General features: G+C 55.4%; 4 protein-coding genes across 13 annotated transcripts; 2 read left to right on the top strand and 2 right to left on the bottom strand.

Annotated features, from left to right (window-relative positions):
• Positions 1-740: 740 nt before the first annotated feature.
• Positions 741-18,708, bottom strand: LOC146333892 (transmembrane protease serine 9-like). Its single transcript, XM_084825292.1, has 20 exons — positions 18,564-18,708; positions 17,705-17,824; positions 17,360-17,487; positions 15,704-15,771; positions 15,404-15,573; positions 14,681-14,722; positions 13,193-13,306; positions 12,101-12,272; positions 11,256-11,530; positions 10,738-10,874; positions 10,295-10,625; positions 10,038-10,209; positions 7,506-7,777; positions 6,247-6,383; positions 5,241-5,574; positions 4,319-4,435; positions 3,495-3,666; positions 2,581-2,846; positions 2,107-2,243; positions 741-1,492 (listed from the first exon to the last, which is right to left on the bottom strand). Exons 1-20 carry the CDS (start codon positions 18,706-18,708, stop codon positions 1,331-1,333), a joined length of 3,471 nt encoding a protein of 1,156 aa, XP_084681418.1. The 3' UTR covers positions 741-1,330.
• Positions 18,709-32,910: 14,202 nt separating this feature from the next.
• On the bottom strand, positions 32,911-55,445 carry LOC146333891 (signal peptide peptidase-like 2B). Of its 9 annotated transcripts, none has more exons than XR_014786406.1 (16): positions 55,333-55,445; positions 49,273-49,392; positions 48,939-49,121; positions 47,790-47,879; positions 47,503-47,642; positions 46,438-46,580; positions 45,405-45,501; positions 43,982-44,098; positions 42,669-42,750; positions 41,805-41,879; positions 40,998-41,060; positions 39,858-39,957; positions 38,776-38,820; positions 38,309-38,386; positions 36,820-37,051; positions 32,911-35,539 (listed from the first exon to the last, which is right to left on the bottom strand). XR_014786406.1 is itself a non-coding variant. In XM_084825011.1 (16 exons), the coding sequence occupies exons 1-16, from the start codon at positions 55,417-55,419 to the stop codon at positions 35,201-35,203; spliced, it is 1,920 nt and encodes a 639-aa protein (XP_084681137.1). In that variant the 5' UTR covers positions 55,420-55,445; the 3' UTR covers positions 32,911-35,200. The 9 variants fall into 9 exon arrangements, 7 of the variants coding, with proteins under 7 accessions (XP_084681137.1, XP_084681140.1, XP_084681142.1 ...); XM_084825011.1 differs by having other exon boundaries at positions 36,891-37,051; XM_084825014.1 differs by lacking the exon at positions 55,333-55,445 and adding an exon at positions 52,172-52,219 and having other exon boundaries at positions 36,891-37,051.
• A 135-nt stretch (positions 55,446-55,580) lies between these two features.
• Positions 55,581-60,242, top strand: LOC146333890 (U6 snRNA-associated Sm-like protein LSm7). 2 transcript variants are annotated; one of them, XM_084825009.1, is made up of 4 exons: positions 55,581-56,092; positions 57,830-57,920; positions 58,487-58,558; positions 59,529-60,242. In XM_084825009.1, exons 1-4 carry the CDS (start codon positions 56,027-56,029, stop codon positions 59,669-59,671), a joined length of 372 nt encoding a protein of 123 aa, XP_084681135.1. In that variant the 5' UTR covers positions 55,581-56,026; the 3' UTR covers positions 59,672-60,242. The 2 variants fall into 2 exon arrangements, with proteins under 2 accessions (XP_084681135.1, XP_084681136.1); XM_084825010.1 differs by lacking the exon at positions 55,581-56,092 and adding an exon at positions 56,117-56,155.
• Positions 60,243-62,303: 2,061 nt separating this feature from the next.
• Positions 62,304-66,806, top strand: LOC146333889 (kelch-like protein 23). The gene is given in 3 exon segments (XM_084824889.1): positions 62,304-63,780; positions 65,175-65,595; positions 66,472-66,806. Coding segments are annotated over 3 exon segments (1,644 nt in total). The 5' UTR covers positions 62,304-62,870; the 3' UTR covers positions 66,785-66,806.
• Positions 66,807-67,011: the final 205 nt, after the last annotated feature.

The raw sequence follows: 67,011 nt of genomic DNA, 5'->3' as shown, positions 1-67,011 counted from the left end.
CGTGACGCTGGTCCTCGACTGCAGCAGTGTTGGCTGGGAAGCAGGGGCTCCTTGGGTTTTGCTACGGGTGGGGGGATGTTTCCCAGTGTCACGTCCTATCTGCAGCGGAATGAGCGTGTACCAAGTGCCCCCCCCCACGTCATTTCCATTCCCCTTGGGCAAACTCGGCACTTGCCATTTTGGGGGACACAATCCTGATGGAGGGGGTGCCGCTGCTCCCTTTGCTGCATGCATCCACTGCCCTGAAGCCCTTGTAATAGGAGGGCTGCCTGGTAGACTATGAACACACCAGCAGCCAGCTGAGATGATGTACTCAGTGTAGCTCAGTGGGCTGCTTGGTTTTGCTGAACGCATCCCCTGAATTTGGCTGTAGCAGTTTAAGCTGTGGTGGGATGGTGGAGGGTAAGACAAGACCTTCCCTGCACACAGAAAAATAACAGCTTAGGGAGAAGGCTGGCCCCATTCTCCCTGCTACATTTCTACAGGAATGGATTTTGTTGTTACGGAGGAGCATTTATACCTGGCGAGACCCCTGGGGCCTGAAGCGGTGCAGCTCAGGCAGAGGCGAGGCCGTGTGTAGGATGCCATGACTCCAGCTTTGCTTCCCAGGAGCTGGGTGAGGAAAGCGGAGTTGGAGAAGGGTTGGGGCGGGAGGGATGTTCCTGAGCCTTTCGTGAAGATTACAGAGGTTGTCGCCTTAATGAGAGCCGAGCACCATGGGTGGGGGAAATCCCAGCACCACAAAGCAGGTACATAATTCGCACGCAAGATCCCGCTCCACAAAGTGGTTTCTTTAATGTCGCATCAATTTCAAGGTAGGATTGTAGCTTCCCTTCTCCCCCCCCCCCTTTACTGGGCACAGTCTAGAGCACAAACGAGCTCGCCACCCAAAATCTATCCCCTCACTTGGAGGCACCGAGCTATTCTGGACAGCAAAATAAATACAGTCTCTCTAGCCCAGCTGCCTGGATGGAAACCTCTTTCGCGGACCCAAATCAGGACGCCCCATTCCCCCAGGCCACTCTGGCTGTGATGCAGCTCTTGACCACCCACTAGGTGGGGGGAATAACCAAAGATCATGGGGGGGCAGGACAAGGGGGACATTTCTTTCCCCCTCCAGTTCCTAGGAGGTTGCATTGTGCTGGAGAGAAACGGGTCCCTCGGTGCAGAGACAACGTGTTCTGGGTTTGCGCCTGGGTTATGTGCAGAGGCCTTGTCTCCTAGTCAGTAACAGGACGGGGGGGGGGGTCTGGGGGGTCTCTCCCAGCCAGCCTCTTGCACCAGCACCCCCTTCCCTGTCCTGCCTCTTCTCCCTGAGCAGACAGTGGCATCAGACCTTCAGGTTCTGTCCGATCCAGCCCCGCACAGCTGTGACTTTGGCGTAGACTCCCGGGAAGTGAGGCCGTGCGCAGCCGTAGCCCCAGCTGGTGATGCCCGCCAGGAACCAGTGGCCCGAGGGCTCCTTGCAGGCCAATGGGCCGCCGGCGTCACCCTGTGGAGAGAAGGGGGTGGGTGAGGCGTTTGGGAGACCCAGTTGGCCTCTCCTGCAAGCAAACGCAGCGCTGGAGGCTCCCAGGAGGGGTTGCCTGCCTGAGCAGGGTTTTCTTTCCCCGCTCCAGCTTGAAAAAAAACTAGGTCCAGCTGAGCACCCTCTTAATTCTTCCAGGATTTCGGCAGCAAACCCCATTCCCCCTGCCGGCCTTCTAGGCCTGGCTTAAGAGCTATTTTTCCAGCTGACGGAGAGGGGGGAAATTCGGGGGCTGCAGTTTCAAGTCTCCATCAGTGGTGGGTGATAGATTTGGAAGTGCAGCCGAGAGTTGTGACACACGCACACAGTCCAAAAACCCAGGCAGATCCATATGGAATGGCGGCTCCAGCCCTTTTCCCCTCCACCGGGGGCAGGTCTTTCGTCCAACAAATGGGTCTGACGGGCCCATTCAAGCTGCCCCAAAATTCTTGGCGCTACAGCAGGGAACGGAATGCTGGCGCTGGGAGAACCCACCCCACTGTGAGGACTGTGGCTCAGAGGGACCAGGAGGTCCCTGCAAGCCTGGTGCCTCCACCCCGCTGCTCACCCTGCCGTGCGTGGGGGGGGGGGGGACTCACGGAGCAGCTGTCGACGGCGCCCTGTGGGAGGCCGGCACAGACCATCCTGCTGCTGACCTGGATGGGGTAGAACCTCCGGCAGTCCCCCTCCCCAATGACTTGGACGGCCGCCTGTTGCAGCTGCCTGGACATCAGCCCTGCGGAGGAGAGCAGGAGCTGAGAGAGGGCCGTGCAGGCAGCATCGGGCCGAACATTACAAGCAGCCAAGCTTAACTGCATTTTTAGCGTTTGCCCAGAAACCCACTTGCCAGCGATCCCAGATCCCAGATCTTGCACTGATCAGCCAGAGTTTCAGCTGATAACACGTGCAGAAGCCGGTCTGCACAGAACGAGACCTCGCATCAAAGAACCTCGCATCCAGGATTAGACGGGTGGATTTGTGAGTTCCTAAGGAAAAAGCGGGTGCGCGTGGGGTGAAGTCTGCCCCTCGCTTGTGGCAAGGCCTGGCTCCCGAGGGCGCTGGGGGTGCCGTACCGCCCTCCTTGGTGGAGCCCCAGCCGGTGATGAAGCACCGTGTCCCCTCGCTGAAGACGTGGGCGCTGTCTGGCAGGCAGATGGGCTTGACGGTGCTGGTGTAGCGCAGGCGTGAGGTCAGCTCCAGCAGTGCCACGTCGTAGTCGAGGGTGTAGAGGTTGTAGAAGGGGTGCTTGTGGATCTGGACAATCTTCTCCACCTGCCCGTCGAGGCCACTCAGGAAGGGGGTGCCCAGTATGGCTACCCACATCTTGGGGTCACTGTGACTAGAGGAGGGTGCTGGGTTGAGCTTGGGAGAGTGTGTCCCAGCTGGACTGGGGCGTGGGGGCCGGGCCAGCAAAGCGTCCCTCTTGCTGGGCAGCAAGCCTCGCTGGGAAAGGGTCCCAGGAGCATCAGAAGCCACCGCTGCCAGTCAGTGTCACTGTTATTGGGCTAGATGGACAAAGGGTCGGACTCAGTATAAGGCAGCTTCCAATGTTCCTATTTAAAACCAGCCCTTGATTTATAACCATAAGGACTAGAATCTTCATTACTTGGTTTGTTTATAGGGTAGGTTCCTATTTAAACCAACCCTTAATTCAGAACCATGAGGCCTGGAACCCTGCTTCATCTTTAGGGGAAGGGCTGTACCTCAGTGGTAGATGGACGCGGGGCCTGAGCTGATACAAGGCTGCTTCTGATGTTCCCACGAGGGTCCCGCAAGTGCGGAGAGACGGCGGGGGGGGGGGTGTGCATTGCTGACTAGATGGAGAGGGGCCCTTTGCGTGCCAAGCTGAGGAGATCCGTCTCCCTCAAGTGTCCGCCCACATTCCACCAGGGGTCGCCCTGTTCCTGGGAGAAAGCTGCAGCCGCAGGGAGCCCTTTCCTGCCCTGCCAGAGAGGAGGGGGCTGCCCGCATCCCCCCCCCAACTCACACATCAAAGCAGTGGGCGGCCGACAGCAGCCACCGCTCGCCGACCACCACGGCCCCGCACTTGTGCTCCTTCCGCCGCAGCCACAGGCTGGCCTGCCACGGCCACTCCGCACGGCCCGCACTGCTGCCCCCCACGATCTTGCTGGAGGCCGAAGCTGGGGTCAAGCCGCAGTCTGTGGGGAAGCAGGAGAGGAGCGGATGGGAAGGAGGCTGGGGCGGGCGGGCAGGAGCCGGGCCTCCGCCCTGGGCTCAGCAGCTGCTCCTGGCTTTGCTTTCCTGCCTGGCTTTGCGCCTTAGACAGCTGCAGGAAAGCTCCCAGCGGACATCTCTTTCCAGTGCCTCCCTCTGGGTTATGCAGAAGGACAATGCCCTGAGAAAACTGCTGTTCCTACTACTGGCAGTTGTCCTCCTCACCATGCATGTCCAGCTCTTTTTGGGAGCCAGCTGCATCCGTGTGGGGCAGGGGCCTTGGGCCCCATTCTCCCTGAGGGCCAAATCCCATTTTGAAGAAGCTCTCGTGGGCCATGAGCCGGGGGGGGGAGGGGGGCAGAATGACACACAGCCTTGGGGGAGGCGTCTCAGAGGCATTGGGAGTGGAGTGGGGTGGGGTGGGGCAGCAGAAGAGCCAGGAAGCGAGGGGTGGGGCCCAGGGGAAGGGGTGGGGCCATCCAGGGTTGCCCGGATTGGGACGCTGGGACTACCACTTGTGGCTCCCCAGCAGAGAGGTTCTGGCACGTCAGCCTTCCCCAACCTGTTGCCCTCCAGGCGTGCTGCACTACAGCTCCCATCCTCCCCAGCCAGCACAGGGCAGGAGCTGGCACCTACTGCAGTCTGACTCGTCCCGGCCGTTGCTGCAGTCCATGATGCCGTCGCATTCCGGGTTTGCCTTCCCGATGCAGACTTTGCTGGAGCACTTGAAGGTGGACGGGGTGCACGGCACGGCTGCGGCAGGGGCATTGCCAGAGGGTTAAGGGGGGCACAAGCACTCCCAGCCTCCTCTCCCCACACAGGAACAAGGCCTGCGCCCGGCTTGCTGAGCACCCCTGCCTGTTGTGGCACAAGAGGTTCTGACCACGTCCATGACCACAGGGAAGGCAGCAGCGAGAACCCACCCAGCCACCAGATGCAGGGGGGAGGGAGCTGTGTCAGGCTGTTGCAGCACTTTAAAGCAGCCTTCCTTGACTGGACGCTCTCCAGATGTGTTGGAACTATAATGCCTATCACCCTGCAGCCAGCATGGGATGATGGGAGTTGCAGTCCCAAGACCTGCAAGTTGATTCTGGCAGAAGCTTTCTCAGGCTTCATTGGAGGCATGAAGGGTTTCCCTCAACCTGACCACTGAGGACAGCCCCTTCATGCTCCCAATGCTAGTTCTCAAAAGGGACGCTAGTCCTCAAGAACATCTGCCAAAGTGGATGTCTTTTGTTAGTCTTCCGGGCAGCACAAGACACCTTTTTAGGTTGCCTTCAACTCAAGGGTGGACAGAAGGTACTTCTCCGGGAGACTTCGACTCCCAGTAGCCCATGCCATCATATGGCTAGTGGTCAGGAATGCTGGGCATTGAAATCTGGATTCCTACTTTCAGCACACCCCTGACCTCTACTGATTAGGGCGGGGGGGCTGCAGCGGGAGCTGCAGCCAGGACTCCATGCTCCTCTAAAGAAACAGGGAAGGGGAAGACGCTTTGCACACGTCCATGCCCACGCCTGGCACGCTACAATGCCTGTGCTCACAGCCCCACGGGTACCTGGCAACCAGGTGGTTCTTGGGGGGCTGGCTGTCGTCTCGGGGGCGGCGCTGGTGCTGGGGTCCAGCCGGGTAGTCCTTTGGCCAGGGACAGGCCGGCTGGAGGTGGCGGCGGCAGCCGTGGTGCTGGGTGTGGCCCTGGCTTCGGCGGTGGGCATGGCCAGTGTGCTGGGCTGGGGCGAGACGGTGTCCAGGATCCACGCCTTGAGCTTGGTGATGCGGGCATAAACCCCTGGCCTCTTGGCCTGCGCACAGCCGACGCCCCAACTCACCAGCCCCGCCAGGTAGAACACGCCCGGGGTCTCCTCGCAGGCCAGGGCCCCCCCTGAGTCACCCTGGAGGGGAGAGCAAAGGACCCGAGCTGGTTAAACAGGTGCCTGGGAGGAAGCCCCTCTGGAAGTCTCCTGTGTGAATGGAGCACGAAGACTGCAAGGGCCGCAGAAGGGCCCGTGGTGGGATATGGTTCAGCACCTTCGGGGGCTTGGCTGGCAAGAACTAAGGCCCAGAATGGACGCGCCGCCCCTCCGGAACTGGAGTCACCAGCTGCCACTGGAAGGGCCCTACTGCATCTGACCAAGGAAGGGAGGTTGCATGAACAACCCAGGAAGAGAAGCCGCGGCGTGCTGTTGGGTTGTGAACTCTGGATTGTCTGTGCTTAACGACCCATAGTTAAACCGTAGTGCGGGGTTTGCACTATCAACAACCCAGTATTCAACAACAACCCATACCCTGGGTTATTACTGTGACCCAGGTGCATCTGGGTGAGGCAACAAACCATAGGTTAAATAAACCATGACTTAATGTTAGATGCGAACCAGGCCATTGTCTTCCCACATCAAAATCCCACAAGCAGCATCATTCAAAGGTAGAAGAAAATGCCACTGAGGAGAACGTAAATGTTTTAAAACCTGAGGAGACCTGCTTCCAAAGTTTTCTTTGAGCCCTAAACACTCTCTGTTCCACCCATAAGAGGCCTCTCCGGCGCGGAAGGTGTGTCTGCTCCTTACCTGGCAGGAGTCGACCTTCCCCTCCAGGAACCCGGCACAGATCATCCGCTCGGTGAGGGAGAAGTTGTAGAGGACACTGCAAGTCTTCTGGTCGATGATGCCGACAGAGGCGCGCTGCAGGTTCTCAGGCTTGGAGACTATGAGCCACAAAGTGGGAGAGATCATGGAGGATCAGCAGAGCTGTGGTGGGTCACACCAAAGGTGCTCAGTCCAATCCAGCACCCCAGGCCCCAAATCAGCCACTCAGTGCTTCCAGGAAACCCATGCAGATACCACACAGGAGCATCCTGTGTTCCCATGCAGTCGGCCTCTGAACGCTTCAGGGTTACTTCTTTAAAAAAGCTGAAAAGGCCCTACTCATGAGAACATCAGAAGATCCCTGCTGGATCAGGCCAAGGTCCATCCCATCCAGCATTCTGATCCCACAGTGGCCAAACAGCTGCCCACGGGAAACCCATAAACAGCACATGAATGCAACAGCACCCTCCTGCCCATATTCCCCAGCAACTGGTGTACATGAGCATACTTCCTCTGATTACTGGAGGTAACATATAGCCATGAGGACAAGTACCCATAGGTGGCCTTCTCCAGAAACTTCTACAATCCCCTTTTAAAGCCAACCAAATTGTTGGCTGCCACCACATCTTGTGGAAGTGAGTTCCATAGTTCAACTCTGCGCTGTGTGAAGAAGTCCTTCCTTTTGCCTGTTCTGAATCTCCCCCCCATCGGCTTCACTAAGGGCATTAGGAGAGAGGGTCTCCCTACCCCCTTTTCTCCACATCAGGCATAATTTTGTGCCCCTCTATCATGTATCCCGTCACTGGTCGTTCCACCGCCGATGGTGGGACGTGAGCCGTCCTTGGTGGTGGCACTCACCCTTTGGAACCCGCTCCCACATGTGGTCCGAGAGGCAGAAATGGTGGCTGGTTTAAAATGCCACTTGAAAACAGGTCTTCAAACAGCCTTTCTCTGACCTGGGAGGGACCCTGTTACTCGCACCCTGTTTGGAATTGTAATATTTTAATTATTTCTTATCTTGCTTCTCTATTGTCTAGACTGAATTTTAATGTGAACCACTTAGTGATTTTAATGTATTAAGCTCGATTTACTCAACTAGGGGCCCTCAGATGGGTTGGACTACAACTCCCATAATCCCCAAGAGCTGGCTGGGGGGCCCTGGCTGGGGAAGGCTGTTAAATGAAGCAGTATAAAAGCATTATGGCTGAAACTCAGGAAGATCCCGCTGGTGGAGCCCGCACCGTTCCCTTCCCGGAGGCTGCCCCAGCCAGAGATCATGCACTTCCTGCCCACAGGGAACTTGTGGATGGCGAGCGGGAGGCAGACGGGCTGGATGTCCTTGCCGAAGGGGAGGGCACGTTCCAGCTCCAGCACGGCCACATCGAAGTCCAGCAGGGTGGGGTTGTAGGCGGGGTGCGGCACCACGCGCCTCACGCTGGCCTTCACGGAGGAGCTCTCCATGGCCGACAGCAAGGTGGTGCCCGCAAAGGCCGTCAGGTACTCCACCTTGGTGCTACCCGCACAGGCAGGCAAAAGACACAGGGAGCAGCTGTTAGCGCGGGGCTGCAAGGAACCCCCTCCCCGATCCTCCTCCCCAGGTACACAGGCTGCTGTGGCCCAAACTGGGGTGTTTGGAGAGGAGGGCCTCTTCCCCATGGCGCTGCCTGTTGAGCCAACGATCCACCTGCAGGATTTCCCTGCCCTGCCGAAAGGAGCAGTCCAGGGGCCGCTCTCTGAGGGATGCCCCATGAGATCGCCAACTGGTCTGAGCCGGTGCAAGGCCGCTCCCTATGTCCTGATATTATTCAGAACCGTGAGGACTGGAATATTACTTTACCGTCACAGCTCAGAGGCTGAGCAGATGCTTTGCATGCAGTAAGGCCCCAGATTCAATCCCTGGCAGCATTTCCGGGTAGGGCCAGGAAAGAATTCTGCCTGAAACCCTGGAGAGCCGCCACTGCCCGTCAGCGTCTGCAATGCTGGGCCAGATGGACCCAGGGTCTGACTCAGTGGAAGGCAGCTTCCTGTGATCTGCTTTAAACCAGCCCCTTTCTCTGAACCATGAGGACTAGGATCTTGCTTCATTATGAAGGGAAGGGCCATAGCGCAGTGTCAGAGCCCCTGCGTTGCAACCATTTCTAGTTGCTAGAAATGGGGAGGCAGGGGGAGAATTGAGGGCAAAACTCCAACGTCAGCTTGCTGTATAAGTAGTGACTTGCTGTGCAATATTCTTCTCCCTTAAATGTTCCACATGCCACATACTGAGTAAGGGAGGTAGCAACAGCAAGCATTTTTCTTCAAAGGTAGCATTCTTTGCCCTGTGAAATGCACCTTATCTACTGGGTTCAAGTGTAAAGTACCTCAGGCTATGTTATCAACCACAAATCTCACATGCTCCTGAGAAGTGAGAGGAACAAAATCCTCCCTGGGCAGCCTATAAAACCCACACCTGAAGTTTGACGCTACATTAAAGAGAGTACTGAATCTATTTATTTTTTTGTTCATTTAAAATGTTTATATCCATCTTTGCTCAAAAAAGCTTAAAGTGGCTAACAACCATAAGTTGACCAGCAATTCCAAAAATGTTAAGGCACTAAAAGAGTGGTAGAAACAAACCCACTTCCACGTCAACAGTAGCAGAAAAGATTAAAAAACAGAGATAGTTAAAAACCAAAATAATAAAACAACTATCTATAAACCAGATGGCACTTATGGCACTAATTTTTTCCAATTAATAAATTTTTACAAATGAAAAAGGGGTATGCACTATGCACACTGTAAATAATAGTGATTCAGTTACCATAAAATGTGCCTAAAGTTTTTAAAAAGTGCAACCACTGCAAGGAAAAAGTGTAACCAGTGCAAATCAAGCAACAGTAATTTATAACCTAACTTGCCACAACATGTTGAAATCAGCTTCCTGTTTGGCTTGAGCTTTCTCCATGCACAGTCTGACAGAAAGTGGTTAGTCTTCTATATTTGACTACCAATCACAAAACCATAGCCAGTATTCTACACTGAGCTACATTAGGCCTACTTTCATGAAATCACATGAAGTCCTAGTTCCTCTCTACTCAGCACTGGTTAGGCCTCCTCTGGAGTACTGTGTCCAGTTCTGGGCTCCGCACTTTAAGAAGGATGCAGACAAGCTGGAGAGGGTTCAGAGGAGGGCAACAAAGATGATCAGAGGACTGGAAACAAAGCCCTATGAGGAGAGACTGGAAGAACTGGGCATGTTTAGCCTTGAGAAGAGAAGACTGAGGGGAGACAGGATAGCGCTCTTCAAGTCCTTGAAAGGGTGTCCCAGAGAGGAAGGCCAGGATCTCTTCTCCATCACCCCAGAGTGCAGGACACGGAATAATGGGCTCAAGTGCCAGGAAGCCAGATTCCGGCTGAACATCAGGAAAAACTTCCTGACTGTCAGAGCAACACAACAATGGAACCCATGACCTGGGGAGGTGGGGGGCTCTCCCACCCTGGAGGCATTCAAGATGAGGCTGGACAGCCATCTGCCAGGGATGCTCTGACTTGGATTCCCGCACTGAGCAGGGGGTTGGATTCGATGCTCTTATAGGCCCCTCCCAACCCTATTCTATGATTCTACAGAAGGTAGCATGTTCCATCCCCGGCAGTATCTCCTGGGAGGGCAGGGAAAGAATCCTGCCTGAAACTCCGGGGAGCTGCTGCTGCCAGTCTGTGTCGACAACACTGGGCTGGAGGGACTGGGTGCGTGTCTGTGTCTGTCAGCCTCCTCAGGCCCAGACCCTACTCACTGGTTAAAGCAGTGCGCGGCCGAGAGCAGCCAGCGGTCCCCGATGATGGTGGCCCCACAGAAGTGCCGGAGCCCCTCCTTCAGGCTGACTTGCCACGGGACTTCCCCTCGGGAGGCAGCCAGGCCGCCCACGATTTTGATGGGCTTGGAGAATGCCGGTCGCCGGCCACACTCTGCACAAGCACAAAGAGAGCTCGCCCAGCCACCGGGGCCCGGGCACGAGGCAAACCCCGCCCCTGTGCGCGGCGCAGGCCCTACCTTGCACTCGGGGTGCCGTGGTGGCCGGCTTGCTGGTGGCTGTGGAGGCCAGGGCAGGGGTGGCAGAGCCAGGCTGGAGCTCGCCAGTGGTGCTGGTGCCCCCGGTTGAGGCGGCAGGAGGCGGCATGGTGGCCGGTGTGGTAGGGCGGGGGAGGGGCAGGGGAGGCGTGAAGGTGGCGATGGTGGCGAGGATCCAGTCCCGGAGCTTGGTAACTCGGGAGTAGACCCCCGGGCGCTTGGCCTCCGCACAGCCAATGCCCCAGCTCACGATGCCCGCCAAGAAAAAGCGGCCAGAGGGCTCTTCGCAGACCAGTGGGCCGCCGGAATCCCCCTGCGGGAGAAAAGGGGTCAAGAGGACAATGGCCGGGCCGGGGGCCAAGGCAGCCCCCGCCAGCCAGGGCAGCCAGAAGGGGCCAGGGCAGGGGTGGCAAGCCAGCCGGTACCTGGCAGGAGTCCACCTTGCCCTCCAGGTAGCCGGCGCAGACCATCCGGTCGGTGAGCGCGGTGCCGTACAGGCTGGCGCACAGCGTCTGGTCCAGGACCTCCACCGTTGCCTTCTGGAGGAGCTCTGGCTTCACCACTGAGGAGGGGAGGAATAAGCTGGACCAAAAGGCCTCCCCACTCCCCGTCAGGCGGCTGGAGGAGCAGAGGAGCCCCTCTGGGAAGGAGACTGGGGCCCTGGAAAAGGTTCTGGGGTGCCGTGGGGCCAGGCCAAGCAGCACCCCTGCCAGCAGCATTGTCTGCTGGGCTGAAGATTTCCCCTTGCAAGGAGCTCTTAATCGATGGGGAGTTGCCGTTGAGGGCCCCAGTTCAGCACAGCGTGACCCCCGCTTCCCTCTGTGCCACAGTGTGGCTCAGTCTCCTGTTAGCCACAGGACTGTCACAACCACCCTGCAAGGCAGGCCTTGCTGAGCAGGGGTCCAATCCTGTCCCTCCTTGGCCCCTCGAGGGTTTTGCTTACGGAAGTCTTCCTTGAGGTAGCCCCAGCCGGAGATGAGGCACTTCTTGCCCGGGGGGAAGATGTGGGAGGCGGCCGGCAGGCAGGCCGGCTGGACGTATTTGGAGAAGGCCAGGGGCTCCGCCAGCCGCAGCAGGGCCACATCATAGTCTGCCGTGTCGGTGTTGTAGGAGGGGTGCCTGAGGATGTGACCCACAGCAGCCTTCACGGCGCGGCCATCAGAGTTGCTCAGCCAGGTGCTGCCCGCATAGGCCATCCAGGTGCCGGGGTCCTGGAACCTGAGGCAGGAGAGCTTCAGTGGGCGGCTGCCACCATGCCCCCTGACCAAGACGCCTTCCAGGAGACCAGGCTGGCTGGGGGTCAGAAATCCAACAGCAAGGAAACCTCCGCCCTTTCAGAATGGGGCAGAATTTGCACACTTGCCAACTGGATCCCTCAGTCTGGAATAATCTGTGTGTGTGTGTGTGTGTGTGTGTGTGTGTGTGTGAGTGAGATGGGCGTGTGTGTTTCTCTGTCACTTGAATCTTCCAGCCATTATTGACAAGCGCCCGATGCCTATAACTGCCCCCAACCCCTCCTGTGCTATGCAGCTTCTCTCTCTCCTTTCAGATCCCCAATCTGAAAGCCCAATCAGAAAGCCCACCTATTCCGTGCAGCCTCCGGTGCAGCACCTTGGTCATCCCCATCGCTGGACCTCCAAGGGCAGATAGCCCTGGCCCCCGTTTCCCCCAGAGGCCTCCCTGTCCCCTTTCTGTGGCCCGGTCTACCCTCATTCTCACTGATGCTGCTCTATGCACAGCAGCGGCTGTGTGCCCGCCCAGGCGGGGGAGGGAGCGCCCTGGCCTTACTCGTTGAAGCAATGAGCTGCGGACACCAGCCACTTTGCCGTCAGAATGGTGGCCCCGCAGAAGTGCTCGTTGTTCTCTCTCAGGCTGACTTGCCAAGGAAACTCCCCCTGCGAGGCTTCCAAGCCCCCAACTATCCGGTGGGCTGCCTGCATGGCTGGCCGAACCCCACAGTCTGAAAGAGAGGGGAGAGCCGGCCATGAGCATCACCTGTCCTATGGCCGGGGGCGGGGGGTCACAGGCTGCGTTGGGAGGGGTCTGGGATTACACACATGGCCAGAGTCTGCCACAAACATCCCAAACCAAAAATGTCCCCTTCTGAATAAAAAATAAAAATCATCACCAGCTTTTAAATTCCACAAAGCCAAATTGTGATCCATGGAGTTCCAGTGTGCTGGGGCTGCAAAATTCACCTTCTCACCAAGTTATTGGAACTGCTATGCCCAAAATAAAAAAGAACCCCCACACAAAAGCACTGCATGTCTCATAACAAATTTGCCCTTAGAGAGAGCGGTGGGATTTCTGTAAACAGTTTTGACATTTGCCACAGAATGAGAAGACTCCCACAGTTTCCCCAACTCCAAAATATTACTGCTATCAACTGCTTGAAGAAATCTTAATTAATCGTACGGGTTTTAGTTGAATTCATGAATGGATTAAATCTGCATAAATTTGCACTCAAGAATGCAATCTTTCTAAAGAAAAATCATGGAGGAGGCATCTTACAAGTGGCATGCCCTCCGCTCCCTCCCCTCCCCACCCCACACACACACGCATGCCATGCCATTTTAATGTCATTATTTTTTTTAACATATCTGCTCTCCAATTGCAGGCAATTAAAAACTACTTAATTTATTTATTCAACCAATTAGGTGATTAAAAGCCGCAGCCTTAAAAGATGAACTTTTGCATAGCAGTTTGAGCCACACAGGGAACTGTCAGGAATTCGGTTCTTCTTGGGCCATCAAATTCCTTCTGCGCATCTAATAGGGACCCTGACATGACCCAGAACAAGTGACATGCATACGCACACCCCAGGCCTATTGCTCTGAGAAATCATCCATGCCCCCCGGGGTCTGCCAGAATGGGACTCACTGCACTCTGCCTCGTCGGAGCCGTCTGCACAGTCCTGCCGGGCGTCGCACTCTGCGTTCTCCTTCCTCACGCACTGGCCACTGCGACAGGCAAAGGTGTTCCCAGGACACATGCCTAGAAGGACAGTCATGGCAAAACTGACCCCTGCACTCCGTCCCCCGCTCCAGACAGTCTAGAGTGGTTGGGGGAAGAGGCGCCTTTTGCGGTGGTTCATAGTTGGAGGGGTAGCCTTGGGAGTTTGAGCAACTGCTGCATTAGGGGCAGGAAATTACACCCCCCCCAATGTCAGTCCTCTCTGGAGATATTTGCCCAGGGGTCTCTCAGGCCTCTGGTTTGGGGGCAAAGCAAGGATGGGACAGGACAGAATGCACAGTCCTGCCCAGTGGACATTTTTTGCTTTTGGATGTATGCCATGGTCTCAAACATTCGCTTGCATGGTCCAATGGCAGAGTTTTATTTACCACTAAATGCCACTAAAATGCCACTAAAAGCTAGCCTAAGAAATGCCTTACGCTCAGCGATTTGACAAAGAAAGGAGCTGTTTACAATTTGAAAAGCCCCCATAATAGGTCTCTGTCTTCCAGTTACAGCATCTCAGCCGAACATGGTTTGACCTGGCACAGGATCTGTCAGGGGGAAGACTCCTTTTAGCCCCAGATACACCTCAGCCCTCCATGGGGACAGGAGGAGAGGGGAGGCTGGTGACCTGACCAGGTTGCATTCTATCATCGACACAAGTACAGAAATTCATATCAGGTGCAAACATTCAAAATCTTCCAATCTCACCCATTAGATTCTCTTATTTAAACAAAATAAAAAATGACAGGCTCCTAGCCCCTACGGCTGCATAGATAAACTTGGAAAGAAGTAGACCACGTCTGCTGGTATCTCAGAAGCCATAAAGAACTGAGCAGGACTTCCAGAGGTTTGGAAGGCTGCAGGCAGGAGAAACAGGCCTTCGGTCCCTCTCTGCGTATCAAGATTAAATATGCAAAGAAACCAATCCCAATGCAAATTTGATTCAGTTGCACCATGTATTCAAATTACAACAATGATTGTTCCCAAGTCGCCTTGCAGCAAAAGTGACAAACAGCCTTGTGGCATCTTAACGACTAACGAGAGCTGAGTCTTCAGAAGCTTATGCCAGAATAAGTTTGCTAGTTGTTAAAGGTGCCACAAAATTTGGAAGGCACCCACAAGAATATATTTCTTATGTATATTTATTGCATGCCTTATGAAACAAATTGTCTAGGTATCATATAAATTGTAAGATTGGCTAAAACATTACAATATCACAACAGAAATCCAACACGCACATCTTTAAAAAGCCTACCATGCAGCGCAAAAATGCAAGTACCAACGCAAGACAGAATACGCAAACGATAGCAGCAAAACTGCAAATTCAGGTTGCCTGGAGAGGACACAGGACTTTAATTTTTCTTAACCGGAGTCCTGGGCCAGACGCCCAATATGTAAGACCGAGCATACCTGATTTTAGGGCCATTCCAGAGGGGGAGACGCTGCTTGACCCTGAGAAAGAGAGGAGAAATGAGGGGGCAGGCAGGTGCAGTGCTGCCAGAGTGCTGTCCTGCTCCAGGCTGGCCAAAAGCCCAGCCCTGGACCCCTCTGTCCTTGGCAAGCACAGGTCTCCATTGCACCTCCCACCCCCAAACACAAGGACGGCTGTCATACGTGACCCCCACCCCCGTGTCGAGCCTCTCCCAAAGCTTCTTGATCCAAGATGCTCCCGCTCCTCCCCGCGTTTGCAGGGAGCTGGACAGAGATCTCAGAGGCACGCTGCCCCCCACCCCCGCAAGGTCACATTTCTGGGAGCATCCTAGAGAGGCAGAGTTTGGGGTAGAGCAGGTGTGCAGGACCACTTCCAGCCTGAGGGCTGCATTCCCTTTGGAGAGCCTCTCAGGGGCTGCATTCCACAGGTGGGTGGTGAAATATCTCCAAATAGCAGCATATTTGAGCTGAAAATGCTTCCGGCCTTGGGAGAGGCATTTCCACCCCTGGCGTAGCAGCTGGATGAGGGCTAGAAAGGTGCAGGTTCAAATCTCCTGGGCAGAAATGATGTGACCATGGGCTGGCTGGCCAGCCACCACACCTGCAGCATGTCCTGCCTTGCAGGGCTGTTGTGAGGATCAGAAGGGGCGAGCTGCACACTCCAACTCTTTGGTAGGATGGTGAGAAGAGTTTCACGGATACCTGTGAGGACAGCTGAAGAGATGGTGCCGTAGGCCAGCAGCGGGATCCCTTCGTGGCCCAAGGTAGCCGCCAGCCCCTGCCTCAGCGCCTCCTCTTCTGCACCAGGGCGGAGCGGCTGCTGCGTGGAGAACCAGAGGCGGAAGCGGACGATGACACTGGCATTGCCTTTCCTGCCAAGTGGGAACGAGAGGGTCTCGTGATCCCCCAGCAGGAGAGGGGGCACCACTCCAGCTGCATTCTTGTGCCCCATCCTCAACAGCAGCACAGGGTGGGGAGCAGGAACAACCCTGCCAAGCTCACCTGTACTGCAAGACAGAGCACCGCAAACAGCTGCCTTCCAGTGGGGAGTTCTGGAAACTGCTTTGAAACTGAAAGACAGAGCAGAGAGGAGAGGGCAGAGAGCGACACCCCCCCCCCCCAAACCAGGGAGAGGCAGATTCATGTGTGGGCTGTGGCGGAGTGGCAGAGCCCCTGCTTTGCATGCAGAAGGTCTCAGTATAAGACAACTTCCTATGTTCCTATTGAAATCTGCCCTTTCTTCCGAACCATGAGGACTGGAATCTTAAGTTTATCTTTAGTAGAAGGACCATCGCCCAGTCAGCAGCAGGGGCCCTGCTTTGCATGCAGAAAGTCCCCTATTCAATCCCCAGCAGCATCTCCAGGTAGGGCTGGGAAAAGTCCTCCCTGAAACCATGGAGAGCTGCTGCTGCTGCCAGTCAGTGTCAGCACTACTGGCCTAGATGGACCCAGAGTATGATTCAGTAGAATGTCGTTTTGATGTGCAGCTCCTTACCTGCATTCCAGAAATATTGTACTCGGGTATAGCGAAAGCAACACTCTGGTTGCTTTTGTTACATATCAAGCCATCAAAATGCACCCTGATCCAGGTTTTGTGCATGATGCACTGCGCCAACAGATGTGGGTGCGACACGGGTCCCCCACGGGCACAACATGGGGCGTTGGCGCAGCTCTGCCTCAAGCTCACCACAGCGGAAATCCTCCCTAGTGGAGGGGTCGAAACGCACCGGGAATTGCCTGCTGGATTGTTGCGTTGCCTTGTCGGCCATCTTTCCCAGCGCAGCCCCCTTTTTGCCCCCTGGAAAATGGGCACCAGGACCCCCCCCCCGCCTTTCCAGTCCCGTCTTCCCACTTTGCAGGAGGCTGCTCTCTGAAGGAGCCCCCCGAGCAAAGCAAAGACTGCGAAGCGAGCTGGTGGCAGAGCCCTCCTTGGCTTTGGGCCCCTGGCTGTCCCCCGCAGCTGAGACTGAGGGAGGGGGTGTTCAACACTGGCGGAGGCCCCCAGGGTCCCTGGACAGACACACGTCCCTTGCAGGAGCCACAGACCCAGTGGTGGGGAGAAAAAGGAGAACGGCTCGCCCAGACCTGGCCAAGCCCACGACAGCTGGATGGGGCGCAATCTTCCTGGGCAAACCCAAAGAGGAGTGCTCTGCGGGCGGGCGGGCGGGGCGGGGGTATTCCGCCACAGAGAGATGAGTTCGAGAAAGTTGAAATACTCCCCCCCCCCAAAAAAAAAACCCAGGGAGTTTCTGGGCATCCCTAAAATGATGCAGGCTTTGAAGCCAAGAGCTGGCGCCCGCGTTTTGCTTCCCCCCGCCCCGCGCGCCCGCGTTTCCTTTTGCGTTGGGTCTTTCAGCCTGTGCGCTGGAGGGCGGGGGCTGCCCTGCCACGACTGTGCGCCAGCCGCCCTCGCAGCCCTTCGAGGCGAAAGCGCAGGCTGGAAACGAAGGAGCCGTCCCAACCCGCTCCAGGGAGCGTCCCAAGCCGGAGACGGCCGCAGGGTGGAGCCGCGCCGCGCCGCGCCGCCCTGCGCCCCTACCCGGCTGCGGCGCCCCCGCGCAGGGCCCGGACGCTCAGCCCAGCAGCGCCCCGGCCCGGCGCCCCGGGAGAGCGCGGCCCCTGCGCCGAAAGGGAACGGGGGTCCCGGCGCCGGCTTACCAGCCTCTCCAGCACGGGGGTCAGCGCGCGGTGGTAGTCCGAGCGCGGGCACTGCAAGCTGCTCTCGTAGCGGATCCCGCGCAGGTCGGCCAGGTGCTCGAAGAGGCGCTCGTGCCTGGCCGGGAAGGCTGCGGAGAAAAAGCGACGGCTGCGCTCCCACCCGCCCGGCGGTGCCCGAGCGCTGGACCCCGGGCAGGCCCAGGGCGAAGCGGCAGCCTGGGCTCCTGCCGGCAGCTCCAGGGGCGTGGGGCCACCGGGGGTCGCGGGGACGCCGACGTCACCTGCGCCCCCTCGGGCTCCCCAGGTCCCCCCGAGCTTAGCGGCAGTCCTGGGCGTGGAAAATACCTTTCCCAGCGACGGCGGATTGTTCCCTGCTGCACCGCAACGTATTTTGGCGGGGCTGGAGAACATGGGCGGGCGGGTGCCGCTGCCCTCGTGTCCCGCTCGTGGGTTTCCCGTGGGCAGCTGGTGGGGCAACTCCGTGAACGGAATGCTGGACAAGATGGGCCTTGGTCTGATCCAGGAGGGCTCTTCAGATGTCCTCATGGGGTGAGGGAGCTTGGTCTGAACGGGCCACGGAGACCCAGTGGCAAAAGACCCTCGCTTGGCAGAGACAGAACAGCTCGAACTGGTTTGTTGGTAGGAATCTCCCTCCGCTCTGGGGCTGTCCTTCGGGGCACAGCTGAGCGGCTGCACCCCCAAACTGACCGCTGCGTCGCTTGTGGCCTGTGGGAGGCTGTGGCACCATTGCCAAGCACTCAGGGGCAGTCCACATGTGATCGCTCCTGAAGGGGCATCATCCCCACACCCCCCCACAGCTGCTGTGGGTATGAACTCAGGAAAACATGTTTATCTTGTCCTTTAAGAAGCATGCTGTAACAGCTGCAGCAGCAGCCTATACAGCTCTAAATCATCCTTCTCCAAACGGGTGCCCCCCGTGTGTCTTGGACTACAGCTCCCATAATCTAGCACATCTGGAGGGCCCAGGCTGGGGGGGGGGCTGATCTGGCAGTTTCCCCTAATGTTCAGCCAACATCTGCCCTCTGTAACAGAAGCCCATCACATCTGTGCCCTCTGCTCTGCATCAGCAGTTTCAGGGTTTTACGATGTATACACATTTTTTACACAGCTGGACATTTGCGGCTGAAAATACAGGGTAAAGAAAACATACATATGAACAAACCAGCCTCAACTGTGGACTCACCCATTAGGATCCCGCAACACACAGCCGTGAGGCTGCCCATGAGGATGGTGGCCACAGCCACCCTCCAGCAGGTGATGCTGCCAGCCACGGAGCGCACCTTCTTGCCCTCCAGTGCTGGTTTCACAGCTACAGCTGGCAGATCCATGATCATCCCACAACTTGTAGAGGGTCCAGAGGCAGGGAAAAGTCTAGGATGCAAATGGATTTTGCACTTATGGGGGAGGAATTCCTGAGCCAAACATGCAAATGGGGGATTCTTAGTTGTCGGTGTTTTAGGTACTGGCCCTATGAAACGGTCGTTATGGTGCAGCTTAGAGGAAGCCTCCTCTCCTATCGAGAGAGAACAGCAAATGTCTCATCTCAGTGACCTGGCTTGCACATAACACTAACCTGTGGTTTATTTAGCCCATGGTTTGTTGAATTCTTGGTTGCGGTGATGTGCAAACCCAGCCACACTTAACAAAGTTAACCAAACTAACCACAAACAACCAGGGAAAGAAGCCATGGCTTATTGTTGGGTTGGGAACCCTGTGTTGTCGTCCTATGCAAACCCAGAACCATGGGTTGTTCATGGTTTATTTTGCCAGGCTACAGAGGAGGCGGGAAAAGGTGATCCAAAAACCCAGCTGCTCTAAATGCCAGTACTGCAGCGTTGCCAAGGCATTTGGGGTCCAGGGAAGGCTTAATAATGGGCTGAACAAACTGTGGTTTAGCATTATGTGTGAACCAGGTCAGTATATCCCCTGGGTATCTCTTTTTAAATACTTGCAGTAATGCTATCTTTTTTTTAAAAAAATTGCCACTAAATTAAGTGGTATTATCTTAAATGTATTCAAGTCAAATTTGTCAATTGATCAGTCTTACCAATCACTGATTAAACATTGCAGCCCTGTGTGTGGAGACGTCCACCCCTTGCAGCGCATTTTTTCATCTTTTCAAGCCCCCTTGAAACCAGGTGTGAGGACTGGGTCAGTATTCTAACCCGACATGCGGAACTGCATCCTTAGCAGGTGTCCCAGGTGTCATTCCCATTCCTCAGTGTTCCTGGGAGATATTGGGTTGGATCCAGACCAAGGGGCTTCCAAACAAGGCTTTCATCCTGCATCGCCCTGCCTCAAACACTGACTTTTAGTTTTAGGTGGGGTTCAGGTGTCATCTCCCACTTGTAACCAGCCTATGTTTTCCCACCATCTCTTTACTTACCAGAAAAATATCCATTAAGGGGGGAAAGACAAAACAGCCACACCTGGAGAAGCTCCTCACGGCTAAGCTAAGTCCCACTAGTCTCAATGGGAACCATGGGCAATGAATGCAGCCTGGATCCGGCCCATTGTGCTATGAGCATTGAGTGCCAAGTTAAACTGGAGGCTCCCTTGCACTAACTCGTCCAAGCAAGTGGGAACAAGGATCAGGTTCCGCCCGAAGCCCAGGAGGTAGTTCAGTCACGTCCCAAGTGAAATCCATGTTCATAACTCTGTTGCTGCTGACAAGTGGAAAAGAAACTATCCAACGATCTCAGAAAATGAATCTCCCTCTACTGGGCAGGAGGAGAAAGAGGCCCAGGGCCGCTTTGGATCACCTGGGGTTCCCTGCTGTCCTGTCTGCCAACAGGATCAGCAAAGAGGTCCAAAGGGCCATGTCATGGCCTTGGGAAGGGTCCCAAGGACCAGGCCAAATGGGTCATTCCCCAGACAGATGGCTGCTTTGGGGAGAAACTGGGGGCACCCATTTTCAGGGGCCCACAGGCACCGGCAGGCAACCTGCTCCTCTGAGGAGTCTGGCAAAGCATCACCACAATTGCTGGCCTGGCCAAAGTAGAGCCTCAAAGGGAGCTAGAAGGCCTGGCCCTGTTCAGCTGCTAGCAAAGCAACCCCCAACTCCCGCCATAACAGACAGGCAGTTTGCAACCAGCAACCAGCTGACATCAACTGCCCTGTGGTTAAGAAGGTGCAGTGACAGAGACAGGAGCAGGGGGTAGGGGGCCTGCTCCAGCTGGACTGCTCCCCCCCAAGATGAGAGGGGAAGCAAGCCCCTTCCACCAGCCCTGCTGAAAGTCTGCTTCATTTTTCCTCTTCCCTCCCCACCCGTTTCCTTGTGTGTTGTGACTGTTTTTAGAATGCAAGCTTGTGGGGGCAGGGACTGTCTAGTTTAAATGATTGATTGTAAGGTGCCCCAGGAGCCTTTTTTTGGCTGAGGAGCAGGATAAGAGCCCTCCAGGGAAGTCTGGAAAACAAAGAACAGCCCACAGCTCTATTTTGACACCAACCTGCGCGCCATCAGCACACAGGCAGAACCGGGTTGCACTTTGCTTGGAGCACCCCGTTCCGAAGGGGAATTCCACCTACATCCAAAGCTGGCTTCTGGTCTTTTAAAGGCCGCCTTCTCCACAGAAGACACAAGGTCCTTTGGCTTGCTATCCGCTCCTGGGGTGCCAACCCGGCTGCTGATTCACAGACTGGGAATTCCCACCAGAAGCCCAGCTGGGAAGGAGTGGGGCGAGAGAGAGCCTGGCCCCCAAACAGAGAGAGAAGACCCACCCACCCCATATCAGGGAAGGCTTTTGTCCCACAGGCTGCTGACTTGTGCCCCATAGATACATCAGGTTGTCCTGGTAAATCTCTGGGCGATGTGCAGTAGATAGGAAGGGGTCTCCGACTACCAACAACCTAACTAAAAAGCTTCCCCCCAAATTAGGTTTCTGGAAAACAGAAGGGGCCTTTTGAGTGACAGGATGCGTGCTCCCGGCTCTGGTCTGGAACACAAATTTATTTATTACTATACTTATATCCTGCCTCTTTTCCTCTTGCATGGAATCCAAGGCAGCTTAGATAGTTCTCCTCTCCTTTATCCTCACAACAATCCTGTGAGGTAGGTTAGGGCTAAGAGTGGTGACTGGCCCAATGTCACCTAGTGAGCTTCATGACCAAGTAGGGACTAGAACCTGAATCTCCTGAGTCCCAGTCTAACACCTCAACCACTATGCCACACTGGCTCAGGGCTGAGCATGTGCTTGGGGGTACCCTCTCCTTTCATCCTTATTTATTATTTATTTGCAGCATTTATATACTGCTCCACATTTAAACAGATTCTGGGGTGGTGAACAATAAAATATAAAATGATAAAAAAGATAAAAGAAATAAAACACCATATTAAACATTATTATTTTTAAAAACAGGACCAAAAAAAACCTGGTCAGTCAAGGAAGACTTCCTGAAATAAAGACATTTTCAGGAGGCACTGGAAACAGCACAGTTCTGGTGCCTGCCTGATCTCCAGGGGCAGGGAGTTCCAAAGAAAGGGGGCCACCACACTGAAGGCTCTTCTCTGGGTGGACTCCAGTCGGGCTATAGGTCCATGTGGAACCTCCAGGAACATGTCCTCCGATGACCTCAGTCACTGGGCAGGTTGGTAACGGAGAAGGCGTTCTCATTCTTCATGCCTATTTTGCACCAGGCTCTGCTGGGTGGATCTCAGGGAGGTTTAGTAAAAACCAAAGTGGATCTCGCAAGCCTGTCTGTCCCCTGCCCCCCCCACCTCTGGGTGGCATCCCAGCACAAGAGGAGGAAATCCGTGCCTCAGCCTGCGTCCTCTCCACATGCCAAGTAAAGTGCCCTTGAATGCCACTGAAAACAGAGCCACAGAGGGAGGGGGGCAAAGGAATCCGGAGGGGCAGGGAAGGCACCCTCCCCCAGACCAATAAGAGAGTGAGAAAGGAGGCTCCTCTGTCAGCCTGGGAGGGGTGTCCTTTCCCTGCCAGCCCAGGAGGAGATAGCAGGGGCACAGCAGTCTTGCAAACAATGTCACGGTAGGACAGAAGAAGCCTCTCAATTGCACCAGCACTGACCTGGTTGCATTTCAGCGAGCTGCTTTTGCGCCCCTGCTGGACTTCGGGGCTGTTCTCTGGCACCTTCAAGGACCAGCAGCCACAAAAGGCAGGTGCATTGAGGGCCAAGCAGTGGAGGAAGACCTGGAGGCCAGCTGGCCATCTCCCCACACCACCACCCCATGCCGCTGCCAAGCAGCAGCCGACCCACCTGCCTTCAGCTGCCTCCTCCTCCTCTCCCTACATATTTACATATTTCTTCTGGGGAGAACTGCACATGTGGGTGACATGAGAGAGGTTTCTCAGATGATGCACAGCATGGAGAAGATGGAGAAGAAATTTCCTGCCTCTGCTTTGTTCAGCAATTGCTCCTGTCCACAAGCCCAGCCCACCCACCAACACACTTGAGCGGTATCAGCCACACACATTATCGAGCCACTGCAGATCAACACAGTCCAGCCTACGAGCCAGAAAGCAGCAGATGACCCACCTGCAGAGCAGGTGCCTCAAGTAATTGAGCCAAGCCACACGCACAACGCGCATTGTACAATCAACTAATCATCTGCCAATGATGGGCTAGAAAACATTTCCCCAATTTTACAGAGGAGGAAAAGGGCCGGAGACTCGAGACATGAAAATGCTCGCAGTGGTTTATACCAGTCCAGACTTGGAGGTTGCCGCTGCCTGGATTGACTTCTTCAAGGTGCTCTGCGTGCGGCTGCCCTTGGAGACAACTGCAACCCCTGCCTCTGGTTCATTGCTGGCAGATGGGAGTGTGCTCAGCCCTTTCTTCCTCAGATAGTCAGGATGTGCTTCCAGGCCCAATTCAAGGTGCTGGTTTGGATCTCTAAAGCCCAACATGGTCTATGATCCACAAACCCTTTCTCCATCGACCAACTTTGCCCAACACTTCTGTGTACCAAACCAGGCCCTGACCAAACATCTCCTGTTTGAAGGAGAACCTTCCCTCCCCTTACCCCCAACTGGGGAATTGTTCATGTATGCAGAGAAATTCCTTTTGAGAACCCGTTTTTAGTATATACAGTGAGAGAAACAGCAGAAGAGGAGGACAGAGGGTTACCTGAAGGCAGGAAGCCATCAGTCTGCACAGCACTTTGCAGAATAACAACAAAAAAGGTCCCTGCCTCAGTGGTCTTACACTCTTAACATCTCTAGGAACAATTTTTTCTAGTGAGGAGCCATAATCAAGATCTGCCAGAGAGAAATAGCTGTACCTCCTACATCGCCTTCCCCACAGCTCACACCCGCCTTGGACAGACCTTATCAGCATCGAGGCAAAGAGAGAGCTGCTCTCTTTGCTTGGCAGGCATCTCCCCCAAGGGGGCGGCTTTGTGTCTCCGCTTTCTCTGCCTGGGAGAGAAGGGCTCGGTTTCAGGCCAGGCTCAGCTGCCACGGGAAGGGGGCCTTCCCTGCATTTGGAGAGCTGGGCGGCCACAAAGGGCAGGACTGGGAAACCCAAGCAGGGGGACCCAGGATGTGAGGACACCCCCCTCTTTCAACTGCTGCTCCCCATACCTGCGAAGTAGGCTCGCTCACAATGTCCTAATGGGGGGGGGATATCTTGGGGGATTTGATCTTTGCAAAGCCCGTTGCCAGTGGACCTCATCAGTGCCTCCCTGGCCAAAAGGCTGAAGATTGGAAGGATGCAGCTATCAGCTGGATTTTGCACTCTCTGAATGGTCTCAGCCAAGAAAAGTTAAAATGTGAATTTTAATCATAGAATAATAGGGTTGGAAGGGGCTACAAGGCCATCGAGTCCAACCCCCAATGTAAGATACTTTTAGAAATGTATACTTAAATACACACTCAACTGTGATTTTTTGCGTGGGTTTTAAAAAGACCTGGCAGATCAATGCAGGAACAGGCTTCTATGGGCAAAAGTTACAAGGAAGGGTCTAATCCATACATCCCAAGTCTTAAAGACGACACCAACTGACCTATGGGAGATGGGGATGGAAGGGACCCACAGCATTTCACAGATAGCCCTCAGGACATGCTTGTAACAGTCCCAGGAACAGCCCAAGGAACATCCTGAGCACCCCCTGGATTTAAAAGTGTGTGTGGGGGGGTGCACTTGGACAGTCTAGCAAAGAGCGGCTGTCCAAGCTGTCTGCTGACAACTGTTCAAAACCAGCCCCAGCAGCTGCAGCAAGCAAATGGCAGGCTGGCGCCAAGGGTTGGCATGGTCAGGCACCTGCAGAGGGCCCCCGCCCTAGCAGGGGCCCACTGGCAAGAACCCCCTAGAGCAGCTCCTCCTCTTCCCCGTTACAACCTGCCTGTTCGCCTGCCTCCCGCTCCGGCCCAGACAACAGTGGTGGTGGTGAGGAGGAGCGGAGACGCCACAGCCTGCTTGCTCCCTGGCGCTCCGCCGGGCAAGCCGGCGAGGGGCAGCCATGGTGAGGGAGAGGAGCAGAGGGAGCTGATGACAGTGGCGGTGAGGAGGGGGCTCCCTGAGGGAGGGGCCATGGCGGCCTGTCTTGCCCACGGCCTCCGAAACCGTTAGCACTCCTGCCTCTGTGCACTTGGGCACATGTGTACCGCAGACAAATCTCACTGAAGAGATTTAACTTCTAGAGACACTGGAGGAGGGGGCCGAGTCTCGGAGAACGTCATCCCTAACCTCACGTCCAACAAGGAATGTCACATCCAACTGTTATTTTTGAAAAATCAGATGCAGACGTGTGAACCCAGTTGTGTGCACGCACACACTTAGTGTGCCATGTATTCCATGCACCTCTATCAGGTGGCAGCCCTGCCACCACCCACAATGCACCCTGCCCCTCTTGCTTGGCCTCTTGTTCTCCATCGCAAGATTCTTCTGGATCTCCTTCCCTTCAGCCAAATTAGTCTCGTTACAGCCAGCTTTAACTTGCCATTTATTGGGGCTTCTTCCAGACCTTGGGGGTACCTGGACAGACTCTGGCCTCCCTGCTGCTTAAAATCTCCAGTCTGGTCTGCGACCAGAGCAGGATGCAATTTAAACTGGTTCTAGCAGATCTGGAACCCAAATCCTGTTTCCAGCATGTGGGAGGTGGGGGTGAGCTGGAACCTGGAAGATGCAAAATGCCAAGGAAGTTCTCTGGACAGATGAAGGACACAGAGAAAGCAGGCTCCATGAGGCTGCTGCCCGGCTCCTTTTGTGAAAGGACAAGGCGTATTTCTCTCCACAGATGGGCAAACTTGGGTGCCCACTGACACCCAGCACAAGCCCTCTCCAGCTGAAAACAAGTGTAGCAGCTGCCCTAGAAAGATTGAAACCAGTGCCAGAAAACCCCATGCCCCCAGCCGTGCAAGCTTTTGATAGAGCCGAAAGAAAACATCAGCGTTCACCTTTAGTCCACACCAAGTTTTCAAAATGACAATGAATAAATAGCTAGATAGCTAGATAGAGAATGCCCCGAGTATTCCCCCAGACATTTTTCCCTACTCCACTTAGGTTACTAGAGTAAACTATAAGACACCGTGGCATCTTTCTCCTTCTCGAGATGCTATGGAGAAGCATAGCATCTCGATCTCCTAGGGGTAATTTATGGCAAAGAACAGCAAAGTCTAACAGCCAGGATTCGACCCCTGCTTTCTGGGTACTGGAATGCAAATACAAGCTATGCAAGCCCTAAATTGAGCTCTCTCACACCGCCCCCCTTCCCTTTTCCCAACCCCATCACCCCGTTGAACCTAGACCTCTGAAAGAAGACCTTGGGACCCTCCTTTTCAATGTCAGGGCTCAAATTTGGGGTTTTGAGGGGCAGCCGGTGTAAACAGCAAGCTCCGAGCCCATGAGAGCCTTCCACGCCAAGAGAGAGAGTGTGGGCTCCTGCCGAAATGTCTGAAGCTCCCGCCTCCGCCAAGGGCTCTGGGGGCTCTCTCTTCTCGGAGCTGCTCCTGCAAGCGCCCCAGTCCGCTCGCTTCCTTTGCGCCGCGGAGCAGCTGGGCGCAGCCGGAGCGGCCAGGCGGCGCAAGAGTCCCCCTCGCCACGCTTTGACCGCCGAGCCCTCCTCAGGCCTCTTCCCTGGGGAGAACCCTCGGAGGAGCAGGGGCGGCCCGGGCCGGGCCGGGCCGGGCCGGGCCGAGCTGCCGCCAGACTCACCTGCCTGCCCAGGGAGGCGCGGGCTGCCTTGGCACAGCCCAGGACGGCCGCCCCGCTGCGTCCCCGGGCGACTCTGCTCAGAGATGCGAGCGGAGGGCGCGTTTTGTCGGGCAAGCCGGGCGGAAAGCGGAGGAGAGGAGGAGGAACAGGGGACAGGCTTAAAGGCGCCGGGCAACGGGAGGGGCAGAAGTGCCTCCGCTCGTCCACGGCCACAGCACGGGCCGGCCTTGGTGACTCGTGGGCAAAGGGCACAGGCCTGAAGCCTGGGGAAGGCGCACGGTAGGCGCAGAGCTACGAGGCCCCTTTGCCGGCCCTCCACTCCTCTTCCCGCTGCTCCTGCCTTCGCCACATGGCCGCTGACCGCCACCCCAGCCGCGCCCGCTCCTCTCTGCTCACCTGCCGAGGCTGGACAGAGTGTCCAGAGGCCGGCCGGGCCCGGTGGGCCTGGGGCTCTCCTCCTCAGCCTGGACCCCCGCCCCCGGGGTGTGGTGGCTGCAGCTGCGGGGCTCAGCTGCACTCCTGGCAGAACGTCCAGCCCGATCGTCCTTCTCTGCTGGGCCTTCAGGTGGAGCGCTGCATCCGGGGAAGCGCTTGGGTCGTCTTGGATTATAAAATAAAATTTAAAAAATAGACAAGGAGGGGGCCATACAGATTAGACTCTAGAGGCTTTTCAACTTTGCTTGGTGAGGGGAGAGGTTTTTCACCCTCTCACACAACACCAGGAGGTCATTTAATAGAAACTGGCTTGGCAGGAGATCCAGGACAGACCCAGGCAGCCCTAGGCACACACGTGGAATCACAGGGGGCGCACACTGGCTCCCCATGCACAGCTCAGGCCTTGGCCAGGGCAGAGGTCAGGCGCTGATCTTGCCCTGTGCTTCATCAGCCTGGGAACCTAATTCCCAGTCTGCCCCCTTCCTTCTGCCTGCGAGGTCATTCCAGCCGCAAATCCCTTGCTTGGCACACAGGAGGCCCCACTTCAATCCCCGGCAGCGTCTCCAGGTAAGGCTGGGAATGACCCTAGTCTGAAGCCCTGGAGAGCCACTGCCGCTGGTCAGTGCCAGCAAAACTGGGCTAGATGGACCCAGGGTCTGGCTCAGCTGCCTGTGGTGGTTGGGTCTGCAGGGCCGCCAGGTAATGGCTACCAGGGAAGAGGCAATAGGTGAGAAAACAGCAGAAAACAGAAAGCAAGAACCATGTGGCCAGGACCTGCAGCGGGGAGAAAGGCTGGCAGCCCCATTTTGACTTGAACAAACCCACCAACTGCTTGGCCGGAGACCCCTCATCTCCCCGCTTCCAGAGAGCTGGCCCATTGCAGCAAAAGCAGCCTGGAGTCTTGTAGCACCTTTAAAAGGGCATAGGATCTTCCGCTGGCAGCAGTGGCACAGTGGCCCCTGGGCTCACAGGGACATGCGCTGGGACTTTTTTTTTTTATCAGCAGGGATTCTGGCATCACCTTCCACCCTCCAGAAGTCCTTGTTCCTTCTGAGCTTAGCTGCAGCCATGCAGCATCTGGGGAGATATTGTTCCTTGTTGCACTGTAAGGCGGCCTGGGGTGGCTTGCACTTAGCTCCTCGACCAAGGCCCACTGGCTGTGCAAAAAGACCTGCTGCTGGACCTGGTTTGCTGATGTGGACCAGCACAGCTGCCTGGTTTGGGGGAATCTTCTTGGGGGCTGTGGGGACCATCAGGATGAGTGCTGGCACCACCATATTTGCCACGGAACCCTTGGATGGCCAGACGCCCTACACCAGCCTTTCTGGATAGGGCAGCCAGCGCTGTGCCTTGGGGCTGCTTCAAGTCTGCACCATTTACTTTGTTCTATATGCACTTAGAATCATAGGGCTGGAAGGGGCCTACAAGGCCATTGAGTCCAGCCCCCTGCTCAGTGCAGGAAGCCTGATTCCCAGGCAGCCTCCCATCCAAGTACTAACTAGGGCTGACCCTGCTTAGCTTCCAAGATCAGACGAGATCAGGCGCATCTAGCCCTTTGCTCCGTTTCCAGACCACCCTCTTGCTAGGGCATCAGGTGAATTACGATCTACAAATGGCACAGTGGAAAGACGAGCCACATTAGGAGTGAGCAGTGAAGTGGCCAAGTTTGCGGATGACACCAAATTATTGAGGGTGGTTAAAACAAAAAGGGGTTGTGAACAGCTCCAGAAGGATCTCTCCAAACCGGGAGAATGGGCATCCAAGTGACAAATGCGGTTCAATGTAAACAAGTGTAAAGTGAAGCACATTGGGGCAAAAAAATCCTAACTTCAAGTATAGCCTGTCGGGATCTGAGGTAGCAGTGACCGATGAAGAAAGATCTTGGGGCTGTGGTGGACAGCTCGAGGAAGATGTCAGCCCAGTGTGTGGCCGCTGTAAAAAAGGCAAACTCCGTGTTAGGCATAATTAGAAAAGGAATTGAGAATAAAACTGCCAACATCCTACTGCCCCTATTCAAATCTATGGTGCGACCACACTTGGAATACTGTGTACAGTTCTGGTCACCACACCTCAAAAAATATATTGTAGAGCTGGAAAAGGGCAACTGAAATGGGATTGTTGAGCTTGGAAAAAAGGAGGGTGAGGGGAGACATGAGAGGGGTGTACAATGCTATGCCTAGTGTGGAGAATGTGGAGAGGGAGACATTTTTCTCCCACTCTCAAAATACTAGAATCTGGGTTCATCCCATGAAGCGGATTGTGGGAGATTCAGGACAGATAAAAGGAAGGACCTCTTCACACAGTGCAGAGTAAAACTATGGAATTCGCTACCACAGGAAGTAGCGACGGCCGCCAGTTTGGAGGGCTTTAAATGGGGGTTGGACAAATTCCTGGAGGAAAAGGCTATCAAGTGGCTACTAGCCTTGATGGCTCTGTGCTACCTCCAGTACCCGAGGCAGTGAGCCTCTGTACACCAGTTGCTGGGGAATATGGATGGGAGGATGCTGTTGTACCCATGTCCTGCTTGTGGGTTCATGGTAGACAGCTGGTTGGCCACTGTGTGAACAGAATGCTGGACTAGATGGACCCTGGATCTGATCCAGCAGGGCTCTTCTGATATTATGTTCACGTTGATGGTGTGTAGAGACTATCCAGCTGTGAGTCCTGCAAGACCTGGTCCCACGCTCCCCCTCACTTCCACCTGGCCTGGGAGTGGCCCTGACAGGCTCAGCTACAGAGCCTCCTGCTGCTGTTGGAGGTGCTTGCAGACCATCAGGATGGGATCTTATTCAAGTTGTGTGGCGAGCATTTAGCTTTAGAGAAGATGGATCTGTGCTCAAGCTTTAGATATTATTTTTCTTCCTGTTTAGTTTTTTGTTCTGTTTCTCTTTTGTTAGATTTTAGTATGACTCATTAGTGGGTCATTTTATCTTGCTGTATTGTTATTGCGAGAGATATGCAGCCTATTTGGATGGCTCTTTAATTATCACTTGTAATTGTTTATTATCTGGAAACGTCGTTGTGTTTTATGTAACCCTTTTTCTTCTGATGTTGCTGGAAACTGCTTTGAGCAGTTTTACCCAGAAAAGCGGCATACAAATAAACTGGAGGAGGAGGGGAGCAGTGCAAGCAACAGGTGGTGCTGAGGGTGGCCTGAGATCCAGATGCTGCCAAGCTCGAGACAGAGCAGCCCTCTGTTGCTCAGCGCCCCTTATCATGATGGATGAGCACAAGAGATCATTGTAATGATGCAGGCCTCCTTTGATTTGCTTCTGTGATGAGTCATAGTCAGGTTACCCCAGTGGAGCCTTTGAACTGGCTGGGAAAGGAGAGGAGTCCTTCTGTTCTCTGCCAGCAACAGGCGCTGGGCCAGCCGGCTGTTCTCCCTCTGTCCGTCTCGCTTTCACAAGCAGCAAGGAGACCAGCTAGGACGCCCAGGAGGCCCCCGCAGTCGAGGAGGAGGGCCGCTCCCAATGAGATGCCACATTGGCTGCACGCCAGGCACCCACGGAGCCCCGGTGAGAGAAGGCCCCGTCAGCTGTGGCAGCTCTTCAGAGCTCCAGCTTCTACGAAGCCAGGGTCAACCCCTGAACATCCCGAGCCCTCGGCCCCCTCGCTCAGCACCAGCTCTGGAAAGTCCCTGGCAGAGCAGGCAGCTTCTTTCCCAAGCCTGGAGAGAAAGGAAGCACCAAGTACTGAACGTGGGACCTTCCGCTTCAAATGCACGTGCACTGCTGCTGCCCGGAGGCTGGGAGCACCCCTGGCTAGAGAGCAGGGGGGGCAGATGCTCACGCAGGACCCTCTGGGGCAGCCTGAGCAAGAGAGGATCTCCAGAACTGCATGGGAAGTCTTCTCCAAGTGCGCTACCTGGCTCCTTTCGTTGGGCTTTGGGACGGGACATGGAGGCCCTTTCAGAGACGCTCTTGGGGGCTGCATTCCAGTGGTGGGTGGGGCCAAAGGCAAAGGGGCAAGGCCAAAACACCAGCATATTTTATCTTGGAGCTCTTCCTGACACTAACAAAGCCTTCTTCGAGGCATTTCAACTTTTTATAACGGGGGAAACACTGCAGAAAACCCAGGAAACCACAGAATGATTGGTTGTCAGGAGAAAGGGGTTGTGGCCTTCTGGAGAACTCAGAGGGTTGGATTGGGACCCCAAGGCTGAGGTTTTGCACCCCTGCTTTAGATCCTTCTTCAGAGAGACCCCTCACTTTGCACCCCACAAAACCAAAGCCTCCACCACAAATTTTCAGTTGTGCTATGAGAAAAAAGCCACCAATACTCGTTCCGAAGGGTGGTCCTTTAAGCTGTGGCAAGCGAAAGTGCTGCCCACACTCTGGGTGGCAAGCTGGCGGGCGGGGGGGCAGAGCCAACAGGACCAAGTAATTCTGGTTCTCACCATCCCTCCTTGACCCTTAAAATGACACCAAGACCACTTATAAGCACCTGAGGAAAATTAATCAATTCACCATCTCACTGAGCATAAGAAGTCTTTTACCTTTGAAAAGGTTTTGCTCCTGCCACCAAAACTGATCTTTCTGGTTCCTGGGCTCCTCTGGACTTCAGCACCTTTTGTACCCCCCCCCCCCGAACACACACATGTGCACCAGTGACAAGGTCAGGAAAGCCGCTCTTGACATGGTTTTCAAAAGCAAGAGGTGACCCAAGGACATGCCCAAATCGCAGTGACACACCTTGTCCCAGAGGCCAGAGCAGAGTGGGGCGGGTAGGATACCCCTCGCGATCTGAAGGCTGCAGGGAAGCCACTCAAGCTGACTCAGAGCATCTATCAGTGTCCCCACACACACTTCAAACGAGGGTAAAGCTGCTTCGTGGACCCGATTACTTATCCAACTAGAGCTGCATCAGCAGCCTGAATAAGGAAGAGATGTGAACAATCCCGTTTTTTGTGTGCCCCCAAATCATAGATGCTGAGGACCTGCCTTCTACAAGACACCTTAGCACAGCCTTCCCCAAACTGGTGCCCTTCTGAAGTAGTGGACTGCAACTTCAATCATTCCCAGCCAGCATGGGTAAAGTGGGAGTTGCAGCCAAACACATCTGGAGGGTATCAGGTTGGGAAGTGCTGTGTTAGCAGGTGAGTAGCAACAGCAGGGAGCAGAGATCAACCGAGTGTGACCAACTGCCCACGAATAGCCCCTTTGGACACACACTGCCCTGCCTGGGGCAGATGCTGCAACAGATGACCAAGGCACTCATGGCTATGTGGGACCACATGGGCCCTGCAGAGTACGTCAGGGTGTGGAGTTCTTTCCCATTATTTTGCTTGCTCAATATTTGCTCCCAGTGTCAGCTTAATCCTCTATGTCACACCACTTGTGGGTGCTCCCTACAACTACGGGGCCCAGGGAATGGGGTGGACACAGCAGACATTAGTGTCTGGGGCCAATCGTGTCCGGGAGACCCCCCCCCCCACACACACAACTGGTTTTGCAAGATGACCAAACCAAGCTTGTCTGAACGGGGACACCCAGAGAGAGGGGCTCCTAGCACCCCATAATACTTCGTGAATGAGGCAGGGTGACTGCATGATAAAAGCCTCATCTGGAAGCACCCCAAGAAATTGTTTGACTCCAAGTTCCACATAGAGCAGTGGATTTGAAGACCCCAAACCCAGATTCAAGTCCCACATCAGCCAAGAAGCCAGACAAAAGCCCATAAAAAGGACTGGGCTTTCTTGCTTGCAAATGTTCTTCAGCAGTTTAGTCAGCATTTGCACCACTATTGAAAAACAGGCTGAGAGGCTGATGGTGCTGCACATGGAAAGAGAGGCTTCCTTCCCCATGGACCCAGAAAAGGATGGACATCTCACAAGGATCGCTCAGCAGCTTCCTGTGGTGCCCCACCCAAGGAATCGGTGTCCTTCACAGCCCAAAGGCAGAGAGATGCACATCAGGATCCGAAGGACTCCAAGATGGAACAAAAGAAAGTTCAAACATGATACTTGGACCTCAACTATGAACGACCTGAAGTTTCATCAGTTTTATTGTTCAGCCTGCTTTTGTAAAATAAACGTTCCATATACATTATTTATAAAATGGCTTAAATTAAGGCATAATCCTGTAGCGTCTAAGACAAGCATCTGTCATTCTGCACAAGAGCGCAAACGCTGGGTCTGCTTCCTGTCCATGTACCCCACAAGGAGCCACAGCTGTGCCAAACAGGGCATGGGGGGGCCGGGACGTGGGAAGCTTTCTCTCTAAGACAGGCTCTTGTGATCTGGGAGGAGGCCACTTGGCAGACGCGATCTGGTCGGGTGGCCAGCAGCTCCACAGAATCTGGTCAACATTTCCACATAGGGTTGCAGAGCTATGTCTTACAACACAAAAGAATGCAGACACAGAACATGATAGTGGAAGCATGACAAAGAAACCCACAGAGCTCACAGGCCCGGGGTGCCAAATGAGATCTTGAAGAGACTTACACCCCACCACATACACCTACCCCACCCAAGAAGGGAGACCCCCATTTCCCCAACATTAAGACTGTTGTCACTGGGAGGCTTAAACTCTGCATGTCACTATTTCATGGTCAGCCATGACTGGGGAAGGGACCTGTGCCCCCCGTTCTAGGGGCACTGCCCATTCCCAAGAGACCAGCAGAGGTGACACAGCAGCTGGCTTGTTCTGCCTGTCTTCAGCCTGCGTGTGAACGGCCACCTCTGCGGCTGCCGCCCAGCTTTCCCAGTGGCCCAGGACGTGCGCTCTTCACGAGCCCCTACAAGGAAGAGGAAAGGCTCTGCTTGGGACACCAACGCTTCCGAGAATGTGGGGGTTCACTAGCCAGGCCGGCAGCGAATTTATGTCTCAGGTGATTCCTATACAGCGAGGGAGAGGAAATTTAAAGCAGAAAACTGGCAGAAGAGAGAACATTCAAAGCTCCACATCCTCTTTCAGAACTAGCCCCCTCCATTTTCAGGAGGAAAGGGCGGCTGGGGGGGGGCAGTCAGCTACTGCCCCATGCTTCAAATCACCCCGCCCACACACACACTCAGAGACAGAAACACATGCTCTAGGAATTCAGCCCGATGGATCATGCTCCTGTTGTTCGTGGTCAGAGCCACAAGAGGGGACCTCTCCTGCCCCCGCCCCCGAGCTGAGAACGTTTCCGGGGGGGGCGCTGCCGAGCAACTTTCCACAGGCCTCTTTCCCCAGCGAGCCACAGAGGCGCTTCCATCCTGCTGCAGCTCTCAGCTCATGACCAGCAGGGGCTGGACACAAGGGACAGCCCGGGGACCAGCCCCTCCTGGGATGGCGAAGTGGGGGGATGGGGCTGGAGGAAGCCCAGGGCAGCCTCCCCTCTTTCCTCCAGCCCAGCCCAGCCCAGCCCTCCCTGGATCAGCCCTCAAGGCAGGGAGGCAAGACGAGCAGCACTGGGGCTGGAGACCCACGCTACTCCCGCCGCCTGCAGAGCTTGTGGAACACCAGACTGCTCTCCACACGGGAAATGCCCACAGCTGCAGCCCCCCGCCCTGAGACACCCCCCGCCCCCCGAGAGCTGGGCCACCTTAAAAGGTTTCCTGCTCACAACCTGGTGGAGGGGCACAGGGCTTCCCAGGACAGCTGCTCAGCAAAAGGAGACAACCAAAGTTCTTCCCAGGACGTATACAGGCTCCAACGTGCCTCCCAAGAGGATCAGCATGCCCCCCGCCGCCACCCCCTGGACACGAAGACCGAATCAACGCCTTCCGCAGAGATCAAATGCTTTCTAGAGTCCTGCTCATTCCTCGATATGTTTGTATGTAAATCATTTGATGGAAGGAGAAACAAAACAGAAAACGAAATGGAACCCTCCGGGTGGGGGGGTGTCTTTTTGTAGGAAACGCCTACAGTCAGAGAAGCACAACAGTCTGTCCTGCGTCGCCTGAGGCTATGCTAAAGCAATTTCACAGCCACGCAAGCGCAAAATACTGTCTACATTTTTTAAAAAAGTATCTTAATACTACCCCAGCGTCATGAAACCGAAGGAAAAGGCATCCGCTAGTTTCTTTTTAAAACTGGTCATCAAACTTCTACCGGAACACTCATTAAAGCACCATATTCAGGGGGGAAAGGGGGAATTTGGTGTGAAATGCTGTTATCTTGTGTGTCCGGAGTTCAGCCATGGAGTTTCCTTGCGCGCGATGATCAGAGATGTGATGCACTCTTGTGGTGAAGGTGACGACGGGACCTGTCCTTGCTTTGACTCCAGTTAGTCTGTGATGGGGGGCGGGGACGGAAGCAAGGGGGGTGCAAGGAGAAGGGGGTGTTCCTAGTCAGACTGGCTCTGCTTTGCCGCTGGGGGGCTCTCATTTCCTGGGCCATGGTCCTGAGGGCGGCTGGGCTCTTCTATATGGGGCGACTGGGGGGCTGGCTTTTCAGATGGCATCTCACTGGGCTCTGTCTGTTCCTCCTCCTCTGCTGTCTCCAGGAAGGGCCCCTGAGGTGGCTCCCCACTGCTCAAGGGGGTGCTGGTTGGCCCTTCGGTGGGGAAAATCGGGGTGGCTGCTCTATCAGCTGCTTCCGGTGTAGGTGTTGGGGAACCCACCTCTTTTGCGGGCGTAGGGCAACTGACAGGGGAGATCACCAAGGGAGGATGAGGGAGGTCTTTCTGCATACAGAAGAACAAACCACATTAGGATGATGGGGGTGGGGTGGGGGGAGAGGGAGAGAGAGAGAGAGAGAGAGAGAGAGCGGGCAACTACAACTGATTTCACAGACCAGCTTCTGGAGCAGCTCACTGGGGCAAACGCCACCCCAAATGGGAGTCGCTGGCTAGGGTGACCAGGCTAGCAAGCTGGAAATGTCAGCCCATTTCATCTTGAAAGGTCAAACTAGCCCAGGTATGATTCCTCCCCTGCCCCACAAGGAATTCTGGGAAATGTAATTCTGCAAGGACACTGAAAGTCCTCGGCTACAGATCTGCCACTGTCTCCAAGAATGACAATTCCCAGGGTCCTCCGAGGGGGGTGTTTCCCCCCACCCTCAATCCTCTCACTTCTGTCCTGAAGGCCTCACATTCAGCCCGGTATTCAAGGGCCGCTCAGCTAAGAGCTTCCCCACTTCTGCTCCTGGGTGCTCCTCCTGTCCCCCTGGGCGAAACTGGAGAGGGTCTCTTGCAGCAGTGGGTCCCGAGGCTCACATTCTCCCACTCCCCCCCTCTGGACAAGGCCAGAACGGCTTTCTACTGCAGACACCCTAGCCCAGCATCGGGGCAACATAGCAACTGCCACTCTGCACTCCCCCTGCCTTTCCAGCTCCCCAGCACCCCTGAAGAGACACCATGGGGAAGTGCAGCCACAGCAGCGCTGCTCTGTGTTTGCCGATATAGCACTAGGGGGGCTGCAGGACAACAGGCTACCCTGCTTCAACCCAGAGGAAGGTGGGGCTACAAGGCAGGTCCAAGCCACCGTGCCCCATGGCCAACCCCCTTGTCAGCTCTTTAAGAGCACAGGAAGAGCCCTGATGCTGGATCGTACCCGAGAGGGGCCCTCTAGTCCTCTCTGGATCCTGGAGGCCATTTAGAGGCATCATGACTTTGCCAGACTCTCCATGGACCGGCCTCATCCCCCTGAAACCTGTCTACATCGGGGCTGCATCTTAAGGAAGGCAATACCACAGGCTAGCAATGTGCCTTGGGAAGAAGTCCTCCCTTCCATAGTGATCTTTGCAGGGCAGGGCATTATTTCACCTCCATCGGCATCGTTTTGGACCAACGGCCCTCTCTGCGATTCATGTGCCACAAATACAAAAGCTTCACGTACAGACAAAGAGAGAAAGCAAGCCTTTTCTGAAGGCCAGAAAAGGAGCGTAAAAAGAGAGCGAGAAAAGCAACATGCAAGAGAGCTCTGCTGGCTTTTTTGGAGAACACCGACAAGAGTTTTACTCAACTTTAATTCTAGTTAGGGGCTTTTCTAACATTAGCATTTTCTCGAGGAGACTCATATCAAACTGGTATTCACCGCAAAGCCGCTACCCGTCCAGAACATGGCCAGCTCCTTCCGCCACAGGGCCACCACAAAGCTCGTCAGCAGCGTGCAGGGGACCAGGTAGAGCAGAGCCGGCTGCCCCTTCTGCATCAGTGCCAGGGCCACAAAGGTCACCAGGAGCCCGATGCCATAGGCTGCAGCAGAGGGAAAGGGGAGAGCAAGGAAGCCGGGGGCCGCTGGGCAGGGTGTCTCGCTGAAGCCCAGTTGTGCCCACCACCCAGGACTCATGGCAGGCCTCTTTCTGCCTGCCGAGATGGGGGCTGCCTTTGCAGGCGAGAGGATTCCAGCACTTTGGAAGGCAGGGGGGTCATATTAGTCACCAGCAAAAAACAGTGAGTGGGAAGCCAGGGTGGCAAGGGACACCTGAGCCCCCAGTCACTCCACTGGAGGAGCAGCAGCAGCAGCGGCGCCTGTGAAGCAGGCCCACAAGCAGAGTGGCCTGGGAACCGGGTGGGCGGGTGCCTTCCTCTATCCAATGTCAAAGCAACTGAAGGGAGAGCGCACAGGAGGGTCCAAAACCAGCCCCCTCCCCCCGATCTCCTGCAAGAGAGGATACGAGACACGGTAGGGAGAGATGGAATCTGTGTGCCTCGGCCTCACCCCGGCTGGAAGGAGAGGCGCCCGGCCCAGCCAGATCTTGTCCACTGGGAAAGCGGTGCCATTTACTTATTCTGGGTTGGTTGAAGGAATGCCACACAACCAGAGTACCCAGCTGAACTGCTAAGGCCACGCTGGTCTGGCCGCTCCCTTCTCCTTGCTTTCAGGATCCTGCTAGCACCAGCCAAAAAGCCCCCTCTCTCAGCAGGCTCTCAGCGTTCCGCAAAGGGTGCCGAGATGGCATCACCAAGACAGTCCCTGCTGATCAGACATGGACCTGTAGCCCTTCAGTATGCGCCAAGCCCAGCCCAGTGAAGGCTTGTGGGCTCAGCCAGCTACGGCCAGCAGACCAACACAGACCAAAACTAACCCTGCGTCCAGGTTCAGTTACCCCGGTGCAGTTATCCCAACAGTTTGCTTGTCTGCAGCAATGTCCCCGTTCCTTCTAGCTCTTCCTCATGGGACCTGCCTTATTCCAGGCCATTATACACCCTTCTTTTTAAGAAATGTGCAAAGGGGACCCAGGCACCCACCCTCCACCCCAGCGCAAAGCGGCTGTCAGGGAGCCTGTCTCCCAAGGGCTCTCCTTTGGGGTTATTGACCTAAGGAGCCTGCTGGGCAAAGTGGGAGACAAAGAGGACAGGGGGGAGCGGCCTTTCATGGGCTCAGTTGTTGGGGGGAGGCAAGAGCTGGAGGCAACAGGTGTGAGAAGAGCAGCAACGTCGCTTTCGGAGGGGGCGGCTGCTGGCCCAGGTGGAAGGAGGAGGAGGACAGCAAGAAGAAGCCGGACGTACCTACAGTGCAAGCAACAAAATACACTCGGGAGGACTGGACTTGGATGTCAAACCTGTGGCAATAGGCGACCAGGAGACCTGAGGAGAGAAGGGGTGGGGGGTGAGGCCCAGGAGGGGCCTCCCCATGCCGTGTCCCAGGCCAGTCAAAGCCCCTGCTGGCCTCGGCTCCCTCCCTCGACAGCCGCCAGATCCTGCCCAGGGCAGCCTCGGCTTCTCAGATGCCCACAAAGAAGAAGAGCGGCAGCCCGGATGGATCAGGCCCCAGTGGGCCCATCCAGCCCCGCCAGATGCCCCAAGGGGAGGGTCACGCACAGGGACCCAAAGGGCCAGCCCCCCCCCCCCCCGGTGCCCCTGAACACAGAGGCCGCATCTCCCCATCACAGCCATCGCATCTGAAAGAGCCACTTCTTTATTTAAAATATTTATCTCCCATGCCTCAGCCCCAAAAGGTCCCCAGAGCGGCTTACATGCAGTCAGTAAAACAAGAGTCCCTGCCCCCGCAGGCTGGCAATCTAAAAAAGTCACGACACACAAGGAAAAAGGGATGGGGAGGGAAGAGGGGAAAAATTCAGTGGACTTTCATGTGGGCTGGTGGAAGGGCCCCTCTCCCCTCCCTCTGCACAGCCTGCTAGGGTGGCTGGGGCAGGGGTGACAGCTGAGGGAGGAGGGGCCTTCCTGGAGAGCTCCCCTCCATGCATTTGCCTCAGCCCTTCAGAATGTCCCTGCTGGATCAAACCCAGCTGGGGCCACCTAGCCCAGCTCCCCTATGCCCCAGAGGCAAGCAAGAGGCCTGCAGGAAGTCCACCAGCAGCAGGGCCGGAAGACAAGTCTGTCCTCTCCATGCTGCCCACATCTTTAAAGTGGGGGTGAGGAAGCTCAGCCTGGGGGAGAAGCTTTTGGGGGCCCCATCCCAGTGATGGCAGGGAGGGGGCTGGGGGCAAAGGCAAAAATACCAGCCTATTGTAGCTTAAAGCACTTTAAGAAGAGGCAGTTCAAGGTTCTGCGGGGGGTGGGGGGCGCTGTACAGAAGCTGGAAAGTCACCAGACGATTGCCAGCCAGGGGAAAGGGGGTGGGCCCACAGGAAGGTTCCCCTCCATTTCAAATGTTTCCAGCATAACACAATTAATTCCCACGTGGAAACCACACTTGTGTCGCCTGTGTGGCCAAGGCAGCAGCATGCCTGTGCAGGCCCTTTGCCCCGTGGAAGTGCTACCTGGGCAGGAAGGGCGAAATCCCGAGAGCCAGCAAGAAGACAGAAACCCAGAGGAGCTGCGGAGGGGACAGGAGCCCAACTTCCACGCAGGAAGCGGTCTTCCACACAGAGACAGACAGGCCATTGGTCGTCCCACCCTGCTCTGCCTGCTCTGGCTGACAGCAAGAGGCTCTCCGCAGACACAGCAGGTGTTTCTCCTCCCTGGCCCGGCCGCCACCCAGGAGCCATTAACCGGAGATGGGACCGGGGCTTGGGCTGGGCTCTGCCCTTGAGCTCTGGAGCCTCCTTAGGAGTGGCCCGGCCAACAGGGACCCTCAGTGCTGGAGAAATCCTACCTGGAACCAAGATGTCCCCAAACCCCAGGAGAGAGAAGGGCCTGTCACACAGTGCCAGTGGGGAGAAGTTGAGCCGCGGCACCTTCAGCACCATGGGCAGCTGTGGGAATGAGAAATGGAAAGAGGCTGGCCTAGGGAGACAGGCCTGGGCCCTCCCACCTTCATCCTGGTTGGACTGCTGTGGTGTAGCACCGAAGGAAGGCCAATAATTGAAAGCCCCCCGCCCCTAGCCATCTCTTCCCTTTGTTTCCCCAGCCTAATTTCTCTCCCCAAAGCTCCTTTCAGGTCCAGCATAGATGACAGACAGGGACCCTCTGCTGGAAGTCAGCAGCAACGTTGGCTGTGCAATTTCCTGTATACAGGGAAAGGGTTAACCCCTCTCTCACCTGCACCGCTGCCCAAATCCAAGCCCCCCCACCCCCAACACTGGGAGATCTGTGGATGAACATGCTGTTCTCCCATTTGGCAAACACTCCTGCCAAGACGAAGGGGGCAAATACCGCCCCCGCCCACTTCCTTTGGAGAAAGATGTCACCTTGAAAGGGGTTGTAACCTTAAAGGCGGGCTACAGAGATTTTAAACTGGCACATGAACCTGGCTTTGCACAGGTTGGAACGGCCCTTGGTTTGATACAGCGACGCCTTCAAACCAAGTTTAATCGGATGTCACAGTTGGACGGACTGCGCTCACCCCATCTGAAGCCAGGCCTAAGGCATGTGCCCTGGCCTGCTGCACCCCTACAGCCCCCCGATGGAGAGGTGAGCCTTCTCCATTTCCGGGGGGGGGGGGCTGCCCCACAGCCAGGGAAGAGGGCAGGTACATAACTGTCCCTCAGCCTATGAATCTTCTTGGGCTTCACACTGTATGGGCCGCAAAGTTATGTGTCGCTTAGGGAAGATGCGGCTGCAAGCTTCAACCACAAGAACATATTTAACTAACTTAATGCATTCTAAGAACCAAGTACCCCAGAGCTGCACAATTCTAGGGTCCTCTTAGTATGCGTGCCCGGTTTCACGGCCTTGGAGCTAAGACGCAGACAGACAGACATCCTGTTACTATTATGAATGAACAAAACAGCCCCCGCCCACCCCTGGTCCCGTGAGCAGCCTTTGAAAGCTCCCTGAGAACTCTCAGGCACACCTTTTCATGAGTGGCGGAGTCTGTTGGCCCGGCAGCCACCTCCACCATGATGCTCTCCCCCATCTGAAAGAAACAGGGCAAAAACAGAACTTCACTTATCTGTTATTCTCTAGCCTCCCCAACTGATGGGACTCAGAATGGACAGCAACATTCTGAAGTCTACAGCTCTGACCATCTCCCTCATCCACCACAAAACACTATCCTCACTGGTCAGCCATTGATCTCCCCTCCTTCCCTGGAGTAAGGCAGACGAGATCCATGTTCTCCCTCCCTTCTACATCTGGAGGAGGCAATTTTGCGCATGCAGGCGAGGGACAGTGGACGAGCCAGGAGAACACGGATGAGCACACGAGCAATCCTGGCTAGCATCACCTTTGTATGAATAACGGGCGTTCCATGCAGCACGGGGGAACTGGTGCTCTCCTTAAAAGTATCAGGGTATTTACAAGTGGCTGTTCTGCCGCTTCACAGCATCGCCGAGGGCAGGAGCCTCAGCACAAGGCCGCCCCTTGCTCTGAATCTGCACCGGTAGCCTCTTGGCCCAGGGCTGCTATCCAGCCTGCCTTCCCCACCAACCCTGAGGAATCTATTCAGACTTCCCAGTCCCCTCTCCCTTCCTCACAGACTCCCACTCCAGGCTCCCCACCTCCGCAGGAGCTGTGTGAGAAAACACTTTCCACCCACCCCGCTCTCCCCTTCGTCTCCAGCCACACAAACCACCCACCTCCACCACCGTGGGCAGAAAGAGGCTCAGTCCCCCCACAGCCCCTCGCAACCATCGGGAGCGCATGTTAAGGGGCTACACACCTTGGTTAAATATGGCGTGATGAAAACAAAGAAGACATCGTAGACAAAAAGGACCATGAGAAGCAGAGTACAGCCCTGGGGGGAGGGGGGAGAGGAGAAGACATGAAAGTGAGTACAGAGGGTTGCAACATGCGGCTTATTTAAAAGGGGCCCTGAGATCAGCGGCAGAGCCCCCGCTTTGCATGCAGGAGGCCCCAGGTTCAGTGGGAAAGAGAAAGGGAGTGCTCTTTCCCACTGCTTGCTCCCCGATCCTTTGAACTGGAGATGCCAGGGGTGGGGCAACCTGGGACGGCACACAGCAACGCAAGGGCCCACAGAGGACCCCCCCTCAGAAGGTCCACGTTCAATTCATTCTTGACTGCTGCTGCTGCTGCTCTTCCATCCCCTTGGCAGATCTACACCACCTCCCAGCCCCCCTTCTCTCCCTTGGATGCCCAACTAAGTGCAACTTGTCCCCCCATCTCCCCGCACCCCTCCACTCAGAACTTGGCTGCCTGCTCTGTCTCCTCCTCCTCCTCCAGCGATCGAAATGAAAGCTGGGATCCTCTCTGGTCACTCCCCCCCCCTCCCCCACACATCCCCCACAAGGGGGCTTGGGCCAGTTGCTGAACTTCTGCTTGACCTGCTTTCCATCAGGGTTGTTGTGAGGAGAAAACAGGGAGGGAAGATGTCCGCTAGGCTGCCTGGAAGGGCAGGAATTAAGAAGGAAGGAGTCTGCCCAGAGCATCCCCCAGCCCCCAGCGGTGCCCCTGGACATTTCACGGTACAGGAGGGCCCCTCCTGGCCTCAGGGCAGGCCCCACAGCCAGGAACACTGGGCTCTCCTCCAGGCTGCACCCCCTCTATCCTGCCCCTCCCGCCTCACCTTGAACGTGGGCAGGCGGATGGTTTTCAGCATGTAAAGGCAGAAAGCAATTCCCAGGGCGTCTTGGAGGATCCAGGCCCACCTGCAGGGAGAAGGGCCTCAGCTAAGCACAGAGCTCCATGGATCCCTACCCGCGGGGGCTGGGCCAGGGCACGCCTGCCCTGTGCTCCTTGTGAGGACAAAGTGACCCCAGAGGGGCCCCTTTGGGCTCTGGGTCCCTTTTGCATTTAGCCCTGTTTCTACAAACTCCCTTCATGCCTGGGCCACTCCATGTCTCCTTCCCCACTCCCAGGCGGGGCCCAGTGGCTTCCTTGGGCCGCCTTCAGCTGCCCCCTCCCATCCATCGCGACCCCTCCTTTGGCCTCTCCTCTGAGGAAAGATGCTCCAGCCGTATAGAGTGGGCTCTCTTGCCCCTGCACAGCTCTGTGACACCCCTTTTCACCTCCAGCTCAAGAAAGCAGATTACAGAGCCAGAAAAGGGCAGCCAAAATTATCAGGGGGCTGGGGAAACTCCCCCGTGAGGGCCGACTAAACTGTCTGGGGCATTTTCATTCATTCAAAGTATTTCAAAACAAAATACTTTTCAGTTCAGGAAAAAGGGGGACCCGTGATAGAGGGTGAGAAAAAAAAAAAGATGTACGGCAATGTGGGGGAAGAGAGAGTTTTCCTCCCTCATTTGTTATATTAGGACTTGGGGTCAGCCAAGGAGGCTGATGGGTGGGAGAGGCAGGCTGGACCAGTAGCCATGGGCTTCAAAAGGATAGGAGACAAATTCAAGGAGGAGGAGGGAGGTTTCTCAACAGCAAAGAGGTGCAGCCACAGTCCACATGCAACAGGGGGAGAGGCTGCTGCCGCCCTCTCCTGCTCTTGGGCTTCCTGGGAGAATCTGGCTGCTCACTGCTGGGATACTTGGCCTCAGCCTAATCCAGTCCACCATAGGCCTGTGGGCAGGAGCCTCTCCATGCCTGCCTTCCACCAATGGCTCCTGCCACAACACTCAGCAGGAGTGGCGTGACACGCACACACCACCACCAATAGCTCCTTCTGCTTCTTTCTCAGCATCAAATCCTGAGTCAGCGGGGGGCGGGGGAGGCAGGACACAAAGACTGCAGGCAGGTGCAGGCAAACTGAGATGGTGGCCTTGCCTGTGGGAACAGGGTGCCGAGGGAGAATCCAGAGCATCCGCCGGGTTCCGCCCTGACCTCAGCCTGGACTGAAGGGTTTAAAGAAGGTTCCCTGTGAGGATTTCTCCAAGGATCAAGCATCACCACCACTGGAAAGGAAGGAGCAGAGCAGCCACGAGGCAGACTTACTGGTCTTCATTCCGGAAGACGCCCCACACCAGGCTCACGGTGACACAGAAGGCGGCCAGCAGCAGCATCCGGATTTGGGGGCGCTTGTGGAAATAGGGCAAGCTGTTATCTGGAACCCTGAAGGCAAGAGGGGCGGCATGAAGAGGCCCGCCCTCAGCCAGTGATGGAAGGAGAGTCGTCGGGAGGGGGGGCGTGGGGGTGTCCAAAGCGCCTCGCTCTCCCTCCTTGATGCGAGGAGAGGGCCCAGAGCTTGGGGGGAGCAAGCACCTGCTTGGCACGCAGAAGCCCCCAAGCGCAAACCCCATGCGCCTCTCCTGTCAAAAGCCTCAGGGAGACAGGCCTCTCTCTCCTCCCTGGAGAGCTGCTGCCGGGGGGGGGCGGGGGGGGGGCGGCAAAGTGGCACAAGACAGCCTCCGAGGTCCCTCTGGACCTGACCGCGCAGTCAGCAGAGGCTGGGTGAGTGGGGCACGCCCAGCCAGCCAGAGACACTCTCTGCCAGGAGGGAGTTCCTGTGCCCCCACGCCCACCCCACCCTCAAGACCCCATCTTCCCTTTCTTTTTATGGATTCAAGCACCCGCCCCCCCGACTATCAGGTTGGGACACCTTAACACACATTCAAAAAACGTCCCTCTCAGCTTGCTCTGTTCTGCCAGTCAAGTCGCCAGAACAGGGCAGCACACAACCTGTGTGTGCCCCAGCCCCGGCCTGTTCGTGGCCTCCGTGGAGTGCAGCTCCGATGCAAAGCATGGCCCACACGCCCCACACGCCTTGCTGTAAAGACAGAATGCAGCTTCTTCGCTGCTGCACCACCAAATGTCAGCAGCAAATTCAGTGTGGTGCGTCCGTGCAGGGGATTTCCTTGCAGACCCCAAGGAGTTGCCCACCTACGCACTAGAAGGACGACTCTACTTCTCATATCCTGCCCCTGTCTGATTTACTTAGGGCGCAATCCTATGCACGTTTAGACAGGAAAAACTCCTAAATCCTAAACCTGCATAGAATTGCGCCCTTAAGAATATACAGACTGATTTTCAGTACCCAAAGTGGGTCAGAAGGCAAAATATAAAACCAACACACATTTTAAAATCAGTGATATATAGAAATATGCTGAAGGGGGCAGGATGCCATTCTAGCGAACACAGCTGCTTGCAAACAGAGAGACTCAAAACTGGATTTGAAGAAGTGCCTCTTTGTCCATGGGGTCTTATGCTGGCCCAAAGTGCTCTCTTCTCCCTCACACACTGATCTTCAGAGGAAGGGGGTGGGAAGGCAGCAAACCCACCACCATCCCCATGGCCCAGGGAGTGGGAACGCGGCTTCCTCATCGAAGCCCTCTGGCCCTGCACCTCTCTGTCTCTGCTGCTTTTGCGGAGTAGGCACACAGAACAGACAATGAGGCCCATTCAGAAAACTGCTTCAAACCTGCATTTCCCTACAGGGCATCTTCGGACAAACGGACAGAGGCAACTGTAGAGGCCAATCGAGGCTGCCAGGCAGAAGATTCCTATGATGGCGTACACTGAAAGGGGAAAAGACAGCAAATCAGCCCCCAGAGTCAAGGGAGGAGAAGCGAAGGCTGCCCCTTCACCCCCCTACACCTGGGACCAGGCCCAAGTTCCGGACCCCTAGCGTTCCCCAAATCCAGCCCTTTCCCCCAACTGCTCCGTGGCTTCCCGGGCGTTGTGCAGCTTCCCCCCACATCCCACACAGTCGAAATGCCTCTCCAACAGTGGGGCACTGGCAGGAAGCGCTGCAGACTAAGACAAGCTGGTATCTGGCCCCGCCCACCCCAAGAGCTTCCCTGGACTGAATTCGGCCCTTAGGCCGGAGGACGCTGCCCACCTCTGATCTAAGCCACGGAAGCCAGGTCCGGTAAACCGACTTGTCGAGGTTTCTCCGGGAAGCACACAGACAAACCAGCCTTGGTCCAAACTGGCCTCGAAAGGTGGGCGCACTTTTGGCACACTGGCTAACGTGTCGGCCAGCCTTCCTCAGCCTGGGGCCCTCCGGATATGTTGGACCACAACTCCCATAATCCCGCAATCAGCACAGCTTTGTTTGCAGGATTATGGGAGTTGTAGTCCAACACATCTGGAGGGCCCTGGGCTGAGGAAGGCTGGTAAGGACGACACCTGGCTCCAAGGACCAATGGTGTGGCTCAGGAGAATGCTGCTCCATCTGTTCCTAATCAGTAGGGTAACCTGGAGTAAAACCCACGCGATTAATCAACCTGGACTCTTTTAACTGGGCGACGGCACTAATAATTCACCAATAACTGTGGCATCAGGCAAGAGGTGCAACGCCCGGGTGATACAAGCCTCGCGTTTTTCTGCCTGTGGAGAAGCTGCAGGACTTGGCTCTTGTTGTTCCAGAAGCACAGGCTTTAACTGTCAACAGTGATCCCAGAGTCTCCCGCAAGCCCCCTGCCCGTGCCCGCCAAGCAAGCGCTCCCTACCGAGCTGGTCATAGAAGTAGTAGAGGAGGACGAGCATTGAGCAACACATGACCACGAAGACGCAGATCATGATGGGGGTGACGTCCACCGTCTCGTCCTCATGCTTCTCAGCCCCATCATCCCGCTTGTGCTTCATGTACCGCCTGGGAGAGAGATGTGCCCATTGGCAGAAGCCAGCTGCTGATCCTGCTACCCTGGGGGGCCCAGCAAGGAATTCAGGGCCCCCCATGATCCAGAGGCAGGTGGAGGCAGAGTCCAGGGGCTTGCACTGTGGTGGAGACAGCCAAGCAGCTGGTTGCCACAAAGCAACCTATACAACCTTTGATCTCTCCCCTGCGGCCCAATAAAGCAGCCAACCAGGGCAGCCACAGAGCTGACCCACCAGTAGTGGCAAGGCCTTCATGTGACACAGTGCTTGCAGCCACATGGGGCCGCAGTGGTGGCCGCTGGCTTGCAAAGGGGATGAGCTAAATGCACAGAGGAGGAGAACAGAAGGTGTCCTCTGAGTGCAGAGTACTCCCCAAGCAGCTCCTGGACCCCTGCACGTACCCGCAGAGGCTGGTAGAACCAACTGCTCTGTGAGCAGGAGAGGAAGTCAACTCTCGCTGTCATGTCAAACAGCCTTTTTCTTTTCAACAGTGTCAATTATATGCACCCCCTTCCTGCCCTATCCCTTATTCCTTGTGTGACGTGTTTCAAATTTGGACTGTACGCCTGAGGATGGTGATTGATGGTGCTGATCGAGCACCATCGAGCCCAAGGAGATGGCCTGGACAGGGAGGGAGTAGCAGGGGCATCAGGATCCAAGCTCCTCTGATGAGGCACGCCTCCAAGTCATGGCTGCACTGCTTGTGGTGGAAGTGTGGCGCTGTCAGAGGAGCTGGACAGCCACCGTGATGGGAAGGGCCCGGAGGAAGTGTCAGAGACCTGACAGGGATCAGAGAGGCAGTGCAGAAGCCGCCCGCTGCTGCCAATCCAGGCGTCCCAGGGCCCTCCCCGAAGGCTGCCAGGGGCCAGAGCTCCCACTGCGATGGCCTTTCCAAGCTCCTGCAGCAGCCCACTCACTTTTTCACATCTCTGCTTCCGGCCCAGTACCCGCCGACGGCCACCGTGCCCACAGCCATCACAAAGATTATCACCATGTTGTAGTCCAGGACGGGCTCGTTGGGGGCGTACATGGCCACCTTGACTGAGTGGCCAAAGCTCTGGAGGGGAAGCAGCACAGACCGAGGGAGGGTGCCGTGGGGAGGGGGGAGAGAGAGAGAGCAGGGTTCAGCCACAAACTTGACACCCGCGTGACGATCCCAGCGATGTGCCAGCACAAACTCGAGGTGGGCAGGAGATGCGCTTACCCTGCCAATATCCAACATGTCCGTGTAGCTCAGCAGGGCCACGGGGATGTCTATCTCCTCATACTGACTCCGGTTACCGGCGGGGGGGACCTGGGGGGCACATTAGAGGAGAGAGCAGTTCTGGCAGAAGGAGGGGAAGGACTTCCCATGCATAACGTGGCAGCAGCAACCCAAGCCCCGTGGCACAAAATCTCAAGTCTGCGCTGAAAGCATGAAACATGCCATTTGAGGAGGGCTCTTGTGCATCGGCTGGCTCAGTTTACATGCTTTGTTGTGAGCTCAGGACTTAAATTGCTGCAGAGCTTGAGCACAATGCAACGGCAAGAGGCGAACGGGACAGAGAAGTAAGGGGTGGCGGCGGGGGGGAGATAAGGGAGCTGGCCAGGGGCCAGCAGTGATACAAGAGCCCCCGAGCCCCAGCCTCAGAACAGAAGGGCCTTTGGCAGGCACCTGGCACCCTTCCAGAAGGAAAGCCGAGACTCTGCATGGGACTCGAGAAGCTGTGCAGAACAGCAGAAGGTTCAGAACTTCCAAAGAATTCTAATTGTTTAGAAGAGGCTTTGAAAGGAATACTAATATTGAGGGAGGGGAAGCCATGCAGAACGCGAAACAAATTAAAACAAAGAGGATCAAAAGGAAAGCCATCGGAGCAGAACTGCGTGGGGGAAACACTGAATGCCTGGGACAGAGCAGGAGCACGGAAATTAGAGGAGCCTGTTCCACAAGGGGGCCCTCCACAAGCTACATGACATACAGAAGAGGCGCAGAAGGCCTCCCCCTCTGGAGGACTTCCCATCTGCATTGGAATGAAAGGAACAACGGGGCTGGGCGTGATCATCACTGTCTGCAAGTCTGTGACAGCAGCGGCACGGAGCCTCCAGTGGGGAAGCAGTGTAACCTTCCATACCCGCTGCTTGGTGTGAAGAGCAGGGGTGGGGGGTGCCTTCGTGCCCTGCCCAGACCCTCTAGTCCAGGGTGTAGGACTGGAGATTCCCCTGCTGAGGTCCAGCTAGGCTCCCTTCTTAATCTGGCGAAGGGGGAAGGATGGCGGGAGGAGGAACGGGAAGGAAGAGGTGGCAGGGGCGCTCCCTGAAATCCCCAGATCTATAGCCCGAGAACCTTGGTGCAGGACCAAGGAAGGAAGCTCACCAGTCTCTCCCGGCTGACGACCAGCAGGCCCCGCGCCCCACTGAGCTGAGCCAGCCGCACTTTTTCATAGAAGGTGCAGTTGCCCCGCATGACCATGGGGACGGTGTTGCCGAAGCCCCCGTCAGGCACGTCGGATGGAGCACACAAGACAGACACTGTCTGGTCCTGCAGCGGCAGGAGGGACTGGAGAAGAGGAAGAGCAAGGAAATTAGAAGGAAGGAAGGCAAGCAGAGGAGCAGCTCCCAGCCAAATGTTGAGTGGCTGGAGAGGTCTGCCCCAAGGCCTTGGGAGAGGGCCAAAGAGACCTCCATACTGGTCAGTCAGAAGCACTCACCGCCTTGCCCAGGTCATGCGGCAGGTGGGCCCACTGGGAGTTGAAGAGGATGCAGTAGTCCTTGCCTCTGCCGCTCCCCCTCTCCGAGAAGACACGGACCATGCCAAACTCACAGGAGACCTGCCACAAACACACACGGAAGACATCACCACCGTCACTCTTCCGCAGCAGCATCGAGAAGGACTAGCATCTGGTGATGTGCACCACATGGGGCTCTGCTGCTGAAACACCACCCCCAGCTCCACACACAGCAGGAAGAGGGGTAAGGCCCGTTCCCCGTCAGTTTCCCATCACAGTTCACAAGATGTTACGGTTATAGCAAAAAGCAAGAGCATGCCACAAAATAAAAGCAAGCCGTGGAATGAGAAATAAACACCCAACAGCAGAGGAGCAACATAAAGAGGATGAGGAAAGCGGGGGAAATAAAAGGGTCTGTCTGAGGCTGAAATAAGATCAAGCCAGGTGTCATGTCCTGCAGCCAGGTGCCTGCACCCCAAATGTCCCCTCCCCTGGAGCCTCAGACAGCAGAACCAGCCGATGGCCTCTGGGCCCCTGCTCCGTAACCCCCACCCTTGACGGAGACGGGGCGGGCGGCTCCTGAGATGGACCCTTCCCAATTGCAAGAAACCCATCTCCACCCGTCCCTGGCAGCATTCAGATGGCAGATCAAGACACGGCTGTCGGGGGCTCCAGGAGGGTAGAGGATCCGCTCTCCCTGCACCCTGCCCAGCTCCGCTGTGCTCCTGACTGCTGCTGCAGAGCCTCAGGTTCTGGTTCCCACTTGGACACAATGCTCCTGAGGGACTTTGGGCTGGTCACTGGCTCTCAGCCTCGCCTACCTTGCAGGGCTGTTGTGAGCACAAAATAGTGAGGAGGAAGACCCTGTCATAGAATCATAGAATAGTAGAGTTGGTAGGGGCCTACAAGGCCATCGAGTCCAACCCACTGCTCAATGCAGGAATCCAAGTCAGAGCATCCCCGACAGATGGCTGTCCAGCCTCATCTTGAAGGCCTCCAGTGGGGGAGAGCCCACCACCTCCCTCGGGAATTGGTTCCATTGTCGTATTGCTCTAACAGTCAGGACGTTTTTCCTGATGTTCAGCCGGAATCTGGCTTCCTGGCACTTGAGCCCATTATTCCGTGTCCTGCACTCTCGGCTGATCAAGAAGAGATCCTGGCTTTCCTCTCTGTGACAACCTTTCAAGGACTTGAAGAGCGCTATCATATCTCCCCTCAGTCTTCTCTTCTCAAGGCTAAATATGCCCAGTTCTTTCAGTCTCTCTTCATAAGGGTTTGTTTCCAGTCCCCTGATCATCTTTGTTGCCCTCCTCTGAACCCTCTCCAGTTTGTCTGCATCCTTCTTAAAGTGCGGTGCCCAGAACTGGACACAGTACTCCAGATGAGGCCTAACCAGTGCTGAGTAGAGGGGAACAGTGCTGAGTAGAGGGGAACTAGTACTTCCTGGGATTTGGAAGCTATGCTTCTATGAAAGCAGCCCAAAAGAGCATTTGCCTTTTTTGCAGACACATCACATGGTTGGCTCATATTCAGCTTCTGATCAACAACAATTCTAAGATCCTTCTTGCTTGTAGTGTTGTTGAGCCATGTATCCCCCATCTTGTAACTGTGCATTTGGTTTCTTTGTCCTAGGTGCAGAACTTGGCATTTGTCCCTGTTAAATGTCATTCTGTTGTTTTCTGCCCAGCGCTCCAGTCTATCCAGATCACTTTGAATTTTGTTTCCGTCTTCCAAAGTATTAGCTATCCCGCCCAATTTGCTGTCATCTGCAAATCTGATCAGCATTCCCTACACCTCCTCCTCCAAGTCATTAATAACAATGTTGAAGAGCACTGGGCCCAGGACTGAGCCCTGCGGTACCCCACTCGTTACCTCTCCCCAGTTGGAGAAGGTCCCATTGATAAGCACTCTTTGAGTCCGATTCTGTAGCCGACTGTGGATCCACCAGATCGTTGTTTCACCTAGCCCACTTTGAGCTAGTTTGCTCATCAGGAGATCATGGGGCACTTCGTTCAAAGCTTTGCTGAAGTCGAGGTATATGATGTCTACAGCATTCCCACGGTCCACAAGGGAGGTGACTTGATAAAAAAAATGAGATCAGATTTGTCTGGCAGAACTTGTTCTTGACAAATCCATGTTGGCTTTGAGTCATCACTGCATTGTTTTCCAGGTGCTGCCAGATGGATTGCTTTATCATCTGCTCCAGAATTGTCCCAGGGGTGGATGTCAGACTGACTGGTCTGTAGTTCCCAGGTTCCTCCTTCTTACCCCTTTTGAAGTTAGGGACATTAGCCCTCCTCCAGTCATCTGGCACTTCCCCCGTCCTCCATGATTTCTCAAAAAGAGAATAGACAGCGGTTCTGAGAGTTCTTCTGCCAGTTCCTTTCTTACTCTAGGATGCAGTTCATCTGGCCCTGGAGATTTGAACTCATTCAAAGTAATTAGGTGTTCCTTGACCATATGCCTATCGATCTCAAGCTGCAATCCTGCCCCTTCAGCCTGCACTTTGCCTTTGCCAGGGGGGTCATAGACCCTCTTTTGGGAGAAGACTGAGCCAAAGTAGGAATGTAAGTCGCCTTGGGCTCCTTGGAGGAGGAAAAAAGGCAGGATATGAATGTAACAAATGAATCTACAATAAACTGGGCATAGGAACCACCACAGCCACACCAGCACCTATTTGGCCATTTCTAAACTTGATCCAGTGCAAATTAATGAAGATTTTGGAGAAACCAGGAAGTAAAAATCCCCTCTTGCTCCCAAAGCTCACCCAGGGGCCTTGAGGAGATGCGACTCCCCCTCCGTCCCGAGAGACTGTGGCCTCACCTGTGAAACTGCTCCCCTCCACCCAATATACAGCTGCCGGTCCGTGAACCATTTTTACCTAGCACGAAGAAGGAAGGTTTGCTGGCCCTGGGGGAGAGCAGGCTTCATTTTCCAAGGCTTTCCAGGGGCTTTTTGCATGGTTTCTAGTGCAGATCATGGTGGAACAGCAGGTTAGAAAGGTTTACAGTGAATACGTTTGGACTGCCAAAAAAATAAACAACGGCCATCTCCGTGAAAGGTTTTTGGTGCTTCTTGCTGCGGAGATAGGCAAGAGAACAGGCTCTGCAAGGGGGCAGCTTCTGACCCATCCTGCTCTCCCTGACACACACAAACACACACACAGGCCCCAGCCAGCCAAACCTTCACAGGTCTTAAGTGGGGGAAACACGTAAGTCCAGAGAAAGACAGAAGCTAACACCGCACTTGCACAAAAACTGCCTGATGCCCACAAGGGCTTCATGCCTTACGGAGGGGGAGGGGAGCGTCTGAAACGGCCATGCACAGGACACACTTTTGCCGCTTTCAGGATCCAGCCTCCCTCTGCCCCGGGGCTTGGGGCAGGTTGAGACTGCTTTAGGGCAGCCATGACCAACCTGGAGGAGGTGGCAACTGACATCCACACACACCCCCTAGTGCCATGTTTTTGTGGTGTCCCACCTACGGGGGTGAGCACGTCTGACAGCTGGGAGGGTGCCTTGCCTCAGCCAGCACCCCAAGGACCTTCCAGTCACCTTCCCCTGCTCTCTGCACCCAGGAGTAGGGTGACACTGTGACACTGGCTGTGACTGTAGCACCTTCTTTTCCAGGTTGGGTGAGGGCAGGGAGCCAAGTTGGCAGATCTCAGGGCAAAGGCAGCCAGAAGCAGGCAGTAGCCAAGCACTTAAAACTCCCTCGTCTGGCCTCAGGCAGGAACCCCCTGCAAGCTGCCCTCTCCGAACCCCAGCCTCACCCAAGCTCCACCTCGGCAACACACAGATCCAGAATCACCTTCCAGGACTGCCTAGGTAACGGCCACAAAGGACCAAACACTCAGCGCAAACGCTCTGCCTTAGCAGGAGTTGTAGTCCACAACATCTGGAGAGTGCCAGGTTGCCCCCTGCTGTATGAAAAGCACACATCTCACTCCAAAGGGCACAGCCAGAGCTGCACTCCTATTCCTCTGCTTGCCGTGCGCTGCTCTCCTTTGCTCTGCAACAGCCTCTCCCTCTTTCCGACTTGAAAGCCAAGACACCGTTGGCTCCTTGGTTCCTTTCCCTGCAGCCTGCTTATCAGCAGTTCAAAACAGGCCTCGTGCGCAGTGCATGGCACAGTGCATCGACATTTGTAGGCACAACAGGCATCCACTCCCTGCTAAGAGACATGCTGCCCCCGCCCCCGGAGGAAAGAAGCTGTGCCGTGTTTCACGGGGGGCATCACCCAGACCCTCCCCAGGGAGAAAGCCAAAACCTCAAGGAGGGCAACCAGGCCAGCAAATCACATCAACAGTGCCTTAAATGTGGTGATTCCTGAGGGGAAAATGTAAGGATAAAAGAGGGGCAGGTCTGTCCTCTCTTCCTAAGGCAGGTGATGCAATTCATAGCAGCTTTGTGGGGCGGCTCTGGGAGCAGAGGCTGCAGTGAGCCCATTTCACAGAGGGGGAAAACAGGTCTAAGAATCTGTCCTGAATCACTCACCAATCAGCTTCAAGGGAGCGGGTTCTAGCATTTCTCTCTCTCTCACACAATTTTAGAACCCAGTGGGGTCATCCCATGAAGCTGACTGGTGAAGATTCAGGACAAGTAAGAGGAAGGACTCCCTCTCACAGAATAGTATCATAGAACAGTAGGGTTGGAAGGGGTCTACAAGGCCATCAAGTCCAACCCCCTGCTCCATGCAGGAATCCAAGTCAGAGCATCCCTGGCAGATGGCTGTCCAGCCTCGTCTTGAACACCTCCAATGTGGGAGAGCCCCCCACCTCCCCAGGTCATGGGTTCCATTGTCATACTGCTCTAACAGTCAGGAAGTTTTTCCTGATGCTCAGCCGGAATCTGGCTTCCTGTAACTTGAGCCCATCATTCCGAGTCCTGCACTCTGGGATGGTCGAGAAGAGATCCTGGCCCTCCTCTCTGTGGCAACTTTTCAAGGACTTGAAGAGCGCTATTCTATCTCCCCTCAGTCTTCTCTTCTCTAGGCTAAACATGCTCTCATAGCACAGTCAACTATGGAGTTTGCTCCCACAAGACATAGTGATGGCCATCAATTTGGATGGCTTTAAAGGGGGGTACCCAAGCTCCTGGAGAAGGCTAGGATTAGAATGGCTGCTAATCCTGATGCCTCTACAATAGCTCCAGTATCAGAGGCAGTGAGTCCATGTACATCAGTTGCTGGGGAACACGGGCAGGATGGTGCTGTTGCACTCCTGTCCTCCTTGTGCGTGTCCCATGGGCAGCTGGTTGGCCACTGTGTGAACAGAATGCTGGACTACATGTACCCCTGGTCTGACCCAGCATTTCTTATTTTCTTCAGTGAGAAAGCCACACTGTGGGGCCGGGCCCAGGAGGTTTTTCAGACTGCAAGCCTGAGAGGGGATGGACCATCTGGTTTTGCTTGCTGCACGTCAGCTGCTCCGGGAGCCTTTTTTGGCTGAGGAGCTTGATAAAAATACTTTCAGGGCACAATCCCATGCCTGTTTGGACAGAGAAAAGTCCCACAACTCCTAGCATTCCCCAGCTGGAGTTACAGGGCTTTTTCTGCCTAAAGAAGCAGAAGATCGCATCCTTCAGATATTAAGCCCCAAACGCTGAGGTCAATTCCGTCGGCGGCCAGGACACCACGGCTACTAAAACAAGAGCTCTGGGTCTACGCGGGCCCCAGGGCGGGCCAGGGGGGATCGAGCGAGTCCCGCGCCCCGCAAGGCCGCAGCCCTGGCCACGCCCAGGCTGGGCGCCCGGGGCTGCGGTCTGTCCCAACGGGCTCAGGACGGCGCCGCGAGCGGGCGGGCGGGCACGCGCGCCGGAGACGCCGCTTCGGCCCGAGCGGAGGCCAAGCGCGGCCCCGCCCTCCAGAGGCGCGCGGCCGGCTGAGGGGCGGCAGAGCGACGCGCCGCCACGGCGCAGAGGGCGAGGGCGGGGGGGGCGGCCGCCTCCGCGTGCCGGCGCGGCGGGCGGGAGGGCCGGACCCGGAAGAGGACGCGGGGAGCCCCTCCCCCCCGCGGGCGGCGAGCCGCGCGAGGCCGCTCACCTGGGCGACCAGCAGCGGGAGGAGGAGGAGGAGGCGCGGCCGCGACCCAGGCAAGGCTCGCCGCCCCGAAGCCGGCGCCGCCGCCATCGCCGCCTATTGTCCTCCCTGCCGCCGGGGAGGAGCGAGGCGCGGGCTACTTCCGGCCCAGGCCGGAACGAGCGGCCGCTACTCGGCAACCGGCCGGAAGCTGCGCCCTCGCCCGCCCCCGCGCGCTTCGCGGCCTCGCCTTGGAGGCGGAGCCGGCGTTGCGGCGGGCCCGCGGGCGGCGGAGCGGCCCCGCCCTCCCGAGGGGGCCCGGCCGGCGTGCTGGGCGGCAGGCCCGCGGCTCTGGCTGGGGCGCGCTGGGCGCCGCGGGCCTCGCTCCGCCCGCAGGCGCGCCGGGCCGGGCTGGGAGCCTTCGTCCCGGCGCGGAGCCCGCGGCGCGGCGGCGTCCCTGGGGACGCTCCGCGGGACTGGCGGGCCAGGCGCTCCCTGAGCGGGCTGTGGAGGCCCTCGCGCCCGGCGCCCGGCGCGGCCCGCTCGCTCTGGGTCTCGGGGGGAACAAGGCCGTAATTCAACAGCCTACGGAGGCGGCCTGAGGCGGAGATGGCCGCGGAGAGCCCCGTGGGGCCCCCGAGCCTAGCGGCGGCAGCGCCCGGACCCCGAAGCCCTGAGGGTCTGCGCGTCACTCTGCGCTTTGCTACTGTCTCGTTCTATGGCGCCCGCGGCTGCCGGAAGGGCGGGGCCGGCAACCCAGTCGCAGGCGGCGATTGGAGAAAAGGTGGGGCGGAAATGAGCGAGCGGCGAGGTCAGGGGCGGGCCGCCTGCGGAGAGGAAGATGGCGGTGAGTGTGGCGGCGGCGGCCCCCCCCGCTCCGCTCCCCCCCCCCGCTCCTGCGGCGGCGAAGAAGGGGCCTGGCAGACCCCTGCCCCAAGGGGCTCGCAGCAGAACCCCGCGGGGGCGGAGGCCGGCCTGGCCGCGGAAGGGCCCAGGCTCGGCCCCGCCCCCTCCTCGCCCGGTAGCCCGGGGGCCAGGACCATGAGGCCCGCGGGCCGGCTTTATCCGTAGGGGAAGGGCAGAAGCTCCCGGCCGATCCCGCGGCATTTGCGGGGAGGGCTGCGGGAGACTCCTGCTGGGGGCCCTGCAGAGCCGCTGCTGCCAGTCAGCGTCGGCAATACTGGGCTAGCCGGACTGAGGCCCTGACTCGGCACCGGGCGGCTTCCCACATTCCTTTGTTCCCGGCGTGGGGGGTCTGGCTTGGTTTCGGCGACGTCTGATGATCCTCGTTAAATCAGACCTTTTTTGGGAGCCGTGAGAGCTAGAATCTTTATCTTTAAGGGAGGGGCTGTGGCCCAGTGACAACCCCGGCTTTACACGCAGAAGGTTTGATCCCCGGTAGCAACTCCAGGTAGAGCAGCTGGGAGGGACCCCTCTCTGAGATCTTGGAGGGAGAGCCACTGCTGCTTGTCAGTGTCAGCAGCCCTGGGCTAGGCAGACCAGGGTGGGGGGCTGGCTTGGTGTCAAGCTGCTTCCTCTGGCAGCGCCTCCAGTGGAAAAGACCTCTGGCAGCAGCCACAGGAGGGCTGGGGAGGAAATCCACACACCCCCTCTGCCTGACACCTCCAGGAGGGCAACTGCTATTGGGAATGGCCTGGACTGGTTTGGTGGTCCAGTGGGGGTAAGGCAGGTTCATCCATTCATGAGCAAATGGCCTGCGCTCCCCATGCCTGCGCTTAGCTGCCAGCCCCATAAGCAGAAGATCCACTGTGGTGTGGCGGTTCCAGTCCGGGGCTAGGGAGACCTGGGTTGGCCGTGAAGGATCATGTACATGGCCTTGGGCTCTTTGGAGGAAAGGCGTCATATAAAGAAACAAACGAGATCCCAGGTGCAGTCTCTAGCACAAAGAGAGATGCTGGGAACACCTCATAAACCAAGCAGTTGTTGTATAGCAATTAATAGCAATAACTAGAGAGAGAAAATAAAACCACCACAACAAATAAGCTGTTGTCCCCAATCCATTATTTGCCAATCTAACAAGACATGCATTAAAAGTTTTCCTGCATTGTTTACACTGTCTGTTGTGGCTTTAAGAGTTGGCTGGACCCTTACTTCTGGTCCTCCTACTCTGCTGGGAATAGCACTGCCAGCCCCTCTGTCCCACACCAGGGTGGAGTCAACTGTTAATCCTTGTTGGAGATGCTTCCATAGGAGGGATTTCCTTGCTCTGGGGAGGGTTAGATAACATAGAAATCTGCCTTGTACAGAGTCAGACGCTCAGTCCATCTAGCCCAGTATTGTCGACAAACTGGCAGCAATGGCTCTCTGTGGTTTGAGGCAGAATTCTTTCCTAGCTCTCCCTGGAGATGCTGTCAGGGATTGAACTTGTGACCTTCTGTATGCCATGGGGCTCTGTCACTGAGCTACAGCCCTTCCCAACCTTTTCCTTCTCCCAACTTACAGTATAGCAAGCTGGGTGATAAGCTCATGCCAGCCCCTTCCTTTTCCTGCTCTGATTTAGGACAAGGAAAAGAAGAAGAAGGAGAGCATCTTGGACCTTTCCAAATACATTGACAAAACCATCCGTGTGAAGTTCCAGGGCGGCCGGGAAGGTAAGCCACGTCCTGAGCTGCTGTCTCCTTTGCGCCTCATCTCTGTCCCATGGAGTTGGTGCCATGATACTGTGCACGTGACAGCCTGTCACCATCCAGATCTTGCAGAGCTGAAACTCCAGAGTCTCTTGATGATGGGTTTTCAGCAAGATGTGTAGCTGTTACAGTAGATCACCACATAGCAACTAAAACATTGCAATGTCAGTGGCAAAATTCAGTTGATCCGTTGCAATAAGTGCTATTAAATAGCCAAGGAGATGAATGATTTTACCTAGCTCCTAAAAGCCATCTCATTCTAATTCAGTTCCAGTGAAATGGAATTAGAATTGGGGGATTCTTTGTCCAGCAAAATTGGGAGCGGGGTGGGGTGGGGTGGAACTTAAGCATGTCCTTGGTGGAATTCCTCAGTCACCCTCTGGCATCATCCTACTTGCCCAGCTTTTTCGAATAGTTTGGGAATTGCCAGTCTGACATCTAGAGCTTAATTTAATCACCACAGATTGCTCCATTCAGCCTTCAGGGAGTTACTGAGGGCTCCTGATTTTTCTCTTTTCTTTTTCTAATAGCCAGTGGTGTCTTGAAAGGGTTTGACCCGCTACTAAACCTCGTGCTGGATGGTACCATTGAGTATATGAGAGGTGCGTATAGGACTCCGTGACATGGAGCGAATGTGTGGAAGTAGGAGCCGTGGTGTCTGAGTGGGCTGCCTCTGACCCTGGACTCTGGCTGATGCTAGCCGATAAACCTTCCCCTCCCTGAATTTGTCTCTTACCCTGTGAATGAGAACAGCACAAGAGCCCTGCTGGGTCAGGCCAAGGTCCTGGTTTCAACAGTGGCCAGACAGATGCCCAGCTAAGAAGCCCAGAAGCTGTGCAGGAGAGAAGTGCTCCTCCCCCTCTGTTTGCTGCAAGCCATTCACTGATGTTAAGGAAATATCCAAGGCAGGTTAGGTTGAACAGTCAGAAATTTATTAAAGCACATCACAGCTGTGGGAGAGACAGTCGAGACTGCATCTCACCCCCACCCCAAGAAACAGGATGCATTTATACAGACTGAAAGCTGGAGAACAAAGAAAATACACTGCGCATGCTCAAGAGCTAATTTAGCTCAGCAACAGCCTTATCAGCACAGCTGCCTTACCTTTAGGGATGAGCTGCTTTGGTGGATAGGGATTTCTTGCTTATATTGAGGAAGTTACAATTACCTTCTCACACATTCTCTCAATCCCATCAGGCACTTTGCCTGAACCAAACTACTTACAAGTCAGGCCTACCTTCACACAAATCTACTGCCTCTGAACATGGAGGTCCCATTTAACTATTATAGCTAATAGCCCCTGAGAGAGACGTCATGATGATCTCCACTTGCCAGTGGTAACCCTGTTGGCCTTGCTGATCACAGAAGCCTCTTGCCTTGCTGAGGGATGGTGAGCTGCAGCTCATGTTGACCTTTGAATGCATAAAGAAATTGGAATGGCTGAACCTCTGCCTTGCAGGGGGTGCCTTTGCCTCCTGCCCTCTTGGCTTCTTCCAGCTTTGCATTCGGAGGGTAACGGAGCATGTCAGTGGGGCCCAGTTCCGTAACTCTTTCTGGGGGTTTTCCTTTCAGATCCAGATGATCAGTACAAGCTCACAGAGGACACCCGTCAGCTGGGACTGGTGGTCTGCAGAGGGACCTCTGTTGTCCTCATTTGCCCCCAGGATGGGATGGAAGCTATTCCAAACCCCTTCATTCAGCAGCAAGATGGGTAGCCTTTTCTGGGGGCTGCTGCTGAAAGCTTAAGAGGACTGGAAAGACCAACATCGCCTGAGAAGAAGACCCTTTTTGCAAGGGGGAATTATTTTTTTACGTTTGTTTTATACAGGAGAAGGACCTTGTGTGTTTTTACTTTGTGGTTTGACATGCATTGCAAAGAGGAGGTGTGCTATGCATCACCTTGCAGCTGGGAGATGTCCCAAGCCCTTTTCAGAAAATTACCTCTTGCTGTAAACTCTGACTTGAGCCAGTGAAACAGTGCGAGAAGTTTCAATAAAGAATTACACAGAAGATTCTTCAAAATTCTTGTTCTTTCTCCTCCTCGCAGCTCAGCTTGCTGTGTCTGCCCAGGGCTTCATTTTTTTCTGTTGACAGTATCTGCATTCCTTTCTTGGGACGGGGTATGGGCTGGGAGCATGTTTCTCCACAAAGTGTCAGGAATGTTGATGAAGTTTGTGCAAAACCTCTCCACTTCCCAGGTGGAAAATTTATTTCTTTTTTAAAAGAATTCCTCTCTGGTAGAGAATTTCTGAGTTCATAAATAATAAAACCTATCCAAAAACTGTTCCTATATGTGCCTGTGGTTGTAATGCTCTGGAATGTGAAAGCTATCAGACAGAGGAGAGCTACACACAGTCTTAATTTTTGACGACACAGGATGTAACTTTTAAGTCCCCATTTGTACAAACCACCAAATCTCTTTGGACTTGTTTGTGTGAATCCTTTGGATTCCTGTGGCACAGCTGGAATTTAGATACACCAGCTTTTTTATTGAAAGACGGACCTCTAGAGCTGGTGCGGTGATGTGATTACGTGTCCCATAATGACCAGCACTCACAGTGCTTGTCACTGTCTGAATTTGAACTTAGTCGGATGCCTTTACCTGGTTTGTGCCCCAGACCTAAAATGCTGTGGAATTAACATTTCCTTGTGATGTCCTGTTTGGGGGCAGGGGCTGTCGGGCCTCTGCTTCTTCCTGGATGTGGAGCAGAAGAAGGCCAAATAAAAAGCTGGCTCAGAACCAATACCAAGAGGGAAAAGGAGCTGAGAACCCTCTAGCTGCTGAGCCGGAGTTTAGCAGGGAGAGAGTTCCTTCTAGGAAGAAATGGGGGGTCATCAGCCAGCCTTCCCCAACCCAGGGTCCCCAGATGTTGCTGAGCTACAAGGCAGCCATCCCTGACCATTGGCCATGCTGGCTGGGGATAACGGGAATTGTAGTCCAGCAACATCTGGGGAATCTAGGCTGGAAAAAGCTGCTGTTCCCTTGTGCCAATTCAGATTCCAGTTGGGGGGCTCTGGTGACAGCCGTGCCTCTCAGTAGATTTTAAAAAACAGCCCTGCATTTCTGGGAGAAGGCTAAACTAAACCCATCTCTGCAAGCAAAGAGTTTTTTTTGGTATGGAGGAGAATTCATAATTCCCTGTGCATAGAAAATAAGCATAGCAGGGAAAGGGTTCAAAACTCACCTCCTGGCACAGGAACCAGAGGGGCTGCACTGTTAGCCTGTTGCTGCAAAACAACCAAGAATCTTGTGCCACCCAAAAGGCTAGCAGATTTATTAGAGCAAGCTTTTCTGGACTGTAGCTGCATCTGACAAAATCTCACGCCATGATTTGTCGATCTGATGCACTAGTTTGATTTGTGTGGGAATTTTTGCCTTGAAAAGTGGAGCGTTCTAGCATGTGGCCGTCCCTCGCCCTCTACAACTGAAGCAGTGCAGAACAGAGCACCACCACCTAAGCCAGCATTTCTCAGAGGTCTGGCGTTTACCCTGTGTGCTTCTAACCTTTATTCTGTGGTCTCTCCCCGCGCCCCCTCGGCATCATCTGTTCCACAGCAAAGCATGCTGAGATACTGGCAAACCATCCTGGGAGTTGAAGTGGCTGCGCAGCACCTCCCTGCAAAGACCTCTGCCCCTCCTCACCAAGAAACAGCTGTTCCCAAATCAGGTTGAGATGACAGAGCCAGGAAGAGAGCAGCTGCCCCCTGCCCCCCCATGCATCCAGTTCAAGGTGAATGTGTTCCACCTGTAGCAGCCATATCGGGGGTCAGACTAAGTAGCCTCATGCAGTCTCATGCTTCATGTTCTTGCTGAGCTCTTCCTTGAATATATTGTTGTAAGCTGACGAGACACAGGAATTCCTTGTCTTGTCAAAGGTCATACAATTGTATATCTTGTTCTCCGCTGTTCTCTCCTTATCATGGCTACCCTATAACCCAGTTCTTGTATTATAAACAATGGTGCTAGGAGAAGAAATGTTGAGGACTGCAACCCCACACGGGAGAGAGAGGAGGAGCCGTTTCATATGTGTCACAATGTCTATAAAACCAATGTGCTGATGTATTTCGGGGCTTCTCGCTCTTTGGAAATGATTCCAGCCTTAAGCCCGCGCGTTAAATAAAGAATCTCTTTTTCCTTCACTCCGTGGTCTCTGACTCTGGGTTCTACAACACACCCACCCAAATCATGCCGTGTTGCCTTCAGTGGGCAGGTGTGTGGCTGGAGAGAGGAATTTCAAACCGTGGATTGAATCCAGGTGGACAGAAGGGTGCTGCTCACAGAAGGTGCCTCTACCCAGTTCTTGGTGTCACATGACAGCTCACCCTATTCAGCGGAGTCCCCCTGACCTCTAGCATGTTCAGGGGGCTGGAGGAAGGTGCCATGGCAAGCAGTAACTGGGGCTACCACAACTATCCTAGCATGGCTAAGCAAACCAACACCTGTAATGGGACAGGAAAACAAAGTCCCTATTCATGCCAAACAGAAACAGTCAAGCTTTCTGAGAAGTTCTGATTTGGTGGTTTCCTACTGAAGCCTCCCTCTTGGAGTGTTCTGGAGACTGCATGTTCTCCCACTGCTTTCTGCATGGCACCATTCCTGATGCCAGGTCTGTGTCGGTTTATCCTTTTGCATGCAGACAAGTCCATCTTTGGCAGTGATAGGGTGTCTCACAGATGAGCATTCGCCTTCGACATCTCTGCTGCTACAATCCACTGGAAAGCAAGCTGTGAACAAGGGAGCGGGGTGAGAGCGGCTAGGCATGGGCACAAGGCGGGCTCTATTTTTAGGGGCAGACTCACTGCTATATCGGTCCCATGCTGCTGCCAGTCGTGTTGCCAAGGGCTCTGTGGAAGCCAAGAACACTGAGCAGTGGGAGGTTTTAGCTGAGCACAGCCGGTTCCTATTCCGCTCGCATGGACCACCTGGAGGAAGCAGCAGTTCAGGCAGACCCAGACGGCGACGCAGTCCTGGAAGTCGGAGAAAAGCTTTTCCCTGTCAGCAGGTGGGCGCTAGCCTGCCACAGCCGCTACTTCGAGGCCATGTTCTTCGGGGGCACCCGGGAGCGCACCCAGCGGCATATCCGGATCAGGGGGGTTGAGGCCGCACCGTTCCAGGCCCTTCTGGGCTTCACCCGGACGGGCACCCTCCATGTCACACGCCACAACATCGCCAGCCTGCTCGAGGCAGCTGACTTCCTCCAGTGTGACAGGGCCAAGAGGCGCTGTGAGGCATTTCTGGAAAGGGAGCTCCACGTCTCCAACTGCTTCAGCCTGATGGCCTACGCCCAGCAGTTCGCCTGCACGGAGCTCCGTTCTGCAGCCCTCTGTGTGGCCCTGACTCACTGGGCCGATGTGGCGGCCCTTGAGGAGTTCAAGGAGCTCCCCAAGGACACGTTGCTGGGCCTGCTGCGGAGTGATGAGCTCTTTGTGGCACGAGAGGATGTTGTCTTTGATGCAGTGATGCGGTGGGTGGCCACGAACCCAGCGGGCCGGGAGCAGGACTTCTTGGAGCTGGTGGGACTGGTGCGAGTCCCCTTCCTGAGCCTCTCCTTCCTGGACCTCCTGGTGAAGCGCAGCAAGCGCCCTGGGCAGGACGTCTCAGCTCAGCTGGTGAAGCAGCTGGACAGCTGCCCACCCCCCAGCTGGAGGGACGTGGCACACTCCCCCTGCACTGGCCGGAGCTATGATACCCTCTACGTGCTGGCTGGGAAGCACGACAAAGAGCAGCAAGAGCTCTTCCAGTTTCTCCCCAAGACTGGCGCGTGGCAGGCCTGTTCTCCGCTCAAGCGCAAGAACCTCACCCAGTATGCTGTGGCCGCAGTAGGTAACTCTCCTGGCCCGGGAGGAGGGCAGCCGGGGCGCCCACCCTGCAGTCCAGTTGGCCAGGAGGGGCACATGCTTCGTATCCAGGAGAAAAGAGCCAGGAGCAAATGCCTGCTGTGACCCTGGCCTGTGATGCAGGAGTCAAACTGTGGTAACTCACTCCAAGGGGATTAAATTGCACTCTGTACATGCTCAAAAGCACTCTTTTCTTTATCTTTTGTCTTCGAGCTAAGCCCTTGGCCATACTAAGGAAAGTACTTGGATGCCAAACTCCCAGTCCTTTCCCCCCAAGCACACAGCATTGCTGGGAATTGCGTTGGGATCTCCCTGAGCTAAGACTTGCCCCAGCTTAGCCCTGTGGGGCCCTTTCCATTGCCAGAGCGAAGCAATCTTAGGGCTTAATGGGAAGAAGAGAGGTCCTCTGAACATGAGCAGAGTGGATTCTCTTCACCAGTCTATAACCAGAGGCTGGGATTCTAAGCAGCAGTGGGCCTGGCTTAAAGCACAGGTACGTTCAGAAGAGGATTAGACAAACTGGAGGAGGGGGAGGAGAGGTCTCCTGACAGCTACTAGCTGTGATGGCTAAAGGTCATGAGCCGACTTCTGAATACAAGTGGCTGAGTGAAGCCCCAGCAGGGGAGGGGGCTCCCTCCACACCGAGCTCAGGGGCTTCCTGGAGGAATCCAGTTGGCCAGCACAGGAAGTGAGATGCTGACCAAGGCAGACTTTTGGTCTGATTTGTCAAGGGGTTCCTTTTGTGTCCTTATTAAAAGAAGATTAGGCAAAGGAAGAGAAGAGGTTCTAGGTGCTGGGGCAAACAGCAGGGCATGGCAGCTGCCATCAGGACTGGCCCATGGGCTTCTCACTGGGCATATCTGGCTGGCCACTGTTGGAAGCAGGATGTCGGGTTACATGGGCCTGATCAAGCAGGGCTGCTCTTTTGTTCGCTGCCGCCTCCACTGCTCATTCCCTGCAGTGACACCGGTTTCATTGACTTACCATGTTTCTAGCAGGCCGCTCCACCGTTTCAATTCACAGGGTGGCTTATAACAATAATGCAAGATTGTTCTTCTTTCTGCTTGGAATGGTTTGTACTGTTGAATGGTTTGTACTGTATTTTTTAATATTTTGTTAGCTATTCTGTTGATTATAAATTGTTTTTTAAAAAGAGACTGATAGAAATAATACACTTGCACTGGGTATGCCCTGCTGTTATAGCGTTAATAGTTGATTTATCAGATGAGCTGTAGTGGATTAATTGATCTCATAATGAATTTGCACATGGGTAGCAACAATAAGTGGCCATTTTTCCCTGTAGAAGAGGCGTTCAGATTTAGGAAACCAGGATGGTGTGTCCTCCTCCTGCATGCAGATGGCTTTGTGCTCTGTCCGCAGGCAACTTCCTCTTCGTGACGGGTGGATACTTCCGGGAAGAGTTTTTCTGGTCCAGCGTGGACTGGGTGTTGATCTACAACAGCTGGGATGACAGCTGGCTGGAAGGTCCCGCCATGAAGAAGGCTCGCAATAGCCACTGCGCCGTGGGAGTCGGCTTCCACCTGTACGTGATGGGCGGCAGCACCGAAGAGGGCATCACACCAGATGTGGAGCGCCTGGCGCCAACAGATCCTGCATGGGAGAGCACAAAGCCCCTGGTGCACCCCGTGGAACGCGCTGGGGCAGTCAGCGTGGGGACGCGAATCTATGTGATCTGTGGCCTGGATGAGAACGGAGACGTGTGCCGGGCGGTGCAGCGGCTGAATGTAGAGACCGACGTTTGGGATGTCGTTTCTTTCTCCCCACTTCCTAGCTGAGGCTTGTCACAGCTTCCTTGTGCCATTCTGGTGGTTTTGCTGGGAGACCTATGCCTGACCTGTAGGCTCCTTTCAGAGCGAAAACTCTTGGGATTCCTTGTGGGCAAAGGAGGGAAGGGGAGATCAGCGCAGAAAAGAAGCGAAAGGTGCACCAGAAATGTCTTATTTAGCCCACATGTTTTGACTTTTCTCAGGTGCATTATAAAGGTAAATTCCACACTATCAATTTATAGACAAGATAGTCTTACAAAATAATAGGGTGCAATCCTATGCATGCTTAGTCCTACAGCTCCCAGCATTTCCTGGCTAGCGTAACTGGCTGGGGCATGCTGGGAGTTGTAGGATTTTTTTTTTCTGTCTAAACATGCATGGGATTGTGCCCTCAAAGACTGAGATATATCATAAAGATTGAACATGAAAAACAGCTGTGCAAAATAACACGGCCTTTGTAATGGAACATGGACATTGTTGTAACATGGCTATAATAAAACCAAATCCTGTTTCTCTTAAAATAACACCAAGGACCAAGTTGATAACACCAAATATAGAGCATTTCAGCAAACACACCGTATGGCTTAATTTGTAAAACCTTTTGCACAACATGATCAAACGTATCGTTATTAGCCCTCTGCAGCTGACTTCTCTTAGGGTTAGCTGTGCTGGCTGGGGAATGCTGGGAGTTGTAGGACTTTTTTCTGTCCAAACATGCCTTGGATGGCACTCTTAAGTTCCGTTGTGGGGCAGCACCAACACTCAGGCTGGCTTAGGGTTACAGGGGCATTGTTCCATCCCACTGGCTTTCCATGGAATACCTCCAGAGTGCTTTGGAGGGTTTTCCCTTCTGGCCCGAGTTATGTTCTTCTCTTTCCTCCTGCCCTCAGGTATGACCTCTGTGTCACAGCACTGAACGGTGCCATCTACACCATCGGAGGGGGTGCCTTTCGCTTTGACATGGACACAGGTGAATGGACACCAGTGGATGAGGAGTGCTTGACTGGGAAGTTCTTTAAGGGCTGCGGCACAGCAAACGGACGGATTTACCTCCTGGCGCAGAGGCAAGGGAACGGGGCCATCCCAAACATGGTGATCTTGGACCCCTATCTTGACCTGTGCCAGGAGGTGGACAACAGACTCCCCTGCCCCCTCCCCATCCATGCGACCGCCTCCATACGGAGATTCGACACGTGGGCGTGATGGACACGTCGGGGTGCGCCCAAGCCCTTCTGGGAGAAAGGTGCTGATGCAGTTTCTATGGCTGCCAACTTTGCAAGAGTCCAGTTGTGTGAAACGCTTGCAGACAAGCAACCCTTCAGCTCTCAAAGTGGGAGCAGCCCTCTCTCTGGGATCTCGAAAGGGAGAAGGGGGGATCCGGCTGCATCCAGGTGGTGTCAGTTAGCAGCTAGCCCGCCGTGAACAGCCTC

This window comes from Heloderma suspectum, chromosome W (assembly GCF_057233095.1).
Source record: "Heloderma suspectum isolate Gila_16-S chromosome W, 16-S_ref, whole genome shotgun sequence".
Taxonomy (NCBI): domain Eukaryota; kingdom Metazoa; phylum Chordata; class Lepidosauria; order Squamata; family Helodermatidae; genus Heloderma; species Heloderma suspectum.
This window is presented reverse-complemented; position numbering and strand designations above follow the sequence as displayed.

Excerpts from the sequence above, each read along its gene's own strand:
- LOC146333892 (XM_084825292.1), bottom strand. The coding sequence starts at position 18,708 with ATGGATCTGCCAGCTGTAGCTGTGAAACCAGCACTGGAGGGCAAGAAG. Across the intron at positions 13,307-14,680 it reads TGGAATGGCCCTAAAATCAG|GCATGTGTCCTGGGAACACC; the intron begins GTATGCTCGGTC and ends CTGTCCTTCTAG. Across the intron at positions 5,575-6,246 it reads GGAAGGTCGACTCCTGCCAG|GGTGACTCAGGGGGGGCCCT; the intron begins GTAAGGAGCAGA and ends TCTCCCCTCCAG.
- LOC146333891 (XM_084825011.1), bottom strand. The coding sequence starts at position 55,419 with ATGGCGGCGGCGCCGGCTTCGGGGCGGCGAGCCTTGCCTGGGTCGCGG. Across the intron at positions 41,061-41,804 it reads TCACGCCATATTTAACCAAG|ATGGGGGAGAGCATCATGGT; the intron begins GTGTGTAGCCCC and ends TGTTTCTTTCAG. Across the intron at positions 37,052-38,308 it reads TTTTGTTGCTTGCACTGTAG|CCTATGGCATCGGGCTCCTG; the intron begins GTACGTCCGGCT and ends CCTCTGCTGCAG.
- LOC146333890 (XM_084825009.1), top strand. The coding sequence starts at position 56,027 with ATGGCGCCCGCGGCTGCCGGAAGGGCGGGGCCGGCAACCCAGTCGCAG. Across the intron at positions 56,093-57,829 it reads AGGCGGCGATTGGAGAAAAG|GACAAGGAAAAGAAGAAGAA; the intron begins GTGGGGCGGAAA and ends GCTCTGATTTAG. Across the intron at positions 58,559-59,528 it reads TACCATTGAGTATATGAGAG|ATCCAGATGATCAGTACAAG; the intron begins GTGCGTATAGGA and ends TTTTCCTTTCAG.